The 72,089-nt window shown below is 42.7% G+C and overlaps 1 protein-coding gene across 1 annotated transcript; it reads right to left on the bottom strand.

Moving 5' to 3' along the window:
• Positions 1 to 26,877: 26,877 nt before the first annotated feature.
• On the bottom strand, positions 26,878 to 45,683 carry bco2a (beta-carotene oxygenase 2a). The gene is made up of 12 exons (XM_080839596.1): positions 45,571 to 45,683; positions 40,621 to 40,807; positions 40,128 to 40,339; positions 39,004 to 39,119; positions 38,377 to 38,479; positions 37,969 to 38,097; positions 37,314 to 37,474; positions 37,000 to 37,167; positions 29,323 to 29,460; positions 29,045 to 29,227; positions 28,707 to 28,817; positions 26,878 to 28,176 (listed from the first exon to the last, which is right to left on the bottom strand). Exons 1-12 carry the CDS (start codon positions 45,596 to 45,598, stop codon positions 28,060 to 28,062), a joined length of 1,653 nt encoding a protein of 550 aa, XP_080695722.1. The 5' UTR covers positions 45,599 to 45,683; the 3' UTR covers positions 26,878 to 28,059.
• Between the last annotated feature and the right edge of the window lie 26,406 nt (positions 45,684 to 72,089).

Here is a 72,089-nt window from a genome sequence, read left to right as displayed (position 1 = left end):
AACCGTTTGTCCGGTACAGCCACTCAAATTCAGCTGAAAAGTCGCCAAACAGGAAGTGAAGTCATATCTTGGCAAATCTTTGTGAAATCAACACCAAACTTGATATGTCACTGGAAGACACTACAACATGTTCCCATGTGCAAAGGCAACTTCATATCTTCAAAAATGATTGATATAAAGCAAATTGGATACATTGTTAACGCTAAAATAATGCTTTACACATCAACAGGTCAAAAAGTAATACTCTGATTGAATCACAAGTTCATGTGAAGACACTTGAGAATGTTAAGTACACAAATCTGAAAAAAAGTTGACTGTAAGATGAAAAGTGGATTTTTGGTGAATATTTGAAACATGCATGCTTGGCTAATTTCTAGGGTGATTTTCAGTAGAAGGTCTCTCTCTCTGCTCCTTTGCGCGTGTGTGCTCCAGATTATCTCGCTCTCTCTCTCTCTCACACACACACACACACACACACAGGGACAGGGACAGGCTCCTTTGACACGCGCAAGCACATACACACAACATTTAAGGAAATGTAGGGATGACCACACCCCTTCTCACTCTTAGCTTGAAGCCATGGCCCTTGAGGATCTTCAAAGTAATGCATTTGAAATGTAATATCCCATTGGCAAGTCTGCAGCATGGATCTTTCTATACAGTGACAAATTGTCACAAAAATACATTTTTCCCTGGTTCGCAATGTCTGGAGGAGGAAACCGCCATCGCTGCTTGCAGCTATATTGTTTGTTTTGTTGTTATGAAAACGAACACAGGTCTTTTACTTTGACATCATTCAAATGTTCGTCTCGTGGGAATGGCAACAGCTGTTAGACTGCTATCTAGAAACATAGCTAGTTATGCTACGTTATGCTAAACACGTAGGGGGTACAGTACATAGGATTTACTTATCCACAATGAAGTGCACCTGTTGAAATTACAAAAGGACCACAAGTAAGACTTAATAAAATGTCACGAATACCTCAGCCTACACATAAAACTGCGTTTAATTTCCATGCCTGGTGTAGCAGCATTGTTTATAACGGATTAGAACTCTGCTAGTGTCTGCACTGTGTCTGCAGGGCAGGAGAAAGTTGTGGGAGACGACAATGATTTGTCTAATTTGCGCGAAAATTGCGGTGATGTGTTAAAATTGCTACGTCGTGCTGAATTCGCGGGTAATCGTTGAATTTGCGTGAATTGGCACGATCGCGAAATCCTGGAGGGTCTGTTTAATGTTTCACAATCAACCGTCAGCACAATATGCATTACATGGACAAACTTCCTTTACTTCATGTTGGGATCATTCCTTATTTGGCCTTCAAGGGAGTCTGTTAATGACCTTATGCCTGCCTGCTTCAAAAGTACATTCCCCAAAACCAGAGTAATTTTAGATTGCACGGAGATACATGTGCTAAGACCTAGCTCCAAGGCACTGAATTCTGAAATGTACTCCCATTACAAAGGTAATACAACCTTAAAGTCCCTAATTGGGATAAGTCCATCAGGGTTTATTACATTTGTTAGTGACTTATATACAGGCTCTATTTCAGATAAGGAAATAACCAGGAAGTCAGGTATTCTGTCTTTGCTAGAGGAAGGGGATCAGGTGATGGCAGATAAAGGGTTCCTGATTGGGGACCTTTTGTCTGACATTAATGTTAGCCTAGTTATTCCACCCTTTCTGGGCGCAAATGCACAGTTTAGTGAGGAGGAGGTGCGGCAGAAACAGGAAATTGCCCGCTTGAGAATCCATGTGGAAAGGGCCATAAGGAGAATAAAAGAATACCACATTTTTGATAGGACATTACACATGACAGTTATGGGGTCTGTCAACCAACTGTGGTCTGTGTGTGCCAGCCTTACCAACCTTCAAGGACCATTGTTCTAAGCAGTGTGCGAAATACCCATCAATATTCTGGGGGGGGTCCCCGATAGTTGCGCAATATCGATCTAAAGACAATCATAGCCTATGACAAACTTTTAAACTGTTCACCTTTCGGCGAAATTCCTTGTTTTTAATCCAAAATAGGTCACATGTGTGATTCGTGTAGATCTGCAATAAAAATATAAGTAATCTGCGAACGTAAGCTGTCCTGAATATTTTTTTCAACCTTGTTCGTTTGGCCATCCCATGTCATCTTGACAGGCACGCTTTTTAAGGCATTTACGGTAACGTGTGACGTTGGGAAAGCTGCTGGAACGTTATGCTATCTAGTGTCTACAAATATTTCAGGCCTAGGGTGCCAAAACAATAAGGGAGGCAGAGGCAAGCGAGTTTGTGTTCGAACGGCGGTATTTATTCATGGACGAAATACACTAGTTCATCAAAAGGACAGCGGAACAGTCATTTGTATCGTTCTAAACCAGTAACTGCAGGTCACGGTATCCGCTCTCATAAAGGCCACGTCTCCCCTCTGCACCAGTGTAGCTCCTCAGCCGATCACAGCAGCCCTGCACACCTGAATACAAACGCTGGAGGAGCAGACAATCAGGAACAATTGTGGATGCACGTTGTTTTGTAATAAGGAGATGCAGACTTGTGTATTCAAATTCAGAAACGAATTGACAATAGATAAAAGTCAATAATAAAAATAGTAAAGAATTCACTCAAAGAACAATCAACTGTATGCCATGCTTATCCTATCGGAGACTGGCGCGCAATCAGTGCACTTGCGAACGACAGCCTCAGCTTGCAGTATGACCGATCGTGACATTATCTTAGCTACTGCAAATTATACTTGTAGACAGATACATCATTGAACACATTCACAAAGCACATTCGTATAACAGTGCAAACACGCCATCTCTGAAATTCAAAAAGCACCACGGTGGATGCTGACAATTGACAAATAGCTCACAACAGGCCAAACATCACCACAGCGGGTTCAGGCCTACATAATGCAGAATCAGGCCAAAGCCTCTTACCTTAAGTTAAAACGGACCAAATATGCCTTGCCTCGACAGTTTGTTGTGGCTCCCGTCCTGGTTTCCAGGACGAAGAGAGGCGATGTCCTGCTGCAATCCAGCTTATGACGAATGGAACTGGGTCAAATGTGTCCAGAGGAAGTCCGTTGAGGTCCACAAATAAGAGTGAAGACAGGCTGTCTTGGCGCAACCTGTTGCGCGTCTGGTTATCCGTATTGTTAACTGCGGAAAAACCTTGCTCGCACTCAGCTGACGTGGGGAGATACGTGCGACTTGCAATGCAAATTCTTTCCAAGGTTTTCCCTGGTGCAGTGCCTTGTAATTTCCAGTCTCGAAACTGCTCCACGGCCTCTCTGGTTGGTTCTCCAAGCAGTTTTGCAAGGCTATGCACTTCTGGTTCGCCATGCAAAACCAAGTCCTCCTGCGCTCTTGGCCAAAAACGTTTGTCAAGAGCTTTGAGCTTAAGGACCAAATTTGACTCCGGTAATCGCTTAGTTAGAGACACAATCACTGATTCATAAAACCCCCACCAGATGTCTTCATGCTCGTCAAAACAGCGATAGTTTGTTGGATGGCGAGACTTGAATCCACGAGTGACATCTCTCTTTTCTGCAGCTTGAGAGACAGGCCCTGGAGTTCACGCAGGATGTCTTTCATGACAGGATTCGTTGAAGATTTGGCTGAGTTAGCAAGGTGCTTCAGAAGTCCCCTGTATTTTTGCCTGTCAAGATCATTGCGTGATGTGTCATAACTGGCTGTTTGGAAATGGAGTGCTAGTGCGGGGAAATCTTTCCATACTGCTTTCACGGTTTCAAAGCTGCTGGCAACCCATCGGATGGTGAATATTTGACCTATTCTCAGTATTTGGATGTCGAGCTCGGCCGCTGCTTCTCTAAGCAATCTTGCGTTCCTGGTTGACTGATTGTAGAGCGAGTATAACTTAGAAATAAATATCTCAAACTGATTAGTGCCAGGCGCTTGTTTAAGAGCATCTTTGACAGCCAGTTCTAATCTATGCGCCATGCAGTGCACAGACTGCACGTTCGGAAACTTTTCCTTCAGTCGAACGACAAGCCCACTGTTCTTTCCTGTGAGCGCTGCAGCTCCATCGGTGGCAATGCTTATCAAGCGCGTCTTCAAAAAGTCATCACCCATTCCAGCTTCATGTAGACTCGCCATCAACGAGTTATAAATGGATTCAGCATCGACCCCATCTGTAAGTTCCACTAGATCCAGGAAAACATTGTCTACATCCCCTTTACCGCTGACATCACATCTCATGTAGACTATTAGATATGCCCTGCCATGAATGGTGCTTTCATCAATGGTGATTGACACCCGTGAATCGATTTTTTTAACATTACAGACGAATTTGCGGCGCATTTCCTTGGCAATGTGACCGATTATTTCTGCGCATGCATGGTCAGATTTGTGGATATTACCAATTTCGGCTCCATTCAGCTCCTGCATTCTCATGAGTGGGTTGAGCTTTTTGAATGACAGCCTTTCCTTTGCCACGGTGTACGCTGTTCTGAACGATACTGTGGTTTCTTAAGTAATTCGGACTGTATATCAATGAACGTATTTAAGAGGGTGTTCTGCTCTTGCATCTGGGCTATTTCCACTGACCGTGCGTGGGCCTGGCTGTCCCTGTGTTTATAAAGTTTCTTTCGTAGCCTCTTTGCATCCGAGCTAGAAACATCACCATTGATCCACTCTTCTGCGAGGTGTAAACCCGGTCGCTTTTCTGAGAGTAGCAACGTTTTTGCTTTTCTACACACTAAACACCCCAATTTTCCTGCCTTAATGTCAAGCCAACCGTTGCGATCTTTCCATTCGCCCACCTGCTTCGTTGTCAAACAAGCGGGAGAGTCACTGGTGCTAGCAGCAGTGGTAGAGCCAACTGCTGCGGCTTCGGAGCCTTCTGCCTCAACTTCACGAATGGGATCCTCTGTTCTGATAGCGAGCGGGCCCACTCCGCTATCTTCACCAGTATCGTCTACATCTTTGAGTGCCACCTTTTTGGATGTGAACCCAAAGTGTGTGAGTGATGAGTTCTGGTTTAGCTTTCTCTTCCTAGCCATTCTTAGTGCGACTTCTTAACGACTTCTCAACGTCTCAACTGGCCAATTTGCATAGGTCACAGGGCTGGTTCCGCTTGACATATTTGTGAGTAAATGTTTTGAAATTTGAATTATGAATACTGGACATTGTGAGCTTAAACACATTTAACTGAACATTAGTGACAAAAAAAAATATGTTTTATTATTATTATAATTTTTTTTAACATAATTTGAGACCCCCTCAAATTTTGCTTTTGAGGCTTTCAGGGGGTCTAGTGGGTTAATCGGGGGGGTCGGACCCCCCCAGACCCCCCCGTATTTCGCACCCTGGTTCTAAGCGAATCTCACACTTTACTGTATATTACACACACAGAAAACTGATACCATACTGATGGCAACTTTGAGTGTCATATGTTGTATATTTGTATATTACACACACAGAATACTGATGGCACCTTTGAGTGTCATATGTTGTATATAAGTACAAGTACATAAGTACAGTCAGCCTGACTGATTTGTTTAGGTAGATATTTCTAAATAGTTAATTGTTATCCTGGTTTCTATCTGGCCCTTTAGACTTTTTTTTTTCATTACATATTTCCATAGTTCATTGTTGCCCTTTTTTCAAAGGACAGTCAGGCTGACTGCCTCCTAAAATCCAACCCCACGTCCACGTCGTAGGAGGCGGTAACAGCACATTACATGTGTAAATGTTCTGGCTAATGGGGCTCTGGAAATTATTGGTGAAATGTTTAAATTATTTCATTTTGATTTTATTTTAGGAAATACAGAGACCACCTGAACAAAACATCAAGACGGACAGCAGATATCTCATCCATCCCAATAGGTTCCCATCACGGGCAGCAAAGCAGTGGGAGGTATCCTGAACAGCGTCAATTGTTACACCCTGGACCTCAGAGAGAAGACTTCTGAAAGAATGTAAAACAATATGTAGCGCACGTCTAACCCCAAGTGAAGTACTAACTTTCTATCTAAAAAGTGCTGGCAAGAAAGGCTTGAAATAGAAGCAGTCTAGTTTAGATTTAACTTCTTTCCACTTTTTTACATCAAAGTGTAGTCGCTCCAAGTGGAAGTCATTATGAGACATCGCAAAGAAGTCAAACCACTTTGCTCCAGTAACACCCATCTGTCCGAGTATCTGGAACTGATAATCATGGTCACATTTTAAAGCTAATTCACCATCTGCATCACGGATAAGATAAGGGCAATCTTCACATGTGCTTTTATCTGGGCACTTCATTTCTAAGAGGCCGTAGGGAGAATCTACAGAGTGGTCAATTACTCTTCCGTCTGGGGATGCCCCTAAATGGGGAGCGTTAGGGTTTACCACAAAACCACATGATAAAACATTGGTTCCTGTGATTGCAGTGTATTTTGCTGCAGCCACTGGTTCCATTTCTAAACCCCTCCGCATAGATTTGGTCTGCACACTTTTTTTCCCCTGCACACTTTTTTTGAACTCCGCAGCAAAGTCAGCTCGTCTTGAGCACACCCTTTTAAAATGGGAGGAGGTAATGTGCTGAGACCGCACGCGATGCCAGACCTGGCTCCGGCTTTGGTCTCTTCAAGAGTTCAGAGCCAGCCTGAGTAATTGAAAGACCACTGTAATAGTCCATCTCCTCTTCACTAAGAACAGTGGCATAGTCTCTTGGCTGTGGGGGCAAAGGGACTTTTACTTTTACTTCGCTACGTTTGGCAAAGAAAACTGATACTTTTACTCCGATACATTTCCCCTGAAACCTTTGTTACTCGTTACAAAATCGAATCATCTTTAGAAAAAATAATAATCATGAAAGTGATGAGACCAAAGTCGGGGAATGTGTTAGAACACAGACTCCAAGCAGGTTTGGCGAATCAGCTGTCCTAGCGCACGTTAATGCGATTTTGACCGTTCGTAAAAGCCCCCTTACCGTTGCTACGTCAGACAAAACTCCTAGGACTGCATAAGCATGGCTAGGACGAGGACAAGCGTTAAGAACGCATAACGCTCAATAATGCATTGCCGGTTTTCAACGGGTTCAAACTTCACAGTCTGTCTCGAGTCACCAATGCAGAAGCAGCTGCAGCAGAGCAAGAAGCAGAAGAGGAGTTTGACCAATCACAGACCCCCTGCCGTTACTATCCCCTGTATGACCATCGAAATCAGAGAATACTCGGTTACTCTGCGGTCAGAAGAATCAACCGCTGTTTAGGTGCAGTTAGCGATTTTTCATTCATGAATACTTACCTAACTCTCCCTTCCCGACCACATCTGGCCAATTCTTCAATTGAGGACATTAAACAAAGTCAAAAATCACTGAAAGGTAAACTAACGAGTAATGTAGAGATAAGACGTTAAAAATGTATTTAATTTTAGCCCAACGATGTTAACCATGTGGTTTTCGTGTTCGCCATCGATTTAAAATGGCAAATAAATCTAAGTGTCTTGGCTGTGTTAGAAATGGTTTGACTTTACGCTTTTTTGAAACTACTTATTGTAGACAAACTCTGTTACCATGGCAGAACCACCGGATAAAATAAAAAGATCGCAAAAAATCATTGATAGTTACGTTACTGGGAGAGATGGCCATGCCTCCGTTCTTTTCAGACATCCCCACCATGCTTTCTGCACAGTGTGCAATGTCATTATTGACACCAGTCACCAAGGAGCAACAGGTAGCGAACACAGTAAGATGCATATTATCAGAAAATCATAGGCCTACCTCTACCTGTCAAGCTCATGCTAGAGGTCCGCGGCAGCCTTCTACGCACAGCTGTTGTCATGTCACAGTGTAAAAGGCTACATGTTTTCTACTAATAAAATAATAGGCTAATGATAATAGCAGACATCCAAAGTCTCCCGGAAGTTCCGGGAGTCTCCTAGTCTGGGAAGTCCCGCCCCACTTCTTCCGGCCAAATTGATTTTGCCTCTGCACTGGGTCTGGCCAACTTTGGATAGCCGTTCATTTCAAGATTTCCAGAATCCTTGGAGCCAATCACAAACTGGCTTTTGGCTACCTGGCGCGCCATTGGCGGATTTAAACTTACCACGGCTACGTTACAAAATCTACTGCACGGAGAGTTTTTAAACATTGGACATGGTGGCCGCCGAAGCACCGCTAAACTTCGATAAGGCAAGTTTTCTTTGAAAACAGAACAGAAACTTGCCCTGGAACAATTCATACAGAAAAAATATGTGTTTGCTTTATTACCGATCGTTGTATCGTTGTATAGTATCGTTGGTCTGATTGGTTAAAGGCGTGTCCAATTACGTGAGTGAAGTGGATCGCTGATGAGGAGTTGGCCAGACTAACTGAGCAAATGAAATGCAGTGAAGGGGCAGGGAATTCCCAGACAAGGAGTCTCCCGCATATTGATAACCACTCCCTGATGCCCGCAAATGACTTAAAATCTCCCGGAATCTAGAGCGAGCGACGTGCTCCAAACCGTGTATCTGTGTAGCGTGCACACGACAGAGAGGGAGAGGAACCTGGAGACTGTGCGTGTGTGAGGCAGTGTGCGTGTGTGCCTTCAGGAGCATCCGGATTGGCCTATTTCGGTAAGTCAACCAATCAATTTTAAGTGTGGGCGGCCTTTTATCTCTTCTCCCGAACCGAATTAATCAGTTCAGTGTATCTAGGAACAGGGGCACCATGGCACAGGGAGAGTGCCCCCAAAAAAGAAAATATAAGACATTTTACAACAGACTATACAATGACAGTCTTGCATGCTGTACTATCTGTAACAGTGATTTCAGCATTGCCCATGGTGGGTTAAATTACTGTAATAGACATGTTGAGGTAAGTTCAACAAGTTTCATTTCATGTTTCATTATTCATGCCGGCTAGTTGCCAGGGCTACATGAAAACAACAAGCTCCTTAAACTTGTTTAAAGTTGCAATGGAATACAAATAAAAGCCGTTAACATAAGCAGGATAGTATTAGCAGCATATAATAAATAGTAAAAGTAATCTACATATTTAAACATAATAAACAAAGAATTGCATAGGGCTATAGCCTATAGAATGATATTATGCTTTTATAACTTTTAGGGAAATACGTAGGCCTAGGGGGGAATACCTCCCTGAAATTACTTTTTGCAGGTTGGGATGTCTGTAATAGCCTAAAAAACTCTTCCACTGACTAGAATTTAATTAAATAATAAAGAAGCAAACACAGCGCCATCATTTGGTATCACATGTAATTGGGCTTGCATTCGAACATCAGACGTGGGGAGGAAAAAGAATGATGAATCATGACACTTGATAGGGAAAAAATACAACATGACCATTGTTTGAGAAGTTCCTAAGTAGCCTAGAGTGAAATAACATCCCAGAGGAAATATAATAGGCCTGCTGTGCAGAGAAATGTCTCACCAGGCTACAAATTTGTTGTCACAGTTATCACAGTCTTTTTTTTTATTTATTTCATTAGGACTTCTGAAGTAGTTCAGAACTGCATTATTTATTTGCTCAGAATGTCGTTGATTGGTTCAAACATGCAACAACAGCTTTATAACTAATAAAATGAAGGCCACAAAATCTTGCCGCACCGCACCGGGGTGGTACTCAAACACATTTTCCAATGTTGGCAGGTCTGCAATATGCAGTGGAAGAACATATCAAAAACATTACGCTTAACAACAAAGGGGACACAACAATAATCGAAGCAAAAGCATACAGGTCTCAATCAGGGAATAGAGTGCAATTCCAGACGGTAACATTAACATTTTGACGTCAACATTAACATTTTGATTTTAGCATTAACACAGTTGTTGAAGAGACTAGTTATGCACTAGAAGTGGTAATAATACTAGTTGACATTAACCATAACTGTTTGTGGATGTTATCTTAACTAGATAGTTAGTTACCTAGCAAAAGTGTAGATCACTATCTAGGTATATTTAGCTGCAAGCAGCTTCATTTACAGACATATCAATACAGTTTATGTTTGTCTTTGTCGATGTATTGGTAGGGAGTGGGGTTTAAATCAGCCCATGTTTATAAGTTTGCTCATTTTAGTGAATAAACTTCATTATTCTCAAAATTCTGACCCTTTGCTTTTTTATTAACAGCATAACTTTTTTTACTTTTACTTTCAATACTTAAGTACATTTAATATCAGAAAATTACTTTTGATACTTAAGTACAGTAAAGATCAGATACTTTAATACTTTTACTTAAGTACTATTCTAAAGGGTGACTTTTACTTGAGTAATTTTCTAGTAACGTATCTCCTACTTTTACTCAAGTATGGCTTTTGAGTACTTTATACACCACTGATGATATGCGATCCCTCCATTTCAGTGAGTGACATCTCCGCAAGTTATCAAGACTAGAGTGCTAGGCTTATGACAGTAACAGTTGTGATAAAACCATGGCAAGTGCAAAAAAAACGGAAAGTGGATAGCGAAAATCGTCAGTAAGTGCTCAAGGGGTTCACATACTTTCAAGTGGCACTGTAAATGTTCTTTGACCGCCTAGGAATCTATCCATATCAGTACAGTTAGTCATGCCTGGTTTACATCTGATAGGAACAAGTCCTCGTAACTCCCATGCTTGCCTGTATAACATGGATTTCTTATTTGAAGTGTTAAAAGGACCACTGGTAACCAGTGTCCAAGTTCTATTACAATTTCCTTCAAAAATACCCACATCTTCCCCACCATGCACTTTATCAGTCATGTCAAAACATTCGTAATTGAAATAATCTTCTACAGTGTACTCACGGATTTCCGCTAAATCAGTTTCTGGCCAATTGTGTACATCTAATTTACAATGGTCTCGTAATGTGTATGCAACACCCTTTTCAACATGAAATGTCCTATTTCTATGTGAATGACTTCCCATGTATATCATACAACAGTTCTTTCCTGTAATGACAAGAAACATTCATTCACTGCAGCATTTCCATGACCTTCACAGCCTCTCGTCCAGGTCGAGCTGCTGCAACAGAATGCTTCCCATTCTACAAATTGTAATACATTGTAGTAGTCCCATCACCTTGTGGTCCTGAAATTCCACAAAAAGTTAGTACAATATTAGACATTAGAACCTTGACATCACCATAAGCTGGAAGCTCTTTTTGTTCAAAATCTTCACCTATACCCAGTCTCCTAACTGGATCAGTCCATATGCATCCACCTGTGTATATACAATCTCCAAAAATTAGAAATGACAGATACACATATGATTTCTACGTGCCCTCTAGACATGCTCTCAAAGTGTAATATGATTGATGATTTGCAGTACTTGTATTCCATGCTTCCCATACATTCTTATTGTTATACTAAAAGCATTGCTGTAATGCTAAAAACAAAATAATATCACATATTTAAAAAGTATACTTACCCTCTTTTAATTTTGGTCCTGTCCTTAGACATTCCTCAATCAATCATATAAATCACTCCATATCTCCAATACCTTTTCATATCTATGTAGTACATAACTACCTATACGATTACACCTTTTATTGTAAAGTATTACCCACAAGTTTTATCCGCACTCCTTTTCTCTGATTAAAGCTGCTACAAACATAGCATTATACAACTTGCAATCCCAAACCTCCCCTAAATAGGGTGACCATAACCCCAAATACAAAATTGTTCTCATATACCCCCCCTTACGCACTTAAAATCAAAGTGCGTACAAAACAACAGGGCTAATAACATGTATGAAGTTACCATGTGGCCATCATAGTACATTCATATTTTATCATGTCCGCAGTTCATCCCCTTTTGTCCAATGGTCGTATTCCATCAAGCTTCATCACATATTTCTCAGTATATTCTCTAGTACTAAGTTTACTGCAAAGTAATTATTGAATCCTATGTGGCAAACAACCAAAGCCCACATGGCTTATCACATATATAAAGGCTGACCCCCCTTGGTCACATAATAATAACCAAAAGGCTTACATTGATGTTCACAATCTGCATACTACATCAACCCTACTAAGATATATCACTAGTAAACTAATACTTCACAGGGCATGGCATTCCTTCCTCATGCCCCTCACCCACTGAAAGTACAATTACCCGTGGCATACCTTCCCTCGATGCAGTTTCTGTTCCTCAACAAAAACCCCTTAGTGTAGATATTACAGCCAAGCCTGTAAGAGACACTTAAAACCACATATATTCAAATATACCTTTATGTTTTAACATAAAACCAACACAATTCCTCACTCACATCTTTACTGTTTGGAAGATTCTCATTTTTCTGCTTCCCTCACAGACACGCCCCTTCCTATCACTCAGAAAAACCGCACTTCAATACTGCTACATGTCTTATCCAGTGTGAGATATCTGAACTAAAACCACACATACCTATCTTCCTCACACAAACACACAAGCATACCCACAAATCTTTGAATTACACACATCCATACAGTCCCACTCATATTCCCGAAACTCCCAATATACACCCTAAACTGTGATTCCTTATTGGAATATGTGTTCTCACCTGACACCCCCTTAATCTCAAGCCAACCATTCCAAAACTCCTTCACACCTCCTTTTCATTCACATAAGACATATAACTCCATACCCATAATGGCCTAGTTCTAAGTTTCATTGACGCCTGCACATTGTATAAATAAGAATACTGATAAGAGAAACTTTCAATACTCTACTCGTCTTTTCTTCATGTCTCTATTTTCTCTGTATTTCTCTCCTATTTACCATGTCTAATTTTCAAATTCTAAATGCATATCTAGTTAAATCTAATTTAAGTGTTTGTGTTGAGCATCATCTCATCTTTTAAACCCCTTATTAACCCTATCTTTATATGACATATAATGGCTATACTCACTATCAATAAGGATCATTTACTCTAAACCTGTGTATTTGGAGGTGTAACAAAAGTCTGAAGGACCATAGTGTTGCCTGTAGTATAGTTCTCTATCAGCTTGGTTTGATTACATTTGCGGCGTAAGAAGTGCTTGGAGAACCATTGTGAGGCATGGTGTCTGATTAGTCAAAGAAAGTCCATCCAGGGCACACTCAATTTAAATTCTCATATGGCAAAACACATAGTTCTCTAACAAATGAATAGGAGTATGATTTTAAATTAATATGGGCATCCTTACTTCCTTCCCACTCATATTAATTGATACTGGAATTGTAGAATTCTCTAGGCCATTTATTACTACACACCCAGTACAGGGAAACTAGACCCCCTGGTTCCACCAATTCATGGCTGAGCATATCCTCGTCCCACCATATAGTACATATACTTGAGAGAAGTCCTTGCTGTGTGGGTGGTCATGTCGGAGGCCTATTCACCTGCCACCTCCCTTCACCCCCTTTCCCTCTTTCCTCTGAGGGCTGCTGGCACTGTCAAGATGGCTGTGTCCAGTTGGATTGTTCATAAGCTGGTCGTGAGGTGCCATGAATCTCTTTGGGAGGGGATTGCTGTGAGACGTCGAAACAGGCATGAGTTGCAGTCTCAGATCAGGTGCAAGGGCCTGAGCTATCTTTGTCCTTCTCACATAGTCCAGTTAGTTTTGAATTCAGATCTTGGGCATAGATCCAAGCAAGATGTTTTCTTTCCATCTCTCTTTCCAGACGAGTTGTATTGGAGCACTTTCTTGCACATATGGGTAGTAGAGGTCAGCCCAGCCACAACCTGATGTCCTCAAAGTCAATAGTTTATATGTGTCGGCCTTTCTTTTTTCTTTTCTATCTACACTCCCCTCAGAATGTATTTCTACTCAGCTCTGTTATAAAGCATTTTCCTGCTATTTCTGATTCTTAATTACTGCCTTCTCTGTTTTTACTCTATTCTTGAATTAGCTCAACACTTTCCCTAATGGACCATGTGCTGTCTCTTTTACTCCTGTTTAAACCTTAATGGGAGCACTAGTGTTAACAAATCTGGCTGTGGAAATTTGTCCTTTTCCACCTCCCCACTAAAGTTACCTAGAAGTTATATTTACAGATCCCCATCAATTACTGTTTACTTTAAGTTATATTGCTTTTTTATTTTGTTCCCTTTTCTGGACTGTCTCCAACACTCAGACATCCCCACACCTCACCCCACATTCTCCACATACCTCTTAATTGCCTTATCATTTTATCAAATAACTTTTTTCCTTATCCTATTTTCCTTGGCCTTAAAGCATTAAAAATCAATGTCTCTTCTTTCACAATTTTCGTAATCAAGTGCTCCATGTCTGCCTTTGAGCAATCCTGTTTTATTGTTTCCATCACAAATCCATTAATGAGAACAATTATTTCATCTATCTTACCCCAAAACTTCTCATAGTATTTGTTAATGACCCCGTTTTCTTTGATCTTTCCAGTTGATCAACGGCCCACTGAAACTCTACGTTGTTCTCTGGTGATCTATGTTGGCGGGTGGTTGGGCGTTCAAAGTATTTAACACAGGAGATGAGGAGGAGGTTTCGCAATGGTGGCAAGATTTATTGTATTCCGCACAGCATCTATGCCCTTCATCTAACACACACACTCACCGATTCATTCAACGCATCTCTGACATCAGAGCTCCTCAAAATGTACGGGTCACCCCGAGGTACAAACACACCAGCGCAAACAATTTAACATTTACAAACACGGCTGCCAGCCTGGCTAAAGGCGTAGCACATAAACTATCTTACAGATACACGACGGGACAACCAGATTCTGTCCATTTCTCAAAATGTATCTATAGTCTTATCTGGTGGTGCGCTGATCTTTATCTCTCTCTTTATCAGATCTTTCTTTGCTATATGACTATAATCTTCTCCCGCTATCATTGTATCATCAGCCAGAGACCAAAATGCAGCGCTAACATAGTTTCTCACTTGCTTCCGACAAATACAATTTACTTATTTCTTCCAACGCCATCCTTTGAATTCAAATTTTACCACAGATCTATGTATTATAATTATTCCTCTCTCTCTTTTCTGACTACAACCGTATACTTTAAACTATACTAGCCTACTGTACTTTGAAAAATAATTCTTTGCTTAAAGCTTACTAGATGTTTCCTCTATTTACAATAGCCCCTCCTTTCCTGCTCCTCCTACGCGCTGTCCCTCTGTCTTTCTCCCTTTATGACAGAAAATAACTCGTATGGCAGGATGATTGATATGGCCCCAACCTTTTTCCCCTACTCACAATTCTGTCAAATAACACTAATTACAATGTCTTTTCCACATAAAATTTTCTCAACAAACAATTTAGTAATCTCACTTCCCAAATTTAAATTCACCTAATCTTTTTGCCAATTAAAAATACTCACAATAACCTATAATGTACTACGTATCATCATACAAGTCTTCCAAATTAAACCCTCAATTCAATTTCCTAATGTATTCTTTTATCTTTATGTTTTATTCCAATGACTTAAAAGCACCTTTAACAATTCTATTTCAAACTATGTAACGACAATAATCTCAAATTCTCTCCAATTCACTATAGGTCTACTCACAATACAGTCTCTTATCTGCTTTCTCCACCAGTCACGAAATTACCTTTACAGGAATATTCATTGACAATTTCTCATTTCAATGACAATGTCTCATTTATGATTCATTGACAATTCATAACTGAACAACTGCGTGTGGTGTTTATATGTCTGTTGCTTAAGGAAACGTGTCAATATTATCTCCCAGCACCCTTGTGTTTTGTACTTTATGTGTTGAATGTATTTACCTTATTTTCAGTTTAAATGCTTAATACTTCAACTCACAATATTTCACAGAATCGTCATTCTTTGAAAATACACGTAGGCCTAACACTTTCACAATTTAACACACTATTCAACGACGAGATCTCACATTTGTACAACTATTTTCCTACGGAGAGATCCTCTCCTATCCATAACATTTAACACCTTTCTTTAACATTTAACACCTTTCTTTAAAGGCACCCAGTGCAACTTTTTGTAAACATTCAATGAAAAATAAACATTCAATTTCTAGTCTTTTTTACACGTAGTAAGTTTCAATAACTCCATACCATTACATATCGTCATTCAAGGAGCAAAGATGAGACGTCGTTGTGCGGTGAGAACTGATAGAAAATCGTAAACAACAACAATCGCCGGTGGGGAGAGGCCATTTTTCCATTGACTGGAATCCTGCTGTTTTTATTGTAGGTTACAAAAAATAAAGAAAATGGCGGCGATTGTTGTTGTTATCGATTTTCTATCAGTTCTCACCACACAACGACGTCTCATCTTTGCTCCTTGAATGTCGATATGTAATGGTATGGAGTTATTGAAACTTACTACGTGTAAAAAAGACTAGAAATTGAATGTTTATTTTTAAGCCTCGAAAGTTGCACTGGGTGCCTTTAACATTTAACACCTTTCTTTGAACATTAAACACCTTTCTTTAAACATTTAACACCTTTCTTTGAACATTAAACACCTTTCTTTGAACATTAAACACCTTTCTTTAATTTTCACGTTATTCAACAAAGAGATCCTCTCCTATCCGTTAGTACTATAGGCTACCATCCACTCGTAACTCAGGCCCACACACATTCTCACAATGCAAGGAGCTCATCTCCGACCTGCAATCATTCTTTCTCGCAGAGAGCTCTTCTCCAATCTGCACACTCTTTCTCGCAGAGAGCTCTTCTCCAATCTGCACATACACAACCTTTATTGTAAAGAAATATAATTATACCAACGTTTTTACTACCGTATATGCCTGTAGCGTTTTACTCCTACTGCGCATGCGTAACTCTGAGCATGCTGGGAAGTGGAGTCCTAAACACTATCAGCGCATAACACCATACCATTTAACCGAAAGCACGGTGAACTCCTCTCATCCGTAAACTTTCACTTTAGACACGATATACACAATACGTACACACCAAGACATTAGTATACAAACATACACTTCTATAAACTTCACCAAGACATTAGTATATGTTAAACAGAGCTTGACTGGTAGATATACCGTATAAACTTCTATAAACTCGGGAGGACAAATAACACGCTGGAAGCATTTCTGAGAAAACACTCAATCAATTTATTTGTTCAGGTGCATCAGCTTATATAGAATGTCACATGACACACACACCTGAAATTAATCATCAAGAATTGGGAGCACAATTAGTTGGCATTTCATCAATTAACACCCCCACTTGATCACACATTATTGACAAGCATAAATCATGAAACAAAACAAAAAAAAACAAAAACAAACAAACATGGAAACCAACTGCACCTAACTGGCTATACTCCAAACAGGAACATGGAAAAAGTCAGTAGCTTTGCTTTAGTAGCTGGTTTTGTCATCAGGTCAGCTACCATCTGGTTTGTGGGGCAATACTCCAAACAAACTTTACAGTCATTAACAGTTGATCTCACAAAATGGTATTTGATATCAATGTGCTTACATCGCTGTCTGCTGACTGGATTCTTGGCTAATGCAATTGTACCTTGGTTATCTTCAAAAATCTTAGGTACATCATACAGACAGTCATCAAGATGTTCAAGCAGTTGAGATAAGTAAAGACACTCTTGTGTGGTGGCGGCCAAAGCCATATACTCTGCCTCACAAGTTGACAGTGCTACAGTTGGCTGCTTCTTAGTCTTCCAAGAAATCAGAGGACCATTTTCACTCAGACCAACACAATAACCAGTAGTACTGCGTCGGTCCGTTGCATCACCTGCCCAATCTGCATCACTGTAAGCAAACAACCTTAGCCCATCACATTTTCTGTAACACAACATTTTGTCATTTGTGCCCTTCAAATATTTCAGTACATGCTTAACAGTTGTCCACTGCTCTTCTGTCGGCTCACTGAAATGCTGTGACAGTTTGCTTACAACAAAACTCAGATCAGGTCTGGTGCATGAGGTTAGGTAGATAAGGCTACCCACTGCCTCTCTGTATTTTCTGGGGTCATCTAGCTTATCATCATCAGTGTAATACAGCTTTAGTTCACAAGGTGTCGACCTGGGTTTACAATCCTGCATATGAAACCTGTCAAGTAGCTTGTCAACATAACTCTGCTGTGACATGGTCACACATCCATTACACTGATTAAAAGTGATACCAAGAAATGTCTTCAGTCTGCCCAAATCTTTCATCTGGAACTTTACAGTAAGCATCTCTTTAACTGCTTTTAAAGCTCTCTCATCACTGGCTGCAATAACCAGGTCATCAACCCAGATCAGTATGATCACCTTGTCATGTTCGGTTTCTCTAACATAAACACAGTAATCGGCTGGGTTCTGTACAAACATGTTTCCACATAGATAGTCATGCAACATTTTGTTCCAGTTTCGACCTGATTGTTTAAGCCCATATAGTGACTTCTCTAGTCTACACACCATCTTCTCATTTGTCTGTGATTTTACATCATAACCCTCTGGCTGTTCCATATAAATCTCACAATCAATTGGTGCATGTAGGTAGGCAGTCTTAACATCCATCTGATGTAGGATCAGATCCTCTTGGGCAGCTTTCTGCATCAAAACTCTCACACTAGTTAGGTCAGCAGTAGGAGAAAACGTTTCTCCATAGTCTACACCCATCTGTTGACTGTATCCTTTGGCTACATAGCGGGCCTTGTACTTGTCAGATCCATCAACATTGGCTTTGAGAGTATACACCCATCTACCCCCCACTGCTTTCTTGCCCGGAGGTAAGGTGGTCAGAGTAAATGTTTTGTTATCCCTCAGTGCCTTCATCTCCTCATCCATTGCATCTACCCACTCTCTTGAGTTGGATAAAGTCACAGCATCTCTGAACGTCTGAGGTACATTACAAACCATCCTGTAGCAATAATCAATGTTGATCTGAACCTGATCACTATCTATCCCATAGAAGTCTGGCCTCCTCCTCTCTCTAGCAGGGTATCTCCGTGGAGACTGGGATTCTGGCTTGACCTCACTTGTCTGTAGGGCTATCTGGCTTGGACCTGGCCTAGCCTCTGGGATGTCGTTCTGCTCGGGTTTGTCAGGATCAGGTCTGGTTGTGCAAGACTGCACACCACTGTCATCGTCTGACATGTCATCAGTCTGCTGTCCCTCAACACAGGACATGAACCTCACCAGTCTGTGCTTCATCCTTCCTGCTGTCAGGGTAGTAGACCATATAGGCTGGACTGTTCTTGTCATAACCAACAAAGATGCCTTTGTCAGACCTTGACTCTAGCTTCTTCCTGTCCTGCCTATAGGCGTAACACACAGTACCAAACTTCTGCATCCTGGAGACATTAGGTCTCCTTCCTGTCAGCATAAAGTAAGGTGTCTCTCTGGTGCGGTTGTTAAAACATCTATTCCTCACCACTGCTGCTGTCTGGACTGCATACGGCCATAGCTCCTTGGCTAACTGGCTCTCCAAGAGCATACATCTAGCCATGTCAAAAAGGGTTCTCCAGTTACGCTCTGCAGTGCCATTCTGGTGTGGTGAGTATGGTGCTGATGTTTCATGTCTTATTCTATTCCTACGCAGTAGGGCTTGGTAACCCTGCCCTGTGAACTCAGTACCATTGTCAGACCTGATACACTTCACTTTTCCATATGGGGCTGTGTCGGCTAGAAACCGCTCTGTGGCTTCTACAGTGTCACTCTTGTGCTTTAGACAGTACACAAATACTGCACTCGAATAGTCATCAGTAAAGGAAACTACATACCTATACCCTTCCTTGGACTCTGGGTCAATGGGGCCTGCCAAGTCAGTGTGAACCAGCTCTAAGGCTGATTTGGCCCTCACATCAGGCTTCCTGTTCCTGCTCTGAGTGAACTTGCCCTGAGTACACACTTCACATGTCATGGATTTGGATGCTTTACCCCTGATTGACATTCCATTCACAACATTCTCTAACTTCATGACATCATCAAAATTACAGTGCCCGAAAATCTCGTGCCACGCCTGAATATCATGACAGCTCATACAGTTATCATCAGAGTCATTGCAGCTCTCACGGAGAAGATGTCTTGGGGATACGAGGGGATGTACAGCGCCCGCTTCAGTGTGGAAATGCGGCAGCGCCCCCTGCTGTCGACAAGACACACGTCGGCGTCTCCTCTGCGCTCCGCGACCCCCATGCAGCTTGTGCCATCGGCCAGCTCCACGCAGTGCGTCTCGGACTGGAATCGGTCATCGAAGCTCTTGAACTTCGCCAAGTCAGTGATGATATGTGACGTCGCACCGGTGTCCACCATCAGGCCCTTTCTGGTGACACTGCTTCCTGGCTCGCTGGTCACAAGCTTGAACGCGAAGGTGCTGTCATCTGTCTCCTCGGACACTCCGCGAGCGTTGTCCTGCTGCCGCTGTCGCCATCCTCCTCGCCGTGCGGTATTCTCGCCCTGGCTGTACCACTGTTGACCACGCTGACAGTCTCTTACCTTGTGACCTCTCTGGCCACAACGGAAACACACAATGTCCCCGCTCTCGGTTCTGCGCGCACTTGCACCTGATGGGGCAGCCCTACTTGGATGCGCACGGGCCCCCATGACATTGTCGTCAGCCGCAGCTGTATGCATACTTTCAGTGCTCTCATAACTGCGCAACTTAGTCTTGAACTCGGCAAAAGAGAGAGTCTCATCACTTTGAGTGATAAAAATAGAAAAAGGCTGAAATGATTCTGGCAGCCCCTTCAAAATCATTGCAACCAATAGTCCATCGCTTAAAACCTCTCCAGCATTACGCAGTGCTGTGATTGAAGTCTCTGCGCGTATGACATAATCAGTCACACTCTCAAAACTCATCTTTTGCAAGGACGTCAGTTCTGTATACAGGCATACAATGCGGGGCTTACCCTTGCCTGCATAATAGTCGCGTAAAATCCTGAGCGCTGCACGTCCATCATCCGCTGCCTCTCGCATGACCAGAGACAAACTTTTGTCATCAAGGAATTGGATCAATTCCGCGTACGCTTCCGCGTTCTTCTCCGCATCCTCAGCCAGTGCGTTTTCTTCCGCGCCATCGGCTGGTGGATTCAAAATTGTGTCCTTCAATTTCTGCAACCGCAGATGGCCCAAAAACGTAGTCTCCCACAGTTCATAGTTTTTTTCGTCTCCGTCAAAAACAAGACGAGACCAACGTGAACTTGTACGTTCGCTCATGGTGCTGGCACTCCAATCCGTGAGACACGTATTCAAACTCGCTCACAAACAAATGTCTCTCGGTGCCTACTCACGCCGGATATCTCTGTGCACAAACGTCAAACGCATCTGGGCCCATAACCTGTTAAACAGAGCTTGACTGGTAGATATACCGTATAAACTTCTATAAACTCGGGAGGACAAATAACACGCTGGAAGCATTTCTGAGAAAACACTCAATCAATTTATTTGTGCAGGTGCATCAGCTTATATAGAATGTCACATGACACACACACCTGAAATTAATCATCAAGAATTGGGAGCACAATTAGTTGGCATTTCATCAATTAACAGTATACAAACATACACTTCTACAAACTTAAAACATATTACTACCAGGCCATTCCAATGTTCCTCAACCTTAAGTCTCCTTAATTTAGAATTCTTTAACTGAGGACTAGGCTACGTCAGGATAGTCGTAATCGCTTCTGACTTCACTCAGCTGCATATATTTTAGCAAAAGTATGCCATTTCTTACCTAATTAACGCGCGCTTGCAGCTGAACGAAAGCCAGGCGGCAAAACCACGACTCCTGACGCTTTATTTGTCCTTATTCAGTACCCTTTGTGTCGTCAAATATATTGTAGAGCAGAGGTCTTCAACAGGGGGTCCGCGACCCCCAGGGGGTCCGCGGAGGTCTTGCAGGGGGGTCGCGAAATCTTTGGTTGATAAGACAATTTTTTTTAATATTTCTTAAAAAAAAAAAAAAATCCGAATCAGAATTGTATTTATTCCTTTGAAATTCACATTAACATAAATCCAACATATTGTAGCGAACGGATAAATTGATCGAGAAGACGTTATCTTTCAGTCCAATGCACACATTCAGCTAGGAGCTCTCTCAAGCTGGGCACCGATTCACTCACAGCATCTTTCATGCAAAAACAACGGCACAGGTACTAGCCAATCAGATCGCGTTTATGCTCAAGTCTAAAGAGCGCGAAGACGTTATTGAAAAAAAGCATTACCTTTGTAGAAACAATAAAAGTAGAACACATATCTAAAACAAGCGTATGGAAAACATGGATCGTTTTGTAACTCGTCCAAAAAACTCAAGCGAGAGAGAGATACCATCCACCTTAGAAACAGGTGAAGGGGCTGCACCTGCTGCTGATGTAGCAACAAACAGTAAGCGCAAACGAGAGAAAACTCGAAAATATTCTGAAAACTACCTAAAGTTCGGATTTAGCTACAAGGAGACAGATGGCATCGAATTGCCAATGTGTGTAATTTGCTCAGCTGTATTGTCAAATGAGTCAATGAAGCCATCTAAGCTGCAGCGTCACTTGGAGACCAACCACGGTCACTTGAAAGATAAACCGGTTGAATTTTTCAAAGCCAGTAATAAATCCCTCCAAGGTCAGCAGACACTGATCAGAAAGTCGGCCAAAGTTGGTGAGCTAGCTTTGAAGTGCTCATATCAAGCTGCTCTTAGGATTGCCCACAAAAAACAGCCATATACTCTTGCAGAGGATGTTGTATTACCTATAATCACTGACATATGTCAAACAATGTATGGTAAAGAAATTGACGTTAACAAGCTAAAATGTATTCCGATGTCCGACACAACCATTGCTCGCCGTATTGACGAGATGGCCTCTGATGTGAGGGAGCAACTGCTAGGGAAGCTGATGTTGGCAGATGCGTTTGCTTTACAGTTAGATGAGTCGACTGATGTTGCAAAGGACGCCCAGCTTCTGGCGTTTGTGCGGTTTGTGGATCAGGATGAAATGCAGGAGGAATTTTTGTTTTGTAAGTGCCTTCCTGAACGCACTACTAGTTCAGAAATATTCAAAGTGATCGATGTGTTTTTCAGGGAAAACAACATTCCGTGGTCAAAATGCATTGCCCTGTGCACCGACGGTGCAAGAGCCATGTCTGGAATGAAAAGTGGCCTAATCGCGCTTGTAAGGAAAGTGGCTCCGCAAGTGATTTGGACGCACTGCATGCTACATAGGGAAGCACTCGTTGCAAAAGAAATGAGCGCTGAATTGGCAGATGTCATGAAATTGGTTGTCAAAGTTGTAAATATAGTCAAGAAGAGTGCTGTGCAAACGCGTTTCTTCTCTAATATCTGTGCTGCTGAGGGAGAAGAACACACTGGGCTACTGTACCATTCTGAGGTTCGTTGGCTTTCACGTGGAACAGTGTTGTCGCGTGTGTTCGAATTGCGCAAATCTATTCAGGAGTTTTTACTTCTCCAAAAGCACACAGAGCTGGCTGCACTTTTCAGTGACAATGTCTGGGTCACCAAACTTTCTTATCTTGCTGACATTTTCGCTGAGTTGAACAAACTTAACAGTTCCATGCAAGGTCGCAATACACATGCCAATCAGCTGTATGACAGAATGGAAGGCTTTATCAAAAAAATCAGAAGATGGAGGGAGCGCGTCGGGGAGGGAATATTTGCCATGTTTCCATCAGTGGATGAGCTGGGGGATTCTGCTGTGCTCTCGCCTCCCGTAACACGCACAATACTTGCGCACTTGGAGGCGCTCGAAGGACAATTTGGGAACTACTTTTCTGAGGCGGACTCCTGGCGCAGGGATAAGGCATGGATACAGTTTCCATTCAGAGACAACGCAGCAGACAGCAGAAGCCTGACAGTGACAGAGGAGGATCAGCTCATCGAACTCTCCACTGACAGTACGTTCAGAAACATGTACGAGACCAAACCACTCACACAGTTCTGGATCTCTTGCCAGAAAGACTTTCCACAATTGGCATCAAAAGCAATGATGAGCCTTTTGCCCTTTGCAACAACTTATCTTTGCGAAAGTGGATTTTCCTCACTCACCTACCTGAAAAACCAATACAGGTCAAGGCTGCAGCCTGAGGCTGATATGACCCTCTGCCTGACAACGTCCATCCGTCCAAGGTTAGATAAGTTGTGTGCCACACATCAGGGTCAGACATCTCACTAATGTGGGAGTATGTGTTTCAATGTTAATTTTTTAAAAGTTAAATTCAATGTTAAATTGTTTTAAGTTAAATTCATTGTTCAAAAATGTTAAATGTCAATGTTAAAAAATAAAAATTTTAATGAATATATTAACCTTTGTATTATTTGAATAGCTTAGTATTGAATGCAGAATAACAGGGTAGCTATGTTTATATGGCTCTAGGCCCGGTATATTATAAACACAATTTTATGCAATTTATATAGTAGGGGGTCCCTGCTCATCTCGCCATCAGTTTGGGGGTCCCTGGCCTGAAAAACGTTGAAGACCCCTGTTGTAGAGAATTAAACTAGACTTAGCCTATTGCGTAGTCTTTCTAGTCGAAAAGCAGAAGTCAGGAGTCAAAGTTGAGGAGAACTGGAGCTGGTTTATTGACACACACACCGATGGGAGACAGGACTCCGGAATCCAAAATCTAACTAGACACAGACTACAAACTGTTTTTATACCCATCAGAAATCCCAGAATATACGTGACTTTGCCTACTCCTCATATGACATTTCCCCAAGTTAACTCTAAATAAGAGAGATTCTGCAAATAGGTGGTGCCGATGTGTCTAAAGAGATGTCACAGCTGGTCCCGGCAGAGTTCACCTTTTTTAGCATATTCAGCATGTCTGTAGACTGAGCCTAGAATAAATACACTCTGCTTCACCTTCTAAGGCACACACTATCCGAGGTTATCTATATTGAAAAGGAAATGCTGGGGTTTAATTTATACGGATAATTTCAGGCCTACTTATTTAAGCTTGTTTTACAGTGCAAGGTTTTGGACATGGATAGAGGTATACAAACCCGATTCCAAAAAAGTTGGGACACTGAACAGATTGTGAATAAAAAAGGAATGCAATAATTTACAAATCTCATAAACTTATATTGTATTCACAATAGAATATAGATAACATATCAATTGTTGAAAGTGAGACATTTTGAAATGTCATGCCAATTATTGGCTCATTTGGGATTTCATGAGAGCTACATATTCCAAAAAAGTTGGGACAGGTAAAGATAAGAGGCTGGAAAAGTTAAATGCACATAGAAGGAACAGCTGGGGGACCAATTTGCAACTTGTTAGGTCAATTGGCAACATAATTGGGTATAAAAAGAGCCTCTCAGAGTGTCAATGTCTCTCAGAAGTCAAGATGGGCAGAGGATCACCAATTCCCCCAATGCTGCGGCAAAAAATCGTGGATCAATATCAGAAAGGAGTTTCTCAGAAAAAAATAGCAAAGAGTTTGAAGTTACCATCATCTACAGTGCATAATATCATCCAAAGATTCAGAGAATCTGGAACAATCTCTGTGCGTAAGGGTCAAGGCCGGAAAACCATACTGGATGCCCGTGATCTTCGGGCCCTTAGACACCACTGCATCACAAACAGGAATGCTACTGTAATGCAAATCACGAAATGGGCTCAGGAATACTTCCAGAAAACATTGTCAGTGAACATAATCCACCGTGCCATTCGCCGTTGCCGGCTGAAACTCTATAGATCAAAAAAGAAGCCATATCTAAACATAATCCAGAAGCGCAGGCGTGATCTCTGGGCCAAGGCTCATTTAAAATGGACTGTGGCAAAGTGGAAAACTGTTCTGTGGTCAGACGAATCCAAATTTGAAGTTCTTTTTGGAAAACTGGGACGCCATGTCATCCGGACTAAAGAGGACAAGGACAACCCAAGTTGTTATCAGCGCTCAGTTCACAAGCCTGCATCTCTGATGGTATGGGGTTCCATGAGTGCGTGTGGCATGGGCAGCTTACAAATCTGGAAAGGCACCATCAATGCTGAAAGGTATGTCCAAGTTCTAGAACAACACATGCTCCCATCCAGACGTCGTCTCTTTCAGGGAAGACCTTGCATTTTCCAACAAGACACTGCCAGACCACATACTGCATCAATTACAACATCATGGCTGCGTAGAAGAAGGATCCGGGTACTGAAATGGCCAGCCTGCAGTCCAGATCTTTCACCCATAGAAAACATTTGGCGCATCATAAAGAGGAAGATGCGACAAAGAAGACCTAAGACAGTTGAGCAACTAGAAGCCTGTATTAGACAAGAATGGGACAACATTCCTATTCCTAAACTTGAGCAACTTGTCTCCTCAGTTCCCAGACGTCTGCAGACAGTTATAAAACGAAGAGGGGATGCCACACAGTGGTAAACATGGCCTTGTCCCAACTTTTATGAGATGTGTTGATGCCATTATATTTGAAATCAACTTATTTTTCCCTTAAAATGATACATTTTCTTAGTGTCATCTATGTTGTATTCTGAATAAAATACTGAAATTTGAAACTTCCACATCATTGCATTCTGTTTTTATTCACAATTTGTACTGTGTCCCAACTTTTTTGGAATCGGGTTTGTAGGTTAAAAATGTACTAATGGCAAAATAAGAAAAACTTTTGTATGCAACATTTTAAGACCCGTTCTCCTCTCAAATCACTACATGTTGGAATAAACCTTTGGGACACTGGACTGACTTGACTGACTGACACCCATATTGTAAAACCCGTGGTTGTTGAAACAGTGCCAGAAATGAGCGGCATGATAATAAAAGTGAACCCAAAAGAAAAATATGTGATTACTTGCACAATCACATTGTAGCCTTGAACAGATATTAAAGGAAAGATAATAATTAATCAGCCAGGAAGTATACTGAATACTATGTCCTTACAATTATAGACCAATCTTAATGTGTTTAAGGCACTGGGCTGTAAAATAAAACAATTAAAATAGCTACAACTTCCCTTACCCCTTCATCTTACTCTACTACTTTGTTGTGCATTGGTCCTTTTCTGACACCATAAACATGAATAATGAATAGAATGAACTGAAGTGCTTTTATGTAATTAATACGCCATTCATACAGTTAGTAACAAAACTTCAAAATACAAAAAGTAGAAAACATGGTCAGGTATTATGGAATATACAAAAAAGTTTCGTTATAACATTACAAAGTGCTGGAAAGAAAGTAACAGTCATTAAATGTTTCATTAAAATTAAATGAACAATTACTTCAATTTCAATTAGTATACATATACATTAGAAGAAAATCATATAATAAAAGATTTAGTACCCATCTGATGCCTGCAAAAGGCATAATTTAACATAGAAGTTTGTAACTTGTATGTATGTGTTTTACATTTCAAATACCTTTACTTTTGAAAGGTCCTTTGCATTAAGTGCTACGCCTTTGACACTCTTGACACATTTTCACTCTCCAACCCCTAAAAAAAAGCTCCCTAAAGCTTCTTAAAAGGAGTTTCCTCTCTCTTGTCCTTTCCTGTTATCTACCTAAAACTTGAGAATTCTGTAACAAATGGCTCTTGGGTCTCTTTGCGTCCTCTTGACTTCCAAGTCACTTTGGATATAAAGCTTACAAAGTAAATAGTAATGTATGTTAAAGTAAAATTTGAGGTTAGAAGGCACAATTATGTAGCCTGGTGACACCAGCCTACGTATTTCCGCCTGATTTGATTTCAAGCTCATACGGAAAGAAATGGAGTCACAGGCTGGTAATAACCAGGCTAACAATTATGTAAGTGTCATGGAAATGATAACATAGAATAGGTTTTCCTGTGAGTCCTTACTGAGAGCCACCTTAACAATTGTAATGTGTAGGCTAGAATCAACACGTTTATCATAAGAGTTGGATATTTGCCAGTGATGATGGCCCTCTTGATGCAGGTGGTAGCTGTGTTGACGGGAGAACCTGCTTGACCATTTCTTTGTATGCCTTGTACGTCACTTTGGATATAAAGCTATTCCCAACTGATTACAATTGAAATTTCAATGTTAATAGTAATGCATGTTAAAGTAACATTTGAGGTTAGAAGGCACAATTAAGTACTTGTCATGGAAATCATTACATAGAATAGGTTTTCATGTGAATCCTTACTGAGAGCCACCTTTACAATGGTAATGTGTAGGCTAGAATCAGCACATTTATAATAAGAGTTGGATCTTTGGCCAGTGATGATGGCCCTCTTGATGAAGGTGGTAGCTGTTTCCTGGAGACCTGCTAGTCTAGCCAGTGGGGTGGAAGGTCCCATGGAAGCCGTATGGGATGTTGACCGCTACCTCAGCCCTGCCCAGCTCCTCGAAGGTCTTAGCATCCAGAACTAGCAAAAATGTTCCTTTATCCTGGGAAGAATGATTCATTTAATTAAATAACACATAATGGTGTCGTACGATCTCAGAAGCTAAGCAGTGTTGGGCCTGGATGGGAGACCGACTGGGAATACCAGGTGCTGTAAACTAAAGCTGGGTGAGCCAATCCCTTGCTCAGTGGATTTACTGGATTACTGAAACATCGAGAACAAGTGGATACCAAATCCAGAGCAAATTCGCGATCCATGGCCTTTGCTCCACTATGGAGTTAAAAGGTGAACAACAACAAACCCTATATAAGCACCCCCTGCTCACCCACAATCTTGGAAGATCAAATTGACATAGATTGTGAGAGGCTCACTTTGCAAGGTGAGACTCTTTTCACACACCTGCTGTATACTCAGCTAACTGCATGCTGTTATGGCTTCAGTCACACCTTGAGGGGTCATAGCTATGTGACATGATTCTACACATTTTTAAACACTGCACCCTGTAAACACCAAACTTGCTTATTATGTCTGAGATTTCCTGAAATTGGTACATGTTGTGTGACCGTAGCTTACCTCAGTGGGGGTGACGACCACTGAGAGGATGACCCCATCGTCCTCCTCCGTTCCCTCTGGTGATGGAACAAAGACGGGCTCGGAGGGGAACAGACCCTGCTGGTACCAGGACTGCAAGATAAGAAAACTGCCTCAAAACTCTGTTTCTGTACATGTATAGTCTATCCATTAGGTTTCCTTTTTTTATACTGAAAGCATATTCATTCTCAAATCATCTATGATGATTTAGTAGCAAATTAAAACATTGACAATTCCATTCTCAAAAGTAGAATGAGCTACATGATGAGGATTGTGACTCTGCTCCATGTAGGTCATAATAAGAGTGAGCGTGTTTTCACCTTAAAGTGTTTGCCCTCCAAGTCCATCTTGAGTAAGGAATCCCCTATCAGGTGTCTGAAGCCACACCCATAGAAGTAGCGGTAGGGTTTGGTGTTACACCTGTTGTAGTTAATTTGAGGAAACTCTAATCCACCAAACTCCTCGAGGTCATCGCCATGGAGATTCTCATGGGTACAGAACACCTAAACCAAATACACACAAGACATGCACAGGTATGCAGACTTTAGTGTTATGGTACCAACGTGTTTGAGAGAGAGCATAATTGTAGACACAATACCTTGTCATTTGTGATTTTCATGGCTGTTGCTGTGCTGTTGGGTTGTGTGATCAGGTTTTGGTCCACAGGTGTGTCATCGGTTATGTCGAGGGGCAGCACAAAGCGACGAGGGAACACTCTGCACATGTCGTTGTACACCTTCATAAAACAAGATTGCTTATTTGACAGTAGCACAAATGTACATAGCATCATTCCCCCAGGATAATTGAGGCCAAAATTACTTTGCTGCAGGAATTCTGAAATAAAATTGTTCTCAATTTCAATTCAATTCATAAAAATTGTTATCTGTTTTGATTACATCACAATCTTATGCTTTTAGCAAACAGTACACACCTACATACATAGGTGCAAATATTAACAAATTGTGTGGCACAAACAAGTGCAGAGGCAAAGATTCACCTTTGTAACAAAAACTATTTCTAAATAGTAGCATTATGATTGATCTGTTTCTGTTGGTCTGTAACTTAAAAAACACTGCAAATATACACCCCTACATGCACAGGTACAAATACACACACACACAGCACAACAAGTGTACACAATTGTACATACTCACACACACCTACACACCACTCTAAATATAAGAGTTCAGTGTCACTGTCAATGCCTACTTCCACAGTAAAGGCCCACTCCAGAGCTTCTGACTGTAGTAGAGAAAGGCCAGTGCCTTCCTGTTGTGGTCAGATAATGACCCTATGTTGGACAATTATACAGTAGCTTATGATACGATATGGGATATCACAGAGGCAGGGAAATAACCAGAAGCATACATTTGCAAAAGCAGCAGTGACCACCAGTAGCCTACACATTGTTCACAAATGGACAAATTCTGTTTAACGGCTGATATTTTAATAGACTACAGACAAATATACTATCCCATCCTAATCAGTTACAATAAAGATGATGGTGGTCCGAGAGCTGACACTCAAAATCCACTGGTGGAATGATATTCTTGCTGGCTGGGTTATGGTAGTAAGTAAAATAGCCACCCCAGTTGCGTGAAATCCATGAATTTGGGGAAATGCAACATCGCAAAATCCTGGATGGACTGCCATGTATTTTGTACACACTGTGTGGTCAACATCAGGCACGTGCAGAGGGGGGGAGGGCTAAAGGGGCTTGAGCACCTGCCCCTTTTGCCCTTGATGCCCAAAGTGCCCTTTTGTCAGAGTGGTTTTTTTTTTTATTTGTGTGTGAAAAGTCCGTCTGTGCGGCCCAAAATAATAATAAATGTAACGATGTATTTTGTACACACTGTGTGGTCAACATCAGGCACGTGCAGGGGGGGGGGGCTAAGGGGGCTTGAGCACCTGCCCCTTGTGCCCTTGATGCCCAAAGTGCCCTTTTGTCAGAGTGTTTTTTTTTTATTATTTTTTTTTTTTATTTGTGTGTGAAAAGTCCGTCTGTGCGGCCCAAAATAATAATAAATTTAACGAAATGATAATAATTTTGATCTACCTTGGTCGGTCACATGATCCACAACGTGCCCTCACTCTGCCCTGACGTGCCCTGCTGCTAATCACTAAGCTGCTGGAGAAGGTCACTAGCTACAGGGATCCCCAAGCTAAATTTTGTTATCCAGGGATTTGTCTCAGTAAGAAGGGACAGGGATTCGGGCAAGGGTGGTGGGGCTATCACTTTTGTTGAGAGGGGCCTACAGTTTAGTGAAGTAAGGAAAGGGGAAGACCTGGTGGAGGGGTTACAGGAGGGGGCAGATGGTTGCTAGAAAAAGCAGATTGGGACAAATACACAGAGCTGAGCGACGAGTTTCTGTCATTGGTGGATGAGAATGGGAGTGTGGAAGAGTTGTGTGGGGAAATTAATTCCAGTATAGTGTCTGCTGCAGGGGGAGCCATTCCTAAGTCTGAGCCAAGGGCGTTAAACAGGATAGCGCCATGGTGGACAAAGGAGTGTCAGGAGGCAGTGAAGGAGAGGAATAGATTGTTTAGGAAGTTAAAGAGGTCACATAACTTCCAATTCCTGATCGAGTACAGAAAAGGGAGTACTGGAGGAATTTTTGTGACTCTGTGGGCGGTACTACCCCCATAGAGAGAGTATGGAATTCCATTAAGAAAATGAAAGGTATTCAAAGGAGCTATGATTACCCCTTGATCAAAGATGGAGAGGAAGTGGCAGTAACAAGTAAAGACAAGGCAGAAGTCATAGCCAGAACTCTAGCTAAAGTGCATAGCACTGATAACCTGAGGCAGGAGGAGAGGGAGGGCAGGGAGGAGACAATCTTACGACATGCTGGCATGATTATCAGGGAGGACCGAGCGGGAGGAAGGATGGATGCCCTGTTCACATTAACAGAACTAAACAAGGTGCTAAGGAAAACGAAGAAGTCTGCTCCAGGGGTAGACACAATATGTTACGACATGTTAAATAATCTAAGCGACAAGGGGAAGGAAAAGCTCCTGCTTCTTTTCAACCGAATATGGGTAGAGGGAGTAATCCCTAGGGGGTGGAAAGAATCATTAATAGTTCCCATCAGGAAGCCTGGGAAGGACCCCCATAACCCGAGTAGCTACAGGCCAATAGCCTTAACCTCCCAGGTGGGGAAAACCATGGAAAAGATGGTGAATGACAGGATGAATTACTGGGTGGAGACAGAGGGACTACTCCAAAGTTATCAGTGTGGGTTTAGGAGGGGTAGAAGCACGATGGACCCAGTTGTATGCTTAGAGGACGCTGTGAAAAAAGCTCAAGTAAATAAAGAGGCAGTGGTTGCAGTGCTCTTTGACATTGAGAAAGCGTATGATATGCTTTGGACAAGAGGCCTGCTTATGAAACTGCAACAGTTGGGGCTGAGGGGCAGGATGCTCCAGTGGGTAGAGGCGTTCCTTACTGAAAGGCGACTAAGAGTCAGAGTGGATGGGGAGGTAAGCTCAAGCTATACAGCGGACAATGGCACTCCCCAGGGGAGCATAATTAGCCCCCTATTGTTCGATGTCATGATTGACCAGATATTTAAAAATGGGCAGGGACTTGATGGAGTGGCATTGTTTGCTGATGATGGTGCCATGTGGAAAAAGGGGAGGAATGTGGAATTCATAATGAAGAAAATGCAAGAAGCGGTAAATGAAGTCCACCAATGGGCAATCCAATGGGGATCTCCTGGCAGGAAGTGAATTGGAAAGAGTGGATGTGTTCAAGTACTTGGGGGTCTGGTTTGACAAGAAGTTGACTTGGGCCTGCCATATCCAGAAAATGGTGGACAAGTGTAAAAAGATTCTAAATGTCATGAGATGTCTGTGTGGGGTTGATTGGGGAGCTTCAAGGGGAGCGCTGAGAACGATTTGTACTGGGCTAATGAGGTCAGTATTTGACTACGGATGCATAGCCTATGGGTCAGCCTCCAAGTCAATGCTGCACAAGCTGGAAGTGTTGCATAACCAAGCCTTGAGAATATGCAGTGGAGCAGTAAAAACCTCACCAGTAAATGCAATGCAGGTAGAGGTGGGGGAGATGCCCCTACAGCTACGAAGGGAGCAGCTTGCCCTGGTATACTGGGTGAATCTCAGGGGTCATGATGAGAGCCACATAGCACAGACAGTCCTCACTCAGTGTAAAGAGCGACTTCAAGCAGGACGGAGGAGCTTTGGGTGGACTGTCAAGGACATGGTTGAGAGTATGGAGTTAAGTGCCCTGGATATTGCCCCTACAGTGTCTTACCCAACAGTCCCCCCCTGGACATTAGAAGAGTTAAGAGTGGACTTTGGACTGCTTGAGGAAAGACAAGAGAATGAGGTGGACAAATGGAGAGTAAAGGAGTACACAGCAGAACACTACAAACAGAGTATGGTGTTGTATACTGATGCCTCAAAGGGGAAAGACAAAAAGGTGGGAGTGGCGCATGTGGTCCCTGAGCTAGGGTTAGCCATATCAAAGAGACTGACAGACGACCTGGCGGTGTATACAGCTGAACTGGTAGCCATATGGTTTGCCCTGCTCTGGGTAGAGGGTAATGACATGAGACACAGACAAATTGTCATTGCATCAGACTCAAGTTCAGCCCTGGAAAGCATTCAGTTCTCGCACTCGACTTCCAGAAAAGATATTTTAATCGAAATCCTACAGCTGGGAAGTGCATTGCTTAAGGCAGGTGTTAAACTGTCATTTTTATGGGTTCCTGCTTATATAGGGGTGGAGGGGAACGAGCTGGCAGACAAGTATGCCAAAAAGGCAGCATGCAAGGAGCAAATAGACGCGGACATAAAGTATAGCAAGGCGGAGATCAAAAGCATAATTAAAGCCAGAGTTAATGGGAAATGGCAGCAGCTTTGGGAGAATGGGCCTACTGGGAGACATCTATTCAACATTCAGCCTGAAGTCAGCAAAATTGTGGGAGATGGGGGTACAAGGCGAAAGGAAGTGGTGTTGGCCAGGCTGAGGATGGGGCACAGCAGGCTGAACAGTACTCTGGCAAGAATGAACAGGCATGCTGATGGTAATTGCGAATTCTGTATGGGAAGCTCAGAAACTGTAGGGCATGCCCTGTTATACTGCAGGAAATATCATCAAGAGAGACAGGCGTTGATTGTACAGCTAGAGGCGAACGGCACAACACTCAGTTTAAAAAATATTCTACAAAGGAGCAATGGAAAGGTTTTATTTTTTTTTGTTTACTTTTTTGAAAGACTCAGGTCTAATTAGACGCATTTAATTGTTTTGTTTTGTTTTGTTGCTTAAAAGAGGCAGCTACTGTTCCACACACAGTCTAGCGGTGGCGGTAGTACACTGAAGTCATTGTCAACCGCCAGTCAAAAAAGAAGAAGAAGACTAGCTACAGGGCTGTGAAACCGAAGAAGACCCGACTCCGAGGGAGTAATCAACTGGGCCGGTGAGTAGGTTCTGCAGCAGGATTCGTTTGTGCACGGTGTATCTTGCAAGATGACTGAATACTATGTAACTCTTTTGCCCTTAGGAATAGGGTTAGGGTTAGCGATTTTACCTTAGAAAAACAACTTTAAAAAAATGTGCCGCTATTGACATTTACAGTGGAAAATTTGCTTGTTGCTACTGGGGTCTGAGAGCCACCCGGTAACTAGGCTACTCTCTGCCTGACTAGCGAATAACTTATTTGCCGTCTTGCTCTGTCTTATGTTGCTATTGTAGAGAATTACTAATACTTTTTACTAGATCTGAGTTCGATGATCAGAAGAGCCAAGAGCCAAGGTTGAGGAGAACTGGAGCTGGTTTATTGACACACACACGCCAACAGGAGACAGGACTCCGGAATCCAAAATCTAACTACACACAGACTGCATGCACATTTTATAGTCAACAGGTACCCTGAAATATACGTGACTTTGCCTCCTCCTCATATGACATTTCCCCAAGTTACCTCCAAATAAGAGAGAGATTCTTCAAATAGGTGCAGCCGGATTGTCTAAAGGGATGTCACAGCTGAACATACAGTGAACTCTGAACTCTGCTTTACCATTTAAGGTACACTGGAGCACCCAAGAGCCACACTTATTAATAAAGAAAGAGGAGATGCTTGGTTTAACTTAAACAGATAATTCAGGACTACATTGCACTTGCTTGATGTTTGATGTTTGACTGTGTTAGGAAAGTTGTTGACTAACTAGTTCGTCATATTGTCAAAGTAAGATCATTTCAACAGGTTTAGCTAATAGCATCTCATTCGCGTTTCAGTTAGGCTACAGTTATACAGTATGAATGTAATAAATACAGGATGAAACATTTAATGTTAAAGTCATGTTTGTGTAAAAACACTTGGTTGCATTTGGTTTTACTGAGATTAGAAAACAAAAATAAAGCTGTGAAATGAAAATAAAGAGATGTCATTATTTAGTAGTCCAGTATCTAATGGTGATCTACATTTTATCTAATACATTATCTTCATATGTCCTAAATTAATGCACAGCTTGTATTATGGCTTTGAATGAGCAACTTGTTTTCAAGCAGTCAGCCTTGCCTGCAGCCTCTCTCAGCAAGTAGTCTCCTCCAAACTGTCAGCAGTATGGCGGGTCAGTCACAGTGAGCCACTTTCAATGTTAGTTATCTTTGCATCTTGTCATGATCACATAACACTTGTTTAATCGGCCACTATCTCTCCTGTGCTCTTTTTAGTATCTACACTATCACATCAGTACAGCCCACCTCCAGCAATACAAGCAGCAGCAGCCTCCTCACCAACCCCCTCAACAGAAGCTGTTCTATGTACCCATGAGGTAAAACAGACTAATTTTGCTTTGCACTGACCTCTAACAAATAAAGGAGTATGTACAACGATATGGTATGTTGTGATTCCATGCTACATTCTTTATGAATATGGGTTGCTACAATTCAAGGTATGCTTTTGTATCGTGTTACAAATCCGTGCTACATGTGCCCCCTTTTTAACTTTGAGCACCTGCCCCTCCAAAGGTCTCTGCACGGCCCTGGTCAACAACCCTGGAGATACAGAAATGTAGATAAACAAGAAGTAGAAGAACAGAGCTATTACTCAGGATTCCTTTAAAACCAGGATGTTTTGGACAACGTGCCCTACAGCTTTTCAAGGGAAATGCAGAAGTATAATTAAAACATTTCTTCAAAACACCTAAACAACTTCTGCTTTCCTCTGAAGTGTCAAATATGCTTCTCTGCACTTCGTTTGAAGGACATTCTGAAGAAAACTATACTAGACTGGACTTGCTGGAATTTCATATGTAATGGATGTACAGTATGTACCCTAACCACAAAAGGCCAGTGGACCACTGTTGGCCCACTGGGGGGTGAAGCTAGTGGTCTTCTGACCTCTTTTCTTTTTCTGGCGGTCTGCTGGTGACATAGACAAATGGCCCACCGTTTTGCCCCTCACCTTCAAAAATGTATTTTCCTTTAATCATTTATACTTCTAGAATCATTTTCAACAACCTTTAACATTTTTTAAAGATGTTACCAGTGCGAAACATTAATTGACACTCAAAGTCTTTAAAGACATTCTTCACCTTAAGAGCCTTCTAGTACCATGAATTTCTCTTTGACAACTGATATTTTAAAAAGACTTTCCCAAAGATAGAATTTAGAAATTCAAGGAAGTGCAAACATTTTATATTATTTCCTTAATATCCAGGCCCAGTTACACTAAAGCTGATGGTTGTCCGAGGGTGGACAAGAAGTGGCACACCAAAATGCTTGCTATCTGGGTACATGGCCTACACAGTGATATGCACATGTAGCCTATATGCCACAGAGCAACTGGAACACATAACCAGAGAGGCAGTATGCGACAAAGAAGGAAGAGATAACGATATGTAAGAGTGCTGACCTCATCTGTAGTACTTTTGCGCTTCACTAGTATTACTCATCAGCATATTGTTTCGAGCTAGTGTGGAAGAAGGCAACGTGAGGCATAAATCTCAGATTCTAAGCAAAAGAGTAAAGAGTTACACACGCTAAAATCAGACATTACAAATACACCCTCACCGGACACAAAAGGGATACATAACCTGAACGTAATGAGTAATTCCGGCACACGCATCCCAACACCCATGTGCACCACAATATTTTTTATATGTGCTTTGAAAACACGTGTCATATCAACAAAATCGTGAGCTATAAATAAATATATGCAAACAACAGAGCAAAGGAGAGAAATGCACACAATGCAAGAGATAAAAATATCGAGAGAGAGAGAGAGAGAGACAATTTAACGGGGATTACCTGATCTAAAGCCTCCCCAGACTTGCGCATGTTCTGAATGTTGTAGTTGTTGATGGCCCCGCCGTCATCTGAGGCACACAGATCCACCATGAGGAAACCATCCTGCTCAAAGGCATTGATCTGGTGGAAGGTGGACATGGCTTTGGTGTGGTACTTCACTGTGCTGACCTGCACAAACAAACAGAAGACACAAGTTTTAAAAGCTCAGCAAATCCTGAGGTTGAATATTGTGTGAGGACCGATGTTCTCTCTTCTCCTTTCTTTAATTAGGCTGGCCCTTTCTGTAGCACCCATGAGCGGTGTTGTCTGCTCACCTGGCCGGTCTGTTTGTGGATTAGGTGGAAGACGGTCTCCTGTTTGGGGTCCCAGTATACGGCATCACTAATACCCTTTCCCGTCATCTTACATGTGACAATCTTCCAAAGGTTCATCTTAATAGGCTGTTCAATGAACACCACATAGTTTGCTGTCATTCCTTCAAAACCAAGATGAGAAACACCACCAGTAAATATATTAATACGATCGACATGATCATGATCAAATACAATGAATTATCCAGGATTTATTGGAGGATATAATCAGCATATCTTATAGTTCCAAGGATGGCGAAAAAAAAAGGGTTTTTCAATGCCTCTAGATTGATATAGTTTCTCAGATGGCTGAAATCTACTCATCTACTCAAAAAAGAAAGTCATAGATAGGTTAGAGTTTACATATAAGGGAAGTAAGGTATTCAGCATGAAATACTTAAATTCGTTATACAAAAACACAAAAAAACAAGCTGTGGTTATAGTGTTGAATTGAAAGATTTGACCAAAGCTGGGGTATAGGGTTGAACTGAACAAGTTTTACCAAAGCTGTGGTTATAGTGTTGATCTGAACGAGTTTTACTAAAGCTGAGGTTATAGTGTTGAATTGAATGTGTTTTACCAAAGCTGTGGTTATAGTGTTTAACTGAACAAGTTTTACCGAAGCTGTGGTAGTAGGATGGCCGGCCCTTGTCAGCAGGAGCGATGGAGCACAGAACCTTTGACCCCTGAAGACTGTCATCGGCTGTCTCCTGCTTAGGAGGAACACAAATAATGTTGTAGAAAGCGCCTGGGGAAAAAAGAAAAATTGCCAGTCAGATTCTGCACTCGGAACCCATACCCAGCTCAATACGCAAACAATCCAGTCAGATTCTGCACTCTGCACCCATACCCAGATCAATACGCACACAATCCAAACGTTCATATAACATTAGAAGGACAAGAATGCTGAATGCTGTATAAGAATGATTAAAAAGTCGAGTTTGTTAGCAAGGAACAGAATTTTTTGTTCAACAGTAGTAGAGGCACTTGCTTACATGTAAACTGTAAAGTGTTCTTGCTATATTACCTTTCGCTCCATATGAGTTGCCCATGTTGTAGGTGGTGCCGTCAGGATCATTGTGTGGATGTGCTGTTGCTCCATTCACAGCAATATATTTGCTCCAGTCCACCTAAAGATATCCCCAAATAATAGTCAACCAGTAAAATCTGTGATGATTTTATAAACACTTGTAATTAGAGCACAATTTATACACACCAAAGAACTGAGGAAGATAATGTTGCTAAATGTTTTCTATCTATTGAAGCTGGTCGTTGTGCGTGGTTGGGAGGCTAATTATAATCCCTAACAAATGTTGTAAAAGCCTTTAAAAGATCCCATCTTGCTTGCCATTTTGGGTTGTTGTTTTTTTCAATAGGGTTTTCCATCTGTTTGCAGCCTTGTGATTTTTACTTTTCATGCACACCACAAAAAATGCTTACAACACTTACATTTGTTCACTGACAATCGCAAACACTATTGACTACTGACAACATTGACCACCACTAACTGTGCCACGTACTTATCTATTCCCTGTTTAATTTATATTCATTCTATTTTTGTTCAATCTGTTGTGCTGGCCATGAGTGCATGAATTGGCAATACCCTCATCCGGAATGGTTAAAGTGCATTTTTAATGTGTTTTGAAATTCGTACCTTCTCAACACTTTCCAACGTTCCCGGATCCACCTTGTGCATGAAGTTAGTCTCCGTGCTGACATAGTAGTCACCTTTGTATTTGACAAAGCTCACACTCGCATTGTCAGTTGATTCTTTGATGAGAAAAAAGAAAGATGGTACGTTATTCCATGACAATGGAAAAAGCCTCCGTGATTCAAAATTTAGAAATGTTATAAACAAGTTGCTACACACCAGTTGATTTTACACACAAGCTGTTATACAAGTTGCACCAGAAGTGGCATATTACATATTTTCAGCTATACGAAAGGTATGAATAGAACATTTCGCTGGGTTGACACCACATGAAATACCTCATGGTAATGACATTTAATTTAACCCCACAAGCTATTGAGCATGGCCTGGAATATGACACTGATATTTTGAGCACATTCCAGTAAGGAATTCCTTTCCCTTCCCTCCACTTTTAGGTTAGGTTATACAACTGTACACTGTGTACTTGCAACATGAGTGTTTGACACAGTTTTTTTTATTTTTTTGCTTGCTTGCTTGCTTGCGCAACAGCAAATATTTCAATCCAAGAGATTTCTCAATACTCTGTCAGCTATGTAAAAGCCTTTACAAATGCATCTAACACACTCAAGGGTTTCTGAGTTCCTTTGAAATTAGATTATTCAGAGTAATTAAATCCAAAACCCACAACCGTTGCTATTCTACCAGCATGAAAGTGGAATTTTACAGATTCCCTGTGTTGTACAGACATGGAAATGTGCTTCAGGGTTGTGCTCTTATTGTCACTATTTACTCAAGGTTAACTCTACACAAAACATTTCTTAAGTTGTAAGTGTTCTATTAAATTCTGCCTCGGAGGACATAAAGATCAGGACTGTGTATTGCCACTGATAGTTTTGTTATTGAAGTTATTGCAAAAGCGGAAAGGCCTAAAACAGAACTTGAAAGACGTTCTCAGGATTTTAGCAGTACCCTGGAACATGTATATTGCATGGGTCAACAAAATTAGGAGCAGTGAAACCCAATGACATTAACATCTGCATATTCAATGCTACATAGGACATCAGGCAGACCAGTTGGTTCCAACACTTGAAAAAAACATCCACTGTAGCAATTCAGTCATCACTCACTGATCAATTCAAAGCGGGAAAGAAAGCGCAGGAAGATGTTCTTGCAGGGGTCGGGCATAGCCACGGTGCCAAACTCAGAGACCATGATGCGGTCGCGCTCGCTGTTTTGTTTGTATGACTCGCTGCGTAAGAAACGGCTCTTGTATGTCACCTGGCCGTCCTCAATCTTGAACTGGTGCAGCAGAGCCATCCCATCAAACCAGTGGTTATAACTGCAGAAAGGATGTCATCATAAAGAACAGTCAGTCAGATGTGTGAGCCTGAAAAGAACTGGTAAATTATGTTGTTGCCAAAAGCTAATTGGATAATCTGAACATTTACAACATACTGCAGATTTAGTTTATAGATTATTCTAGACCTTTTTGGTGGTATTGTGTTTGTAGGAACATGTATGTCAAAACAGCCCAAAACCGTAAGCCTGAGATATACAAAAGTATTAATATAGATGTTCACATTGCCTGAAATGCTTTAGTTTTTTGACTCTTTGACTTACTGTTCATTGCCAAACTCAAATTTCCCTGGTCCATTGCGGAGCAGGTTCCCACGAATCCAGGTAGGGATGGTCCCCTTCACTTGTGTGGAAATGGGCGTTGGGGTCTCCTCTACTGTGCGTACAAGGGTTGCAATGCTCTGTAATCCATGTATCTCTGTATTACAGCCCTTTTTACAATGATTCTCTCCTACAGATGAAAAGAGACACATGGTTATGACATGGTATCGCTTCATAGTAACTGTGGACTGGCTATTGTCAAGAAAAATGAAAAGGGGTTTACACACTCATTATAGAAAGCTAGATTGTTTGAAGACCATAGAGAAATGTTATTGTACTGTGATCCGCTTGCTCTCCATTGTCCAAAATGTTTTCAGAAAGGGGCCTGGATAATGACATGGATCTCCCTAGAGCCGCTGGAACTGGTGCAGCTTGTTGTCAGTGCAAAAATGCTGACAGAATCCATAATGAGACCCAGATGCATCAAGCTAGAGCAAGCGTACCGAAACGTGCTCACAGCATTAGGACTCACTGACACCATGGCTGTCAATGCATACAAGGAGGGAGGGCTAAAGGCTAGTTTTGTTAAGCAACTTTGAGACATACATGGCCTTGTGCTGTGTTGTGATTGCAATCTGCTTTACAAAACTGAACCCCTGAATTGTACATTTGTGTACAGATTAAAGTCTTAAACAGGGAAAATGTACTTGATCCTGAGTTTTTTGTGTCTACTTTTTTCTTTTTGTTTTGGTCAAACTTTATTTGGATGGTCTCCTTGTACAGATGCTCAGATTATAAACAAACTATTCGTTGAAACTCTGTGAACTACAATTTATGGTTAGTGGTTGGTTTTGGTGAAGGAAATGCCTGAAATTGAATTTCAACAAACTAAAGTCTCTGTAAAGTCGCTGTATGCAAACTTTCAAAATAAAGTGAGTTACCAAATTGATCAGAAAAACATCAGGCTGTAGGGCTTAAGCGTGTCTGAACTTTATGGGCCAGAAGAATGTATTACAGTGGTTAATATTGCAAACAATTTGATTGAACTGACCAAAAACCCTCAATATTGCCAAGCACTAGTGGCACAGAAATGGCGTGGGGAGTTATATAGATGGTTCATAAATGAATTGTTTATTACTACAATAAACGGTAATTTTAAAAGATACAAATATCAACCAAACTGAATGTAAGGTGTAAACCAAATTGATAATGATAAGTACAACTGTGATAGAAACTAAATACATTACTTTTTAGTTTAGTATACTCATGGTTCTGTAATGCATGATTGTCCTCCTGTGTGGGTGTGTGTGTGTGCCATGTGGATTGACTCTCTATAACATCTATAGTATAAGCCACCTCAGGGGCCTGTGCCAATAGAATAAAGGAGCAATGCCCTCTTGCACCTCAGCAGACATCACCTTCCTGCTTCAGCTCTGTGAAATATACAACATGTATCTCTATGTCTAATGTATCTCTACAATTTGGGGCAACCCTCTGATCTAGCTCTCCGATAGGTAGATTCCCCATCCCCCTTTGCCCCCCTCTTAACTGCCTAGCATATTCTAATGAATTTAGTTTATCGCCTGAGTATAGAAAGGCCGCTGGGGCATTTTCGTCCACAAAACAGGGCCTGAAAATATCTTACAATGGTTGGATAAATACCATTATCTCCATTATTGTACATTTTCACTTTCAAGTCCACTTGTTTTGTACTGTGTCTTAGTGCAATAAACTTTGGCCCAAATAATCCTTTGGTTGGCTGCAGCTGAATAGCACTGAGGTGCCCTGGATATGCAGAACTAAAGTGAAGACTCTAGTATTCAATCAATACAACTATGACATGTACTCCAGATTGCAATGAAACCATGATCAAACTCCTGTCCACATAACAAAGATCAATTAAAGACCAAACATAATTATACTACATTCATTTGTATTTGCACATAATTTGGAAGTCACAAACATCCTTCTTTCTGTGACAACGGAAGAGGTTGCGGCAAACAACAGGTGTGGGTAATTATTTAAACTGTGGCCATGCCTGACTAATGTCTGGCAGCCCTCTGGCACTCTCTGAATTGTTGCTGTAAACACACACAATGGAAGTCTTTCAGTGTGATAAGATCACAGAGACATCCTGTAGCGAATGGAGAGCATGGTCACCCCACCAGGACATGAACCCAGGTCTACAGGTGCCAAACATTCACTCTGAAAGAGCCAGGCTTAATGGCATGGCAGTCAGAGCACATACTCATCTGTAGTGACGATCACATCGTCTCACTGCCCGCACCTTCGGGAAACGCACCACGCACACAGGCATTCCTCCGCATCCACTAACTGTACTTCTCCCATCCAGAGCGCCTCACACACAAATGCTTCACCCATCTATGGGGTCCCTCACACGGGGGTCAACCTTCCTGGGAGTCCCTCACACAGTTTTGCGGGCCCGCCCCCGATGACCTCACGGCAAGCCATCCCACTTCTGGCACCAATTGTAGCGAAGGGAGAGCATGGTCACCCCACCGGAGTTGAACCCGGGTCTACAGGGCGCCAAAAACGTGCTCTGACCGCAACGTTAAAGAGCCAGGCTCGATAGCATGGAAGTCAGAGCAGTACTCATCTGTAGTGCCGATCAGATCGTCATGCATCCTCTCATAAAAAGTCTTTTGGTGTGATAATATCAGTAAGACATCCTCTGATACGCATACAATTGTCCCTCTGCGCAGAATTTGTTATTCTGGAAGTCCATTGTTTCGCTTTGATCATTTTTAGAGCATTTTCTGCCTTACCTACCTATACACAGTAAAGCTGTGTTAAACTGTTTACAGACACAAAGTGACTGCATTCTTATCTCAACAGTTTACAGCTCCTGATTTTAGTGTTTGTAAGCAAGACACATTAGGGCTCAGATACACATAGGCCGACGCGTCTTTTTTCAGGCAGAAACGCTTCAGTAACGCCTTGGCAAAGTGCGGCGGCCAAAACAGAAGCGGTGCGCTTCCCTGCCTTGCGCTGGAAAGTTGAGAATAGTTAAACTTTTAAGCGCACCTAAAAAACGCTTCAAAGACGCAACGCGTGGTGGAGAAGGGGCGCACGCTTTAAACGTGCGGTACCATAATCAATGCATTTGCTCGCGTCCCGTTTTTACAAAAACGCGTATGTGTATCTGAGCCCTTAGCAAGCAGCAGTACGGAGATGTGGTAGCTGGCAATCTGAGCTCTGAAAGCTTGCATGTTTAAATACATTTCAGATAATAATCACTCACTGTTTGATAAGGGCCTTAAAATAAGCCTTCCACTTTGCATTAAAAGCATCTGTCAGATAGGATAATTGAGAGATTGCCTTCAATGTGTTAACATGTAACACATTAAATAATCCCTTGACTTTTGATGACCTTAAGGAGTAACTACTTCAAGTTCAAGTTTTGTTGTCACATACACAAACATGTAATGAAATGTAAAAGGGTCTACGCTCCACACTGTGCAAAAAAATTAAAAATGAATTATAGTAAAATAAGGAAAGCGTGCTGAATTTAAAAACGTAGTGAGAAACTCAAATTGAGATCAATAGTCTCACTGCCCGTGGGCAAAAACTCCTCTTTGACTCCTCTTTACTGAGAGCATGGCTAAATTCAAGGTAAAATTAAGGCAGCATGTTTGAAATTAATAGCACACTGGAGTTCGGCGAGGGGTTGAACCATTTAATAAAACTAAACATTTTGACATTGCTACCTGTTTCTCTATGCAGACTACCTACAGTGTCTGTTCTGCTGTTGTTGGTGTTTACAAGTAGGCTGTACTTGGCTGGCTGTCAGCTTGCTCTCTAGATGTAGACTAAAACTCTGTTAGATGTAATGCCTCTTTAACTGCCTGGAACTGCTGGATAAAAACATTGGGGAGAAAGGTTAGGACAATGAATGAGTACAATTAGCCTCTGCCGGTAGGCGTACGGTGCCATCTGATATTGTAGATCAGATGGCAGTGTCAATAGATGTTTCTATCCAACTATTCTATGTGAATTTGGGATATTAAAATATGATGTCCTGAATAGAGGATGGATCTTCAATGGGGGTGGATCCCATTCCATATTTTCTTTTGCCAAATTTTCACGAATGCACTTACAATAGCGAATGTGAAAATAGCTTAATTGGAACCCAGCGAATGTTAGCTATTTGGCTACTTGTAGGCTATTTGATATCCAAAACCGCCATTGTGGATGAATAGGTTTCTTTCCTTTCACTCTCTCTACTGAGCAACAGTCCCGTTATAAGGGTGTTGACAGCTAATTTGAACAAATCTGAAACTGGTAGGCTACTGCTACATCTCCATCTGATTCTGGACCTGGTCGGCAATTCGGCATACTCTGTGGTAGAATGACTGAACTATCCTATTAACAGGCTTCATTGGGTAGTGCATATGTTACGGACATGGGCGGGCGAGGTGAGCTTTGGTAGTTTTGAATTTTATGAATAGGGTAGCCTACTTATCTTGAACATTTAAAAAAATACAGAAATGTTCAAATCTAGTTTTATTCATCAAAGAAAAGTGAATTGCGTTTCATTTTTATGCTTCTTACCAAATACTTTTTGTTTCAGAGTGGCTCAATATTTGTCCTGAAATTTAGACCCTGCTTGCGCAGAGAATGTCCCCACCACGGTCATCGCTGTTTTCTCATATTTGTTTTTAAGTCCCCTTTGACTGACATTGTTATGGTATTGTAACCAGGAGCATGCTGAACTGATTTGCATTGCTGTTTACAATAGATATCATGCTTTCAGCTGCAATAGCCTACAACTAACAACATATGCCCAGACCAGAAAATTAGATACAGCCCAGACGCCTTTCGGTATGAGCTGGATGCCAAAGCCAAATACATCAACAAAACCTGTCTTCAGTTCTATGAAAACGCATTAGAGGCTAGTGACAAGTTAAATGGTGAAAACGGCGTCTGGCTTACCCGAGGTTTGGATCTCCGTACAGGACATAGTGTGAATATGGCCAGCTGTATATCAACACGCAGGTCTATGTATGTGACAAAACAAAACAGTTGGAGCCTACCCTTCTTCTGCGTACATGTTGAATCGGACGTTACATAATGTAGGCTACACTCGAGAAGGGGCGGAATAGAGGGAGGAGGAGGGGTTAACGGTGCCACATGAACGACGATATTATGAGGAAGACACACACACACACACACATTAGGCGTTTATATACTTTTATTTTGTTTAACCAAAAGTGTGTATCGAATGAGTAACTTCGGCTATTGTGTTGGGAAAGTAGACAGGTCAAAGATAAATCTATTAAAAACATGGTTAGCGCTCTGACACGCGGTAACGTAAACAGACGGTCAAAGTGCTGCTGACGCTGATGAAAGGCATGATTTAGTACGGCGGCGCACACATCAGCTTTAACCACATCTGAAAAACACATACACAATCAAACAGGCGCTCGGCGGCAACCTGACTCAAAAATTAAAACAACCAGTAAGGGCACGGCAGCTTGAATGATCGTTCGGCTTGCAGGTGTGCTGTGCCTCTGGCTGTGCTCAAGTTCAAGTTAAAGCGCTTTATTTGTCACATACATGAACATAGCCTACATGAAAACATGTAGTGAAATTCAGACTACACCCCCCCCCCCCCCCCCCCCCCCCCCCCCCAATTTGCCATTTCGAGGGGCATAGAGGGGGGTGTGGTCAGCATCAAACAGTAAATTGACCCCGAAAATCAAGATGTTAGAGAAATGCATGTGCTTTAGGTGGATTTTATTATAAGGCTGTAAAATGTATGTGCTAAATTCAATGTGGACAGACACCAATGTTGGGGACATTTTTTAATTTAATAGTGTATTAAAATAAACAAACATTTTTTTGGAAATTATGTTTAAAATAATTTAATCTGAACATTTTTTTGGTGTCCCACATTACCAAACATGGTGTGGTAAATTGGGACAGCATGTTTCAGGTAATTTGGAACAACATTTTTCGGGTATGAAATGAAATGTGTCAATAGTTTTGTCATAAATAACCTCATTAAAAGTGAAAAAGTCACATTTATAACCACACAAAACCTAGGTGATGTATTCTAGGCAACTTTTAGTAGAAGGAATTATGGGTTTAGTCTGAGTTTTTTTCTGGTAATTATTATTATGACCGCCGCACGAGAGCGCAGTTCGGCGGTCATATAGGTGTAGTCAGAGTTTTTTTTGTTTTCTTTTCTGTTTGCCGATTTGCTGTCAGCGATTCCCGGGACACTGAAACACCGAGGTGCACGAATTTTGGTGGGCATGTAGCCCCACTAGATGAGCGTGGAACCATTGAGTTTCGTTTTGATCCGTTGCACCCCCGTCGGACTGGACCCTTTTAGAGAGAATATCTTGAAAACCGAAGGGCTTAGGAGGACCACATTTTTTTTTAATGTTGGTCTTAAGAGACCACGTCAACCATTCCACTACCACCTATTTCATGTATAGCGCCACTTAGTTAAAAAATGAAAAAGCAAAAATGGAGTGAACTTTTAATTGTAAGTTGACCAGGTCAGAACTGAGGTGGGGGTTCATTATGACACCTTCTGACTGCCTTCTGACTGCACGTTAAGTTTCGTGGAATTCCGTTCACGGGGGGGGCATGCAATAAATTGATTTATATGATTATACACCAACTGGCCTGTAGGTGGGCTGACACAGTTTTCTTCGAATATCCCGAGAACCGTAGGGCCTTGGAGGGCCAAATTGTTCTTGTATGTCTGTGTCAAGGGGCCATGTCAACCCATACCATAACCAGTCATTACATGTATAACGCCACCTAGTAAAAAATTTAAAAGCAAAAATGAGGTGTTTTAATCGAATATATGTCAAAGTGCTCAAAAAATTACCAAATTTGCCAGGGACATCAAGCCTGTAACCGTCTATCTTCGGTAGAGTTTTTGTCCATGGATGGAGCAAAATGGCTCTGTAACGCCCCCTAGAACATTGCAAAAAAACCTGCGCATTGGGGTTATTTTGGCGTAGCTTGACGGAATTCGGTACACGTCTTCATCATGCTTGGACGCACCAAAAAGTCTCTCGGCGCCATGGTGGCAAGTCCACAGAAAGTCGGCCATTTTGAGTGGAAGATGCATTTTGACAGCGTTTTCACACCTCGCATCTGATCGAACTCCTCCAACAGCTTTAATGGTAACGCCTTGAAATGTGGTCCGGCTACTCTTCAGCCATGGGCGACTAAAAGTTATATTGGATTTTCTTATTAGTCGAAAGGTGTGGGCGTGGCAGACCCTCAAACTTTGCCAACTTGTTAGTGCTTGCCACAAAACACAAAGTCTCTTATAACTCAATCGCATGTATGTCAAAGTGCTCTAAAAATTACCAAATTTGACAGGGACATCAAGCCTGTAACTGTCCATCTTCGGTAAAGTTTTTGTCCATGGATGGAGCAAAATGGCTCTGTAGCGCCCCCTAGAACATTGCAAAAAAACCTGTACATTGGGGTTATTTTGGCGTAGCTTGACGGAATTCGGTACACGTCTTCATCATGCTTGGACGCACCAAAAAGTCTCTCGACGCCATGGTGGCAGGTCCACAGGAAGTCGGCCATTTTGAGTGGAAGATGCGTTTTGACGCCGTTTGCACACCTTGCATCTGATCGAACTCCTCCAACAGCTTTAATGGTAACGCCTTGAAATGTGGTCTGGCTACTCTTCAGCCATGGGCGACTAAAAGTTATATTGGATTTTCTCATTAGTCGGAAGGTGTGGGCGTGGCAGACCCTCAAACTTTGCCAACTTGTTAGTGCTTGCCACAAAACACAAAGTCTCTTATAAATGTTGCGTACATTGTTTGATCCAGAGACAATGTCTTAGGGTGGACGCTGGATCCGGCCCGAACGCGTACATATGCCTGACTGATATCACCTATAGCGCCACCTGTTGGTGGTTGGAAACTTCACTTTGTTTCCACACCTTGTATGTGATTGAACTCCTCCTACAGATTTAATGGTAATGCCTTCAAACGTGGTCAGGTTACTCTTCAGCAATGGGGAATTAAAAGTTATGAGAGTCTTTTACAAAGTTTGAAGGGTGTGGGCGTGGCAGACCCTCAAACTATGCACTCTTCACAACTCCAGTCACTTATAACGTATGCATACATTGTCGAAAGTGCACGAAATTGAAAGTGGTGGATCATTATGAGACCCTCTGAATGCATGCCAGTTTCATGCAATTTTGTCCATGGGGGGCCATACAATGCATTTTTTATGTGACTGTACACCAACTGGCCTGTAGGTGGGCTGACACAGTTTTCTACAAATATCCCGAGAACTGTAGGGCTTAGGAGGGCCACATGTTTTTTTGTATGTTTGTCTAAAGGGGCCATGTCAACCCATCCCATAACCACTCATTTTATGTATAGCGCCACCTTCTTAAAAATGAAAAAGCAAACATGAGGTGATGTAATTGCAGGTATCTCTGGCTGACATGGTCAAAACTGCACCATAATGCATGGTCAAAACTGCAACAGATACACACACATACACAGTAGACATTCGTATGTACACATACACACACAGAAGACATATGTACGCATGCACAAATAATTCCTTTAATACAAAAAAAAATCAATTTACACACACAAAATACATAAAAACACACTAACACACTGACAACCATGACTCATTCTGTGCCTAAACCTACTGAACAGTTCGGCGGTCATATTTTGGAACGCTTTGGGTTACATCTAGTTAGAGGCTAATGTTGCTAACCGTCAGAGATGCGTGTAGTGGGCCTTGTAATTTGGGTCAGATTGTTTTATATCAATAATATCCTGAAAAATTTGTAATAATAAAGGCCATGTTGTTAAAACATTGAAGTAAAAGCATATTTAGGCCTTGTGTGGTAGTGACGACACATATTAAGTGACCTATCAAGCAGTAAACCTATAGCCTGACGATGTCATACTCATAATTCTAGTCAGAATATGAGTCTGAGACCGGACTATTGGGCTGTGATTATGGGGCGTGTTTCAACGAACCAGGAAAGAAAATTCCTCTTCGCTGAATTGGATACCTAGAACCAATCAGAGCAACGTAGTATTTCCATCTGATAGATTAAACTTTTACCTGATCCCGTAGGAAGGACGGCAAAAACATCTTTTCAATCGACAAATGCCTTGATCGCGTTTCTCTGTTCCTCTTTCAAAATGAATGCGCTGTCATATCTGTTGAGATATGCCTGCTCACGTTACTTAATTAGCACTCAAGGATGTTTTTTTTTTCTACGCGTTAGCATAACCTATCAATAATGCTCTAGAGTGCTTCAGTTAAGACCTATAATCCTGGGCAACACTCGTTTTGCGTATACACAACTAACCGAGTCAATGTAGACATATAAAAGTCGTGTAGATAGCTTAAATCATATAAAATATGTCCCACTAAGCTTCCGAGACGGCGCCATCTTTGTTCGATGTATACCGGTATTCTATCTATATCTGTCCATCAACGTATAAAGCCCGCCCTTACAATTTGAATGGTCAGATCACTTTTCGGGGCCGTTTAAACCCTCCCAACTAACTCGACTCCAGACTGAATCTCCCAGAACAAAAATTTTGTGGGCGGAGTTCAGGCTGGTATCCAGGCTAGTAAACCTAGCCTTCTGTTAATGTTTGTAGGTGTAGACTTTTCTGCACTTTGCCTTATCTACAAGTTGTTCTCATTTATGAAACTAATTCATTTTGCAGAATAGAATGGCACCCAGGAAAGAGACAGACAGACCAAGGGAGAGTGAACAAACAGGGAAAAGTAAAGGGCAAGTACAACATGTGGAAGGAGAACAGAATGAAGGGAGCATTGCAGGAGTACAGAGAACTGGAAAGGCAGGCAACAGACCTATGCTATGTTACCTTGCCAGGGCATGGAATGTCCCAAAATCCACCCTCTTAAGACAGGTTAACGGTGTGACAGAATGAAACAAGCAAGACGAGGTTTTTCCATGAGGAAGCCAGAAATCCAGAAGCTTGCATTTCAGTTTGACCAGGCAAATGGACTAACAGGCTTCTCTGAGGGCAAAGGTCAGGCAGGCCACTATTGGTCTTAAGGCCTTCATGAAGAGGCATTGCCGTCTTGGCCTCAGGAAGCCAGAGGCCCTCTCTGCAGCTGGGGCTGCTTGTTTCAACCCGGTAGTTGTCGGCCAATGGTTTAAGACCTATGAGTCTATCATCACTGACCTTGGCATTCAAGATGTTCTGAGACTGGTTTACAGGATGATTTTGTGTCCTCGAGGGTGGTGTCGCCAGTAGGCACAACCTGCTTTGAGGTCACTACGAATGAGCGAGGGGAGACCATCCCCCTACTAGCAAGTCTCAATGCAGCTGGAGAATACGGTCCACTTATGGTGATCTTCAAAGCAAAGCGTTTGCACTCTGAGTGGTGCTACGGGGCTCCCACCAACACTCTGGTCTAAGCAACTGAGACTGGGTGGAAGAACACAGAGGTGTTTCTTGACTGGGGGAAGCAATTTATTGCTTCTCTCTGTTATGTTGTAAGGTGTATTAATAAAGTAGTAGTTGCACTAAACTAAACTGTAATCCTTAGCTAGTAGTTCAGGAGTAATACACGGACACGTCATTCCTCATTCCTTTCTTTACTTCTACTCAATTCCGAATAATCTTCTTTAATACTAAAACATCTTACATTCAACGCATAGTCGCCACTTAGTGGTGGTGCGTTATAGAACACAACATTCCCCTTTTACTTAAGAATGAAACTTCCATCACAACAGGGGAACATAAAGGCAGATCCTTACCTAAAATTTATCAGAAAACTAACTGTAGAAATCTAAGGTTTAACAAGTAAGATTTAAGTAACAACAGTTACTGTCAACAATGTCAATAGTAATAGGTAATGACATGGAATCAAACACTATTAAGTTTCATAGTAAGACAGAGAATAGTAGTAAAACAACAGCAAAAACTCTTTAGTATCAGTGTGTCTAGATCTTAAGTATCAGTGTTTTTTAAGATTTTTACTATCAGTGTGTTTGTGTAAGTAGTATATCCATAGCCAAGGAATATTTTAACAGGCTATACAATTGTAAGTAATTATGTGTATGTAACAGTGTGTTTAACGCGTGACGAAGTCCTCAAGCCAACTCGGAGGCCGTCTGACACGAGCAGGGGTGTGAGAGTTCATGGCATCAGGTAGGTCAGGCTCAGGGACTGTGTAGTTGTCACTCACAGCATCTGGTGTAGAGCATGTAAGTGTCTCTGGTGATGCAGGGGCATGGTATCCAGCAAGTCGTGAGGAATGCCATTTCCTACCATCAGATAAGAGGAAGGTCCTAGGGCCAACTTGTTATGATATCGCCATTGGCTTGGTGTAGCGTGAGTGAGCCTTTGGAACATGAAAAGGCTTCCGGACACGCACTCTGTCCCCTTCTTTTAAACATGTAGCGCGTGCTCCACGCCGGGAGTCAGTGTATGATCTCATTTTCTCCTGACGAGAGGACACTCTGGCGAAGCACATCATTGTCAATGCTTCTCAGCGGTGGAGGAAGGACATGGAGGCGTGTGCGCATCTTTCTGCCATGCAACAACTCAAAGGGTGACAGTCCAGTTGTAGCATGAGTGGCACGATACACTTGTAGGGATTGTGTCACTGTAGCTTTCCAGGGCTTTTGTAGCAGGATGGCAGACTGAACGGATGCTCTCAGGACGCGGTGGAAGCGTTCAATCGCTCCATTTGCTGCAGGATGGTAGACTGCTGTACGTGTGTGCTTAATGTCACGTTCTTTTAGGAATGAAGCAAACTCCGAAGACAGTAATTGGGGCCCATTGTCTGACACAATGGTTCTTGGATTTCCCAATCTGCTGAAAACTGAATCAAGAAAAGTTACAATGTTGGCTGTAGTAGCCGAGGACGTAAAAGCAACCTCAGGCCATTTAGTGTGGTAATCTGTGAGTGTAATTGCATAACGGCAGTCCGGTGTGGCACTCTCAAACGGGCCTACCACATCAACTCCTAGCTTCTCCCAGGGCTCTGCAGGGAACTCAACCGGTTGCAGAGGTGCGGCACAGGGAGCAGCAGACTTATCGGAGGCCTGGCACAGGCAGCAGCTCTTTACCTGAGTGTTCACCAGATCATCCATGCCTGGCCACCAGTAGACATCACGCAGGCGTTGCTTTGTTCTCACAATGCCCTGATGACCCTCGTGAGCAAGGTCAACCAGAGTGCAGTGCAGGGCAACAGGAGCAACCAGCCTTAATCCACGAAAAGTGAGGTCGTTCTGCACCGACAGTTCTTGGTGCAGCCTGTAGTATGGCACAGGACTGCACCCAGATCAGTTGGAGAAGGAGGCCAGCCATCAGCAATCTGCGCACGCAGTGCACAGAGCTCGGGACAGGAAGCAGATGCAGCAGCAAACTCACTGGAGGAGACAGCAGACAGGTGATCAGCAGACAGCATGGCTACGAACTCAGGCTCCACTTCTGGCTTGTCAGCAGCAGAGGGAAGAGGCAGGCGGGAAAGACAGTCAGCAGTATTGTTCTTTGCACCAGGTACATGAGCAACATCATATGAGAAACACAGCAGGCGTGCGGACCAGCGAGCGATACGCATACCAGCGCGGTCAGCTCCTTTTGTAGTCAGGAGGGTGGTTAATGCCTGGTGATCTGTACGCAGTGTGAATCGTCTGCCCCACAAGTAAGTTCTCCATTTCTCTACAGCCCACACACATCCAAGGGCCTCTTTCTCGACTGTTGAGTATTTGCGTTTAGCAGAAGTGAGAGTCCTGGGGCCCTATCTTGCACCCAGCGCAATTGACATTGTCACCGACGCATGTATCATTCCTATCTTGCACCCGGCGCACAGCGGGATTTTCCCTCCAGAGGCGCGCGTCGAAATGAACTTGCGCCGACATGGGCGGGGCGGAACAGAGAAGGCGTTTCTCCGGCGCAAGTCTTCCTTTGTGGTATCTTGCAGTTTCAAAACGACAGTGCGCTGTTGACCAGAAAAAAGCTAGTCTAATGTCAAAGGCGCATTGTGTAGAGTCTATGGCGGGTATTCAGACACTATTTTAAGGGCACGGGTGCTTGCCCGTACAGTATAGGACCTATAGGCTACACTTTACTTCTGTCGTCTACACGAGAGATTTACACCAATTTTTTGGCAAGCCATATATAATTACAAGGAAAGTAAAGTATCATTGTGATATCCATATCCAAGATATTTTAAAAATAGGCATACATCTAGCGTACACATTGACCCAAATGATTCAGGTTAATTGTAATGGCGGTTCTGATGTCTGCCATCTCCTGGCAGATGAGCTGGGGACAGACGCACACTTTCCCTATCACAGTCTGCGGCGAGATAAGGAGAAAAGGGAGGGAGAGGGAGAGATCGGAAGAGAGGAGAGCCTGATCAGTGGCTGGCCGCACGCACGCGCACACACACACTCACACTCACTCGCTCTCTCTCTGGCAGATGAGCTGGAGACAGACGCACACTGTCCCTATCACAGTCTGCAATAAGTTCGGCTATACATGCAGTTACGTCAGGTCTAGTCCGACATGCTGGGGAATTCATAAAATTTCCCGTAACACCCGACAGCCAAGAGAGGGCTAAGCAGGCGTTCTGGGAGAAGTATGGGTTCCCTGGCGTCCTTGGCGCTATAGACTGCACCCATATTCACATACGTGACCCCCCAGTGTTTTACACAACATTGCCATGAATCATGGATGTGTCAATGACATAAATGAGGATAGATGACTTTAGAAGACGTGAGGTTGAACTGCATGTGCCGATGGGTGCAATATTATTACCATGCATACATAACCTAGTGATTCAGTGAGGGTGAACCCAAAACATCGGAAAGTATGTTTTTGTGACTTTTATTTCAAATATGTTGCCACCAAAAAACGAATGCTAGTAACTGAAAAAATACAAACGAGAAATGAAAAGTAAAAACATTTCTCCAAACAAGCATGGGAAAATATTGCCGTGATTGTTTCTGGTAACACACGTTCACGTTCCAGGTAATTCCGCCATTATAATAACAAGCCGCTATAGAATATGCGCTCCTCGCTCTTAAAGGGAATGTGAGATGACGCTCTGATTGGTTTATTGCATATTACGCCCAAACCACACCTATGGCTGAGTAACCTCCTTTGGACCAACCCATTTGACATTTGCGCTGGGCGCAAGTGTGTTTTTTCCGCCGTTATAATAGCAAATGCGCCATAGAGCCGCCCACACAGCTACTTGCGTTTGGCGCTGTCCTACTTGCGTTTCTGATCGTTAAAATAGGGCCCCTGGAAGCAAAAGCGACTGTGCGCTCAGTGTGGTTGGGTTGGATCTGCGAAAGCACGGCGCCAAGGCCGTAATCAGAAGCGTCGGTTGTGACGATGGTAGGTAGATCAGGGTTGAACAGAGTTAGGGCTGGGCTCTCCACTAGCAGCTTTTTTACAGTCTCAAAACTGTTCTGTGCATCATCATGCACTGACGCATAGGCTCTACTACTGTGGCAAAGCTCAAAATGAACTTACTGTATCACGACAAAAGTCCTAGAAAAGAACGCAACCTGCCTGCATCAGTAGGAGCTGGAGCATGTAGAACAGCAGTGATGTGGGCCTTGTCTGGCTGAATGCCTTCGGAAGTCACAGTATGTCCAAGGAAAAGCAGACTCACTCTGTTGAAGTGGCATTTTGATGTGTTCAGTTGTAGCCCTGCATCTTTCAAACGCTGTAGCACAGCTTTCAGTGTGTTATCGTGTGTAGCTTGTGTGCAACCCCATACAATTACATCATCAAGGTAATTAGCAACATTAGGAACGCCTTTAAGTACAGTGGCCAGCATCTTCTGAAAGGCAGATGGTCGCTATCCTAGAATAATAAGGTTCTATCTGACATTTTTGTCAAAATTGAGTTATTTACATATTCCTATTCTGGCATAATTTATGAACATTATTTAAGGTGTTTTAAAAAGAAATTATAAATTTTGAGTGTTTTATTCTGAAAACAAAAAGGTTCTATCTACAAAGTTATTCTCAGACTTGGTGTTTTAAGGTTCTATGCGTGGCCCAATCATCGTTTGGAAAATTCATAGAAGGACCAATCAAATACAGTCTTTTTATTGTGTCACAAGGCTGTCTTTTCCCCTCCATTAGGCTATTTAGAACTAAGCTGGAAAAATGTCTGCAAAGCTAAAGCCAAATTTAATCGCAATATAAGGGTTAATGATTTCCTGGAGGATCTAACAAATAACAGGTGAGTTATCCTCTTAAAAACACTTTTGTTTCAATTCTAGTTGAGGAAATTGTCATTCCTGTGCAGTATTAGCTGAGGTCATAATCACTAGCTACCAGATAGGATAGCGCTAGCTAGCAGTAACTAGTCTTAGAACACAGGGGTTAAAGCAAAAAAAAATCCTGAGCCTGAACTTTTTTTTCTAGGCCTATGTGGGTGAGTGCGAGGGGGGGGGGGGGGGGGGGGCGTCCTGTGGCGAGGACACATTTACAGGGTCAAAAAACAAACAATCAAACAAAAAAACATTTAGAAATGAATGATGGCAGATTATGGTGGGACTTTTGAAACTGCAATCCCAAGAGGGTCAGCAATACTCCACCTCACTACAATATGGTACTAACACATGTTATAAGGGTATGTGAAATTCAGTCAGTGAAAGAAGATTGGATTTGCAACCATTTCATTGAGGATATATGAAAAAGGACAGTGATTCACTTTTTAAACCGTTAAAGAGCAACAGTGAGCTGTAGAATGTAGTTTTATATTGCAACATTTCCATAATTACTTTGTTCAGAGAAATAATCGTATAATAAAATATACATCTTTTATTCTAGCATACAGTAGCCTAATTGCTGAGGCATTGGCTATATTCATGTTCCTGCCTGGCAAGTGTTGCGTTTTTACTGCGTTGTATCTTCAACAAAAAAACGAACGAGGACATTGTCCAGGTTCTTGTTGGTGGCTTCGTCGACATTTAAGGAAAGCTTTAGCTTTTCCGAAATACGTCTTTTAAACTCTGGTGTTATGCCATGTGTGTTAAAATAGCTGGCATGCTGATTGGATATTGACAGTTTAGTCAAAGCAATTTTGTATTCAGCTATTTTTTGGCATAAATTCACCAGGGGTTGGGCGAGCTTGCCTGGATTGTGTTCTGCGATGAACGTACACACGCATATTTTCAGGGCACATTAACGGTCAGTTATTGATGCCGGAACATCAGATGTGGTTGTTGCTCCCGGTAAAAGCGTTGTGTGTTGGATAGCACGAACAGCTGCTCTACGAATAAGTGGAAGCACTGGAAGCACCTTTTTCCCGCTAGTTGCATACAGTAGCTTTCTTGAGCACAACAAGAGAGCACCTAACTTCTTACACCGGCTACCAAAAGTCTTACCGTCCTTCCCTATCTCTTCTATTCATGCCCAGCGCCATTTCTTTTTCAATCCCTCATCAACTAGGAGGGCATCTTCCCAAGGATTCTTGAACTTACTCTGCTTCGGTCTGACAGTATCTCTACTTTGGCATCTACGTAGGCAGAGCGATACAGAAAAGTCGGTGGTGAAAGCACATTTTCCCAAGACCCGCCCTAATCTACTTCTGATTGGCTAATTATGTTCTTTTGACAGCCTGAGAGTTGTGCTTTTTTCATATCATTGGCAGACGAACTCATAAACTCGAAAGTAATGGTGATGATAACGAGTTTTCAATATAAAAAAAAATATATTAGACTTTTTTCCCGCAGCCAAACGCTGCACGCCGGAAGTCCGGCACGGTGCCGGAATACTTTAATCCCTGAGAACATGATAATCAAGTTGGAAATTATGTTGATAAGGAATTAATTTGATATAACTGAGTTGCATTATAGGCTTTCGATTTTGCTGAGGTCAACTTTTAGAATTAGGTCATGTTAGTTAATGCTAGCTAGTGTAACCGATAGTGTTAGCGAGCGCTAGCTAACGCTGGCTAGCAGTAACAAGTCTTAGAACATGATACTTACTAATCAAGTTGGAAATGATGTTTGGCAAGAAAATTATTGGATATGACTCAATGTTAACAGGTAGGCTTATACCTCCTGCCTACCTGCACAGCGGAATAATAGTTACAACAGAATGTATATTCAGCCTTCAACCTTGTGGCATATTTATTGATGAACTGACACTTGCTGCTCTCCGTGAGAGTTATGGAAGAACAGATAGAACGAAGGGTGCACATCCCCCTTTATAGACAAGTATTGTCACACGTGACTAATGTGGTATGAGGCGCAACAGCGCCTCCTCCTGGACAAATACAATCATACATACATTCATACACAACCATTCTCAACACTCCCACTTATGAATGACATGTATACTGTACAACTTTTACATCAAATAAACAAAACAGAACAATAAAAGAAAAACTTGTCATAGTCAAATGTAAACATTTTACACACCAAACATGACTCCTGCAAATTTCATCAGCTTAAATCTGGAGGCGGGCTTTGTCATAACATCCGCAACCATGTCGTCTGTGGGACAGTAAACAAGTGTCATTTTATCTTCCCTTATGGTAGACCTAATGAAGTGATATTTAATGTCCACATGCTTACACCTTTGTCTACACACGGGGTTTTTAACCAGCGCTATTGTCCCCTGGTTATCCTCATAAACAACAGTTTTCTGATACACATAGGTATCTAAACCTCCCAGTAGTTGCTCCAAATAAATACACTCCTGTATTGTAAGAGCTAGAGCCATGTACTCGGCTTCGCATGTGGATAATGCTACTGTGGGTTGCTTCTTGGCTTTCCAAGAGACTAGGGAGCTGTCTTTACCCATACTCACACAATAGCCGGTGATACTGCGTCTGTCAGTAGCGTCCGCAGCCCAGTCTGCGTCACTATATGCCTGTAGGCCTAGACTCTCTGAACTCTTTCTGAAACAGAGCTGTTTGTCTGCAGTACCCCTGAGATAACGCAAAACATGTTTCACGGTAACCCAATGTTCATCTGAAGGGTCAGCAAAGTGCTGTGACAACTTGCTCACCACGAAACATAGGTCAGGACGTGTACAGGTTGTCAAGTAAATGAGACTGCCTACAGCTTCCCTGTACTTCCTCACATCCGACATTTTAGGGGCATCTTCAGAGTAGTCTAACTTTGGGTCACATGGTGTCTCCCTAATTCTACACTCCTGCATGTCGAATCGTTCCAGTATCTTTTCAACATACCTCCTTTGTGACACTTTCACACAGCCATCGGACTGGCTGAAGTCTATGCCCAGAAAATATTTCAACTTACCTAGGTCCTTCATTTTAAATCTGGTAGAAAACATGTTTTTCGCTTTCTCTAGACTCCCTGTGTTGCTGGCTGCAATGATAAGATCATCCACCCAGATAACTACTATTACCTTTCCTGCCTCTTTAGACTCTTTTGTGTAGACGCAGTGGTCTGTCGGGTTCTGAGTGAAGTTGTCATCTACAAGGCATGTGTGGAGCATCTCATTCCAATTTCGCCCCGACTGCTTCAAGCCGTAAATGGACTTCTCTAGTTTACACACTAACTTCTCCCCCTCTTTTTCGTAACCTTCAGGTTGTTCCATATAGATATCTCGATCAATGGGGGCGTGCAGATAGGCTGTTTTCACATCCATTTGATGCAAGATCAAATCATCTTGGGCTGCCTTCTGCATCACTACACGTATACTTGTAAGATTGGCTGTTGGTGAGAATGTCTCGCCATAATCTATGCCCGCTCTCTGGCTGTATCCTTTTGCTACGAACCTAGCCTTGTACTGGTCGTGCCCGTCAATGTCACCCTTTATCGAGTATACCCATCTTCCTCCCACTGTCTTCCTGCCCTCTGGTAACCTAGTCAGTGTAAAGGTCTGGTTGTCCTCTAGGGATCTCATCTCCTCGTCCATCGCTTTCTTCCACCTTCCTGAGTCAGTTGATGTCGTGGCCTCTTGAAAGGTCAGAGGTACACCACAAACTACACGGAAGCAGTAATCTACACTCATGAGCATACTGTCATCGTCGGTATCTTCTACAGTATAATCTCTCAGGTACACTGGGGGTTTACGCTCTCTGGCGGGATATCTCCCACTGTCTGAGGCATGTGACGTCACCCTAGGGTGCTTCTCGTCATCATCCTCTGGTGCTGACTGTGGACCGTCAGCCTGTTCATCTGTGCTCAGCACACTAGACTGTGGATTCTCTATGATCTTGTCATAAACTACTCTGGGGTCCAGCTCTACTCCCTGTGTCTGGGTCTCATTTTCACAGGTTGTCTTGGTGACAAACTTTACCAGTCTGTGTTTCTGCACTTTTTCTTTACTGGGGTAGTAAACTAGGAGCGCGGGACTGCTCTTGTCATGTCCTACAAAAAGTCCTCTCTCACACCTAGATTCTAGCTTTCCCCTGTCTTGCTGGTAGGCGTAACACACTGACCCGAATTTATGCATGCTGGCGAGATTGCACCTTTTACCCGTCATTGCTGTATATGGGGTAGTGCCTGTGTTTTTGTTAAAGCACCGGTTCCTAGTATAGGCTGCTTCCTGGATGGCATAGTGCCAAAGATTCTTAGGTAGGCCGCTGTCAATAAGCTTGCATCTGGCCATCTCAAAAAGAGTGCGCCCTTCTCTTTCAGCTATCCCGTTCTGGTGTGGGGAGTAAGGACAGGAAGTCTCGTGTCTAATTTTGTTCTTTCTTAGTAGTGTCTGAAACTCTCTGTTAATGAACTCGGTCCCGTTGTCTGATCTAATGCATTTCACAGTGCCATAAGGAGCTACATCTGCCAGGTACTTCTCAGTGGCCTGAACTGCATCACTTTTCGCTTTCAGGAAGTAAACCAACACTGCCCCCGTATACACATCGGTGAAGGACTGCATGTACCTGAAACCCTCTATGGACTCATTGTTTACTGGACCAGCAAGGTCTGTGTTCACTAGCTCAAGTGGTGTCTTAACCTTATCAGCAGGATCTCTGTTTCTCGTTTGAGTGAACTTTCCCTCTATGCACACTGTACATTCTTTATCAGGCCTACGCTTTGCACCTTTAATGTGCATGCCTTCTGTCACACTCTGCAGCTTTAAGATATCCTCGTAATTGCAGTGACCCATTACCTCATGCCATGTCTGGATATCATAGCTAACGTTACATACATCATCTGCATCACACTCAGTTTGTAAGTAGTACATTCTCTTATACACATTAATATTGTACCTTGTGCCATCCGGCGACACCATGACGTTTCTACCCTCTTCAAAGAACAACTTGGCACCGTGAGCGGTAGCAGACTTAACCGAGAAGAGTTCTTGGGGGTAAGAGGGGATGTAAAGAGCGTTCTTTAGAGTCACTGTACACTGGCGCCCCTCGCTGTTTATGAGGTATACCTGTGCGTCACCCCTGCCTTCCGCAATCCCGACAGTGCGCTTCCCGTCTGCCAGCTCCATGCTGTGTCTCTCCGGCTTGAAGGTGCTGTCAAAGTCCTTAAACTTGCCCCTGTCGTTGATGATGTGGGACGACGCGCCCGTGTCCACGATCAGTCCCTTTCTCTGGATCGGGAGCCGTTGCAGTGAGAGGCTGGCATCTTCTGTGTGTGCCCTGAAGGTGTGGTCTTCTCCTCCCGCGGCACCCCTGGCGCCATCTTGTTCACGACCTGCTCTACCGCCACCGCCGCCATCTTGGGCACATGCACACCGGGCGCTCCTTTCACGCTCCTTCTTTGAGCACGCCTTGTCTGTGTGCCCCCTGCTTTTGCAAAAACTACACCAAACTTTCTCTGTGCAGTCATCCCTTCTGTGGCCCCTTTCTCCGCACCGCCAACACACCATCTCCGTTGGTCCGGTCTTTTTCCTTGGCGCTGCTTGGGCCCTCAGCACTCTTTCTCCCGCCTCTTCTGCGGCTGGGTCTGAGTCTTCTGAAGCCTCGAAGTTTCTCAGCTTTGTCTTGAACTCCCCCAGCGTCATGTCTGCTGAACCATGCGTCACCATCAATGTGAACGGTTTGTACTTCTCCGGTAACCCCCTCATCACCATCGCCATCATCAGTCCCTCACTCGGTGCTTCACCTGCACCTCTGAGTGCCGTAATGATCTGCTCGGCTCGGATAACGTACTTCGTCACAGTCTCGTTGTCAGCTTTCTTCAGCGCAGTCATAGTAATGTACAGGGAGACAATACGGGGTCTACCTTTTCCGATGTAGTGTTCTCTTAACACTTTGAGGCTCTCTCTGCCCTTGTCCTTCGTGTCTCTGAATATAAGTCCCAAGCTTGTATTGTCAAGTAGCGGCGCCAATGCACAATAGGAGTCAGCATTCAGCTTGTCATCGTTAGCCTTTTCTTCAACCGTCAGTGGTCCACTGGGCTCTGTAAGGATCGTCTGCTTCAGCCCCACTCCGTGCATGCAGCACAGCATCCTTTCTTCCCAGAGCTCATACTCCTCTGCTCTCCCATCAAACGTGGGCCACTTGCTTCTGTTCGTCATGGCTTTTTCTGTTTGTCGCTCCTTTTCAGCCTAGCTTTAGCTTCCCGGTACTCCCGATGCTAAACTAGCTCTTTTGGTTTATCCAACTTCTGTATGCTAGCGCAGTCTTGCTAGCTCTCTACGCACATGTCCGTCAAACTTTATAACTATTCTCCGTTAGCTGGGCCCATAACCTGTTAACAGGTAGGCTTATACCTCCTGCGGAATAATAGTTACAACAGAATGTATATTCAGCCTTCAACCTTGTGGCATATTTATTGATGAACTGACACTTGCTGCTCTCCGTGAGAGTTATGGAAGAACAGATAGAACGAAGGGTGCACATCCCCCTTTATAGACAAGTATTGTCACACGTGACTAATGTGGTATGAGGCGCAACAGCGCCTCCTCCTGGACAAATACAATCATACATACATTCATACACAACCATTCTCAACACTCAATTTCCATGTATAGTTGTATTATAGGTTTTTCGATTTTTCTGAGGTCAACTTTTACGATTAGGGCATGTTAGCTAATTCTAGCTAACGTTAGCTAGCGCTAGGCTTAGCATAATACAAATCTGACGTTTGGCAAGGCATGGATTGTATGTGACTGTATTTTTCCCCTAATAGTGTTGTAACATGTTTGTACAGTTATACCAGGCAGGGGGAAAGGAAAAAAAGAGATCACCTGCAGGAGGGACTGGAGCTTGTAAAAAGGTAACCGTGTGAATATGTGTGTGTGTGTGCGCGCACGTGTGCGTGCGTACGTTGTGTGTGTGTGTGTGTTTGGGGGGCATTAGATAAATATTACCATTGATTGTGAATCTGGGAGGTGGTGAACTGATAATGGAGGAATACATCAAGCGGGCCTAAAATGCTTAACATTTTATACTTGATTCACCCACAGGCTTGTGACGTTGAGCCAGCTGCTGGGCCAGCTAAAGATGGACTGAGGGCAAAATTTGCAACCATGGATCATCTTAAGAGCTGGGGACTACAGAAGACATTTCTGGGACTGTAAAGGAGGATTTGGTTGGGGCAGACTTTCTGGTTGGGATTGTGGAGGAACTGTAGTTGGGACTGTAGAGGAGGAGCTTGTAGCTTCAGAGGAATCGGGAATGGAAGGAGAGGAGCTAGGGGGCACACTTTTTGACTTTCAGTAACAATCTCAAGAATGAGACGGGAGAGTAAAATTCAGAAAGTGCCATGGCCTTCTCAATTTGGCTATTCATATTGGTTACCTCCTGTATAGCAGAATGACCAGGGGTAGAATATTTCATTTTGTCTGATAAGATTCACATCGATCACACCTATCTGATTCATATATGATGCATAATTGTATTGTATATAAATTGTTTAAAAAATATTTGATAAACTATTAATAAAGATATGTAAATATTCATTTCAGACCATGCATTCTTTTTAATTATTCATTTACATGCAACTTATTGTTATCTTGAATAAGAAAGATAAAAGCAATGAAAGGAAAAATTACTCATTGGAAAAAATGTTGTATCATAGCAGTAAGCGCATGATTGCATGAAGATTTAACATATGAAATACACTTTTTATTATATAAATTGAACATTCAAGCTAGGGCTGGGCGATATGGAAAAAAACATATATCACGATATGGATGATTTTATATCACGATATCGATATATATCACGATAATGATATAATAATGGAAAAAATGTAGCGGGAGCATTAATCCGCTACTAAAATGATGTGTATAGAGTGAGTGTAACTAAGATCTCACTCCCCTGTAATATTGACTAATATTAAATATAATGAAGAGATAAAAGCCATTCAGTATTAAATAAGACATGTACTAATATTAATTATTATAAATAGATACATTCAATGAACCTACTCTAAATATTTGCTTTAATAACTATTTTCATACCCATTCAATATCAGTGGCCTAATGCCCAATCACTCTCTCGTTCACGCTTGCTATAAATATACAATCAATAAACAACTTAACTAATGCAATAACATTATAACAATATGGCAATACAATCCCGATGTATTTTACAGTTCTTTGTGTTCCGAATAGATGTATGAGTTCAGAGTTCAAAAGTCGATGGTCACAGCTCAGAATACGTACGATGACGTATTTGTCAATCCACAGAGTGCTGTGCCGCTCCGGCAAGCGGCTGTGCTGGCGGTGTGTGTGAGCGATACGAATGTTTGTATAATGCCGTTCAGTTCGGGAAGGAGCTCCTTGTTATGTGTGTGTAATGTCAGGATAATAACTCAATAAAACTGGAACCCAGTACCTCGATGGTCCAGAGAGATGGGTCAAACTGAGTTGTCCGTGGATGGCAGGGCAAAGAGCGTCAATCAGAAGGTAGAGTAGACCCAGGGCTAGCTGCTAACCGTCTGTCCGTTACCAGGGAAACCAGCGACACACCGTTGAATCTCAACTAGCAGCGATAGCTAAACGTTGCTAGCAGCCACTGAAGCTGCCAGCTGACTGTATAATGAAAAAAAGTTTATCACGATAGAAACGATAGAGGAGAAAGGTCACGATAGACACGTTTCTATCGTCCTCACGATATATATCGTCATATCGCCCAGCCCTAATTCAAGCAGTAGGCTATGTATTAGGGTTGTGCCGATGGACGATATCATCGTCCATCGTCATTTTTGACCCACCATCACGATGGATGTAACCATCGTGATGCCACGCCCCCCCCCCCCCCCCGGTCTAGGTTACAGTTTTTCTTCGTTTTTCCCACGTCAAACATTTCATGTTATTCACGTTCACTAAGCCTGCTCTTGCGTCGGGAAACTTGCTCATTCTCAACAGAAATATTACGTTCAAGCGAAAGCATTCACTTCAGTGCAATGGCTACAAAATAGAATAGACACGAAGGTGATGATATAAACACGTTTATTAAAAGTTGAACAACAAAAAATGTTTTTTTTTCTCCAAACGATTTAAGTGTCAATGTTTCTGGCCAAAAAAACCAACATATTCACCTTGTCTGGCTTTAATAAGCTGCGGATTGGGGTGACCACACTACCCGCGGTGCTAAACACTCTCTCAGACGGCGTGCTGGTAGCGCATATGCAGAGATACTTCCTAGCGATTCTTGCCATCAAAGGAAACCTGCTCTGGTTATTTGCCCACCATTTCAGTGGATCCTCTTCCCCGTCGATAGCGCTTTCCTGCAGGTAGATGGCAAATTCTGCCTCAGCTCTTTGCTCATCAGTGATCGTGAACTCTCTGGCCCCCCTCTTCCCTAAAAGGCTCCCCAAAGACGCTTTCTTTTTTTTGGGCACTGCTGCGGAGGTTTCTCCCGCTTCCTCTTCTCCGCCATGTGTCGGGCCTTCTTGTGTTGTATTGTGTTGTGTTGTGTTGTCAGCCACGAGCTCTTCGATCAGCTCGTATTTTGTAGAGCGAAGTACTGGGGGGCTCATGTGGTCGCCTCTGTACCTGGGGTCAAGGAATGTTGCTTTACGCAGCATCCTCTGGGTGGGCTCTTCATATCTGCGCACCATCTGCTCCAGAACAACGCGTTTCAGGTTGGCGGTCAACTCGGTATCATCCTCGCATCTCTCTAGCATGCTTTCTAGATGGCCCAGCATGGGTACCAGGGAGGACACGGTGACATAGTTTTCTCCGGAAAGAATGTCGGTGAAATCCGCCACTGGCTTCAGCGCCTTGTTCACGGATTCGAGAACACTTATGTCCTGCCATGTCAGCTGGGGCAGTGGTCGGCGGCTTTTATCCTCCGCAAGCACTCGTTTAATGGCTTGTGCTTGCTCCAGTATTCTCTCCACCATTTTTTGTTTGGAGCCCCATCGCGTGGCACAATCCTGTCAGTAAAGACACAGACTCAGTTATCCACATTCGTTAAGTTGGCCCAACAATGAGCTGCACATTCATTTAATAAACTTATAAAATTGGCCTAACCAATGGTATATTTCATGAATGTATTAATTATTTTACAAGCTATATAACTTATTTAGTTTTAATTTAAATGATAGTCTTAAGTTGTAACAATTGCTTCAAATATTACCGTGATCAATGAATGCTCGGGGAGGTTCATCTCCATCTGCGCTTTTCGAAGTTCACTGCGCCGTAGCCAGCTGTGGGAAAACGCAGCGTTGACAGCTCGGCAAACCGCAAACGCGCGGTCTGTGTGCGCCTTCTGTTGCGTCAGGGAGTTGTTGATGGCAAGGTTCAAATTGTGGCCAAAGCAGCTCAGCCATGACCATCTCAACTGTCGGATGGCAGCGACAATGTTCGCCCCATTGTCAGTAGTGATGCATGCAATCTTTTTCTCCTCTATCTCCCACTCCATCATTGTGCTGTGCAGAGCATCTTCCAAATTGTCCGCCGAGTGGCTCTCTGGCATGAAGGTAGTCTGTAGGCATTTGGACTGCATTCTCCAGGCTTGATTTATATAATGTGCAGTCACGGACATGTATGGCATCATGTTGCAGCTGGACCACATGTCAGTTGTCAAGGCCACATATTTTACCTGACACAGCTCGGTTTTGATGCCACTTCTCACCTCATTGAACATATTTGGTACAGCCGTATTCGAGAAATATTTGCGGCCTGGCAACTCGTACTGCCTGTCAAAGGTGTGTAGCATGGCCTTGAAAGTGGGCTTCTCCACCGTGTTGAACGATACCATTTCTTTGGCTAAGTAGCGAGTTACAACACCCGTCAGCTCCTTCCACCGGTCACTGTCAGTTTTGTAATGAGTGCTTTTCGCAAACATCCCAGAAATGGTGGGTTGGGTTTTTTTGGCAAGCCCTGAGCGCACGTTGATCGTTGAATATTGTTGAGGGTGGTGAACACGCAGGTGATCGTGTAGGTTCGTTGTCTGTCCATCTTTGGCACGGACCACAGTTGCGCAAATTTTACATACACATTTAGTTAAGTCTTTTGGCAGCCCACGCTCGTCTGGTTCAAAACCAAAAAAGTTCCAAATGGGCGAAGTGGTGCCCTTCTTTTGAACCAACTCCTGTGTCATGGTAGGTTACCAGCAGCAGAACATTTGAAATGAATCCAAAAGGAATGGAACGGCAGCTTTTTAAAACGCGCAGCGCGCCAAAGCAAACGAGGGCATTAGTAAAACAAAATATAGCCTATAGTTTTAAACGTATTACCATTACATTGCCGTTGTTAGTATATTATTATTATATATTTAATGCTGGCCTAATTTCTTTTTTTTATTATTATTTTTTTTATACGATATCATCGTCCATCACGATGTTTCAAGGTAAACATCGTCTTCTGCCAAATAACGAGACATCGCCCAACCCTACTATGTATAGGTAAATTGTTAATTTTCTTTTATAATCATTGTTCCTCTTTCTGTTATAAAAGATGAAGATAGAACCTTATAATTCCAAGGCGGCTGTTAGTTTTTAGAGCTATAAGGTTCTATCTACAATTGACCTGTTTCAAAATTCCTAATTTACAAATGATCTAAAATTTTGATATCTCAGATGTAGAATACATGTATGGTGTAGGTAACTTTGGTGTTAAAAAGAAATGTGCCCCATTTGTCAGTTTTGGTATATGCAATGCTAAAACTTTAAACCTCAATATCTCAAAACTGACCTGAACGCAGATAGAACCTTATTATTCTGAGGTAGCGTGGTGCAGAGGCCAGTCCATAAGGGACACGGCAAAACCTAAAGAGTCCTTCGTGCGTGATGAAGGCAGTCAGGTCACGACTGTCCTCGTGCAATGGCAACTGAAAGTATGCACTCTCCAAATCAATGGTGGAGAACACTGTGGCCCCGTGCAGCAGGCTCAGCATCTCATCAATGTGTGGGAGAGGGAAGGAGTCCACAACCACAGCCTTGTTGGGCTCACGCACATACGGACTTCTTTTGGACGACCACAATTGGAGAGACCCAGGGGGAAGCATCTATCCTCTCTATCACACCTGCATGAAGGAGATGTTGGATCTCAGAGCTTACAGCATTCCGCACAGACAGGGGTAAGCGGCGTAATTTTTGACGTACAGGCGTGGCAGTATGGGACACTTTCACCTTATGCACAAAACCTTTTGCACAGCCAAGGGTGGATGTAGGCAGAGGAGCAGTGGTCATGACAGGAGCAGAAGTCATCGCAGCAGCAGGTTGAACAGCAGCGCCTCTGAAGCACAGGCTCAGGCCATTGATCAAGTCCATGCCTAGCAGAGCAGTACCAGACTCCACGATGAAGAGGGAAGTTTGGCATGTAGCATCATTCCAGGACACTGTAACTGGTAGACAGCCAATGACTGGAATAGGAGCACGAGAGTAAGTCACTAATTTAACTGTAGGAGGCAGCAAATGTACATGTTTGAAGTGTTTATCAAACAAGCATTTCGGCAGAATGGACACAGAAGAGCCAGAATCCACTGTGAGCTCCACAGGCACTGTAGTAGTTGCAGTCTCAATGTTAACTGTGCATTTAATTTTGTCAGAAACAGATCATGCAGATAGAGAATCTGTACTTCAGGCATGTCAATTTCATGCACAGAATGTGTTCCGGAGGAGCGACACACTCTGGCAAAATGTCCTGATTTATTACAAGTCTTGCACTTGACAGAGACAGCAGGGCAGGATGCATCATTGGCAAGATGTCGGTCCGATCCGCAGCGGTAACAGGTTCGTGAAGAAGGTACGGCAGGACGAGCAGGAGGACGCGAAAAAGCAGCAGCAGCAGAAGTTGGCTTTGCAGAAGGAGGTTTACGGCGGCGTCGTGCAGACGATGTAGCAGACACAGCTTGCACAGGTGCCACGCGATCGCCAGCAATGCGTTTCGCCTGTTCACCAGCAGTCTCTATCTGTGTGGCAAGGTTAACGGCTCTCTGCAACGTTAAATCTAGCTCGAGAAGCAGCCTTTCACGTATGCGAGGATTGTGCACGTATTCCACTAACTGATCACGAAGCATGTCGTCTAAGTTAGCACCAAAGTCACATGTATTTACCAAGTCTCTTAACGCAGCAACGTACTGAAGCACAGATTCATGAGGGGCTTGAACACGCTTTCGGAAAGCATGGCGCTCAGCCACGACATTCCGTCGAGGAATAAAGTACTTTTCAAGCGCTTTTATAGCGGCTTCCAGAGTCTCACCTTGATCTGGCAGTGTGTGAAAGAGTCTCTGGCCCTCAGTTCCAAGGCAGTGAGGAAGAAGTGCACGTTTGCGAGCATCTGGCGAACCATTTGTATTTGATGCTACCACTTGCAAGTAGTTGTTGAACATCTTCAGCCACGTTTGGAGAGGTAATGCAGGTTTTCCCGGGCTTAGCAAAAACGGTGTTGTAACGGTGTAGAAACAGACATCTTTCGTCTTGTTGGGTACGTAGACTCGTCGCCAATTTGTTATGTTGTAAGGTGTATTAATAAAGTAGTAGTTGCACTAAACTAAACTGTAATCCTAAGCTAGTAGTTCAGGAGTAATACACGGACACGTCATTCCTCAGTCCTTTCTTTACTTCTTCTCAATTCCGAATCATCTTCTTTCATACTAAAACATCTTACATTCAACGCATAGTCGCCACCTAGTGGTGGTGCGTTATAGAACACAACACTCTTCCAAAAGACGACCCCCGTCCACATGTACTATTATTAGATGGGCACAGCTCTCACGTTTTAAAATTGGAATTCTTAGAGCTAATTGAAAAAAATGATGTGCACATCATTTGCTTTCCACATTCTACAGCCAGCAGACAGGGCCTTTTCCCGAAGCCTGAAACATAACAGGAACCTAGAGGGCCGTGTCTTTATAGGGAGAATGGTTGGCAGAAGCTGCAGAAGTCTCTGTTTCTTAGCATCCTATTGAAGGCATGGAGAAGTGCAGCAACATCCGATAATGCCAGAGCTGGATTTAGGGGCAGCGTAATCCATCCTCTGGACCCAGCGCGCATTGAGGCAAGTAAGTGTCTGTTTGCTCCAAGTCTGACAACTGACAGAGAGGAAGCTCCTGCTGCTGATGGAGAGGAAGCTCCTGCTGCTGATGGAGAGGAAGCTCCTGCTGCTGATGGAGAGGAAGCTCCTGCTGCCTATGGAGAGGAAGCTCCTGCTGCTGATGGAGAGGAAGCTCCTGCTGCTGATGGAGAGGAAGCTCCTGCTGCTGATGGAGAGGAAGCTCCTGCTGCTGATGGAGAGGAAGTTCCTGCTGCTGATGGAGAGGAAGCTCCTGCTGCTGATGGAGAGGAAGCTCCGCCAACTAACAGCACTGACACTGAAGTGATGGAGCATGTCTTTATTCCACAGGTGGACACCCCCCTTGATCTCAACCTGGATGTGTCAGCAACAGTTGACCTAGATGTGTTTACCACCCTGGACACAGTAGCTGTTCCCTCAACCTCTGAGCCTATCCACACAGCTGATATGATGCCCCCAGATCCCAGCAACATAGTCGAGGTCAAGACCAGTTTTGATGAGCTGATCACATTGCCTTCCCGTGTACGCCCCTCTACCAGCAAGGTGAAAAGATCCCAGCCTCAAAGTAGTTACCTCACAAGTGATGCACACTTTGACTTTGTCCGAAACAGACCTAAGGGGCCAGGGAAGGGGAAAGGGAAGGGGAAACAACCTGAAAAGAGGAAGAAAACAGAGAATTTGTGCAGCATTTGTGGAGTGAAGTGTTAGGACAAAGAAGATCCAAAGTGAGATGGGGAGTGGATGTCCTGTAATTCCTGCAAAAAGTGGTCTCATCTGACTTGTGGGGAAGACAATGAAATACTTGATGATGATGAATCATACCTTTGCAAGGACTGCCTTTGAATGTGACACTAGAATTTCAAGATGCTTGTTGGTGATAGGAAAAGTCAATAGGCCAACCGTTAAGATTTTCATTCAAATTTTTTGACTATTGTTTGCACTAATATGTGGTTTTTGTAATGGTGTAATGTTGTAATGAAATTGTTGATGACTAGACATGGATATCTTTTCAAAAGTTTTTTGTTTGTTTGTTTTTAATAAGGCCCAATGGCTCTGGCCCAGCCTAATGGCCAGGTTTCAAATGATTAGGCTACCATTTCAGGACAAGACTTAGTGTCAGTTGATCACTTTTATGAGTTGATAAATAAACATTTGGAAATGCAAACCAGATGTAAGGTGTAAACCAAATGAATAAGTACAACTGTGAAAGAAACTAAATACATTACTATTTAGTTTAGTATACTCATGCTTCTGTATTGTAAGATAGTCCTCTTCTGTGTGTGTTTGTGTATGTGTATTGACTGTCTGGTTACATCTATAGTATAAACCACTGTTAGATGAAAATTCCCTCAAATTATCTCAGGACTACGAAGTTGTAGATCAGTAAATGTATTACAAACAATTGCAATCGGGCTCACTCAAACAGCACAAGGATGAAAATTAGGCAATTTCACTAACATCGCACAGGGTTTATATACTTAGGATTTATCTAATTAATCTTACTCTTTATCCAACTTTGACGCCATAAATGTTTCTAATGTCATCAAGAATAGCAACGCTCGACTAAAGGTCCCTTTGTGCATCCCAACTGCGCTTTCTGAGATGCAAGGATGTCAGTTTTATGCAGGGTGGTTACCTTTGCCAAGGGCACTGACACAACCCCATCCCATGACAGACCCTAGCTTTTGGACTTGTTGCTGGTGACAGTCTGGATGGTCCTTTTCTTCTACGGTCCGAAGCATACAGCGTCCATTTCTTCCAAAAAAAGACCTGAAATACTAATTTTCCTCACCACAATACACGTTTCCACGGGATGGTAAAATATCCAAAACTCTACCAATCTTTCTTTGATTATTTGCACACGCATTTGATGGCAAACTGGCAATCCTTGACCCATCTTTGCTCCTACAGGACTAGGCCTTTCCCGGATGCTGCTTATGTACCAAATCATTTTTGAAAGTGTTGCAGGCCTGAATGGCAGGAATTGATGTAAATTTACAAATCAAATGAAGTTGACCAGAAAAAAACTTGAAATATCTTGTGTTCATACTGTCTGCAATGAAATAGAAGTTAAGGTAAATTTATAAATCACTGCTTCCTTTTTTTATTTTCATTTTCC

This window comes from Sprattus sprattus (assembly GCF_963457725.1).
Source record: "Sprattus sprattus genome assembly, chromosome: 1".
In the NCBI taxonomy this organism is placed as follows: domain Eukaryota; kingdom Metazoa; phylum Chordata; class Actinopteri; order Clupeiformes; family Clupeidae; genus Sprattus; species Sprattus sprattus.
This window is presented reverse-complemented; position numbering and strand designations above follow the sequence as displayed.

What these genes read in the sequence shown, in the direction of transcription:
- bco2a (XM_080839596.1), bottom strand. Translation starts at nt 45,598, where the DNA reads ATGTCCTGTACGGAGATCCAAACCTCGG. An exon ending in TGAAAATCACAAATGACAAG is followed by an intron (nt 29,228 to 29,322) that starts GTATTGTGTCTA and finishes TATTTGGTTTAG; the next exon opens with GTGTTCTGTACCCATGAGAA. An exon ending in TGGTCGTCACCCCCACTGAG is followed by an intron (nt 28,177 to 28,706) that starts GTAAGCTACGGT and finishes CATTCTTCCCAG; the next exon opens with GATAAAGGAACATTTTTGCT.